Below are 72,089 nucleotides of genomic sequence, written 5' to 3' on the forward strand. Positions count from 1 at the left end.
GAAATCCCCAAAGTATTGAATTGATTCATGTTTTTCCATATTGGAACATAGTTTTTTTTTCTTTCTTATCGTTAGCACTTGATCACTGTAATACATAAGAATAATTGAAATGACCCCATTTAATAAATTAACTTATTAATTTGCCAAAAAGTGAAGTGTAAACAAATAAAAACTAACAAACGACAAACGTTCACCATCATTTATCAAAATTATCAAAGAGTAGTTGTATTGAAGTAGGTGTATTGGAAATTTATACATAGAAAGAGAAAAAGAAAGAAAAAATAGAAGGCCAAACAACGAGCTCTACATACAATTCAAGTGACAACAGCAGCTGTTCTCAAGAGGTGAGGCATTCGAAACAATGAATCAACCGAAAAGAAATTAAATTTCTTTTTAAAAATCTTTATTGTTGAAGAACAATGACAGTTATATATTTCGTTGAATTTCAGTTACGACGACAATGGCAAAGCATGAAGAAATTGAAATGTGATTTAAAGAATTTTGATTGATTCTGTGGCACAAGTTTTCGATGTTGGAATGATGTGGACGGTTTAGCTAAGCTTTTAAGAACATGATATAGCAAATTAACACCAACACATTTTACAGAGCCTGAGGAAAGTATAAAAAAAATATCTGTATGACAGTTTATATTGATAGAATTCATGAACAATATTAAGCTGCAAAAGAAAGGCGAGTAATCCAACAACAAAGGCGAAAAAAATCGCCTTGGGCCTTAATGATTTCTTTCTTCAGTATTTTATCAAGCCTTTCTGGTGGATTTTATAACATCATTTTTGATCCATTTGGGGCGTTTAAGATTAATTGATTTTTGAATTGTTATGCCAGCGTAACATAAACATGATTCAGAAATATTTTCTTTATTGCAATCAATATCAATTAATTATTTCACACATTGACAACTCATTGTTTGTTTCAGGGTAAATGACATTGTCCCATAATTAAGATCCTGTTCACAATAATCCAAAGCATTTTACAGAAAGGATTTTTTTGTTTTTAAGTATAAATCCCTTGCGTTTTTCTTCTAGATAGTCATTAAGGAAATGAACTAAATTCCTATTCATTATTGAAAAATGGCTTATTGCAAAAAAAAAAAAAAAATCACAAACCTCTCATTAAATCAAGAGCTAGTCTTTCAAAGCCATGTTTATTCCCATCAGGAGTTATAAACAGCATTTTATGTAATTTACTTAAGAGTTCCTACGATTCATTTTTTATCAAAGAAATCATATTTGTTTTTTTTTTTTTTTTTTTTTACATCTGGATATAAGTTCTCTTATGGAGCAACAAACTACTACTTACAGAGGACAATGAAGTTTACCATACGATGTGAACAATAGGGCTCTAGAACAGAATTTATATTTATGGTCATTGTACTATGATCAATGTGGGCAACATAAATTACATCTGTCCTGAGACAAACGAAGAACTAGGAAAATGGTTTGGCTGTTAATTAATTACTAAGTATGGCTCAACCGATAACTGAACTTTTTTTTGTTCATTTTGAACATGGAATACTATGGCATAAAAACTCTAAGGTTGTTAAATAAAAAAAATCTTTATGTATTCGTCTCAATCAATTTCATCTGATTCAAAATAATCCCCTCTCGATAAAATGCACTTTTATTTACAAAATTTTATTTATTTATAAAATATAAAATTTTGTCAAAATTTTATTTCTATAAAAAATTTTGTCGAAATTTTATTTCTATAGAAAATTTTGTCTAAATTTTATTTCTATAAAAAATTTTGTCTAAATTTTATTTCTATAGAAAATGTTGTCTAAATTTTATTTCTATCGAAAATTTTGTCAAAATTTTATTTCTATTCTAAATTGTAGCAAAATTTCAAAGAAAACAATAATAAAATTTTATTTCTGTAAAAATGTTTGCCATAATTTTGTCAAAATTTTATTTCTATAGAAAATTTTGTAAAAATTTTATTTCTATAGAAAATTTTGTCGAAATTTTATTTCTATTCTAAATTGTAGCAAAATTTCAAAGAAAACAATAATAAAATTTTATTTCTGTAAAAATTTTTGCCATAATTTTGTCAAAATTTTATTTCTACAGAAAATGTTGTCAACATTTTATTTTTTTAAATAGTTTTATCAAAATTTTATTTCTATAGAAATTTTTTGCAAAATTTTATTTCTATTGAAAATTTTGTCAAAATTTTTCTTTAGAAATTGAAGCAAAATTTTATTTCAATAAAAAATTGTAACAAAATTTTATTTCTATATAAAACATTTTTAAAATTTTATTTCGGTAGAAAAATTTGTCATAATATTGTCAAAATTCTATGTCTATAGAAAATTTTGTCAAAATTCTATTTCTGTTGAAATTTTTGTCTTAATCTTCTCAAAAGTTTATGTTTTTAGAAAATGTTGTCAAAATTTTATTTCTATAGAAAAGTTTTGCAAAATATTATTCCTATAGACAATTTTGTCCAAATTTTATTTATATAGAAAAATTTTGTCAAAATTTAATTTCTATAGAAAATTTTGTCAAAATTTTATTTCTATAGAAAATTTTCTCAAAATTTTATTTCTATAGAAAATTTAGTCAAAATTGAATTTCAATTGGATCGGAATATTTTTCAAAATCTTGCAAGACATCAAGAATTCTACCAATCGCAATTCGCTCTATACAGCATGCTGACAGGCACCAAAAACCAAAACGATTTATTTGGCTTTCTCAATATTTTATTTCTATAGAAAATTTTGCAAAATTTTATTTTAATAAAAAATTTTGCAAAAAATTTATTTCTATAGAACATTTTATCAAAATTTTATTTCTATAGAAAATTTTGTCAAAATTTTATTTCTATAGAAAAATTTGTCAAAATTTTAGTTCTATAGAAAATTTTGTCAAAATTTTATTTGTATAGAAAATTTAAGCAAAATTTTATGTCAATATAAAATTGTAGCAAAATTGTATTTCTCCAGAAAATTTATTTAAAATTTTATTTCTCTAGAAATTTTTGCCAAATTTTATTTCAATGGAAAATGTTGACTAAATTATATTTCACTAGAAAATTTTGTCAACATTTTATTTCTATATAAAATTTTGTGAAAATTTTATTTCTATATAAAATTTTCTCAAAATTTTATTTGTATAGAGAATTTTGTCAAAATTTTATTTCTATAGAAAATTTTGTCAAAGTTTTATTTGTATAGAAAATTTTGTCAAAATTTTATTTCTATGTCATTTTTGAATTCAGCTTAAAACCATGTATTGACTAAACTACAAGTGTAGCTTAACCAATAGAGGAAAATAATGTTTGTCAAATTTATTTGAGCAAAGCTCTATAGATGGTTGGATGGACGCACGTTTCCGAAACTTTGTCAAAATTTTATTTGTATAGAAAATTTTGTCAAAATTTTATTTCTATGGAAATTTTTTTTCAAAAATTTATTTCTATAGAAAATGTTATCAAAACTTTATTTCTATGGAAAATTTTGTCGAAGTTTTATTTCTATAGAAAATTTTGTCAAAACTTTAGTTCTATAGCAAATTTCGCCAAAATTTTATTTTTTTAGAAAATTTTGTCAAAATTTTATTTCTATAGAAAATTCAAAATTTTATTTCTATAGAAAATTTTGTAAAAAATTTATTTCTATATCAAATTTTGTCAAAAATTTTATTTCTATAGAAAATTTTGTAAAAATTTTATTTCTATATCAAATTTTGTCAAAAATTTTATTTCTACAGAAAACTTTGTCAAAATGTTATTTCTATAGACAATTTTGTCAAAATTTTAGTTCTATAGAAAATTTTGCCAATTTTTTTTCTTTATAAATGTTATTTCTATAGAAAATTTTGTTAAAATTTTGCTTCTATAAAAAATTTTGTAATTTTTTTTCCTATAGAAAATTTTGTCAAAATTTTATTTCTAAAGAAAATTTGTCAATTTTTTTTTTCTATATAAAATTTTGTATGAAGAAATAATTATTTTTCTATTAATCCACCCAAATACTCTATCTATGTAGGGACATTGGTTTTTTGAGTAACAAAATTTTCGATTGCACGTACAGTGATCGGAATGCACAATATGCATTTTGATTAATGACGGTGTTTTTACAATGAGCCTGACTTCATCACTGAAAATAATTTGCTTCGAAAATTTCCCAAACACCTTATAATTCATTGGAAATGAACCAAGGTTGCACTACTTCCGGATCACAAATTGGGGATCCAAACTACTTTTTTGGAAGCTCTTTTTTTGTTGGGATTGGAAAATTTGGGATTATTTTAGAAAATGTAGCTAAACTGTATTACAGACGCCGATATTTATATTTAAATATTTAAAATAATTCTGGAGACACAAATTTAGTAAATATTTATGCTTTACCTATAAAGGATCCACTTATTTTTTCAGTGAATTAAAAAAAATGGTTCAAAACGTGCTCCGATATAGTTTTTGGGATTCTGGGCAGTTTGGGTGAAATATAGTCAGCAAAAAAAAAGGTTATTAATTTTATATATATAGTGAAACCACAAGAAAACTACGAACTAAATATGTATGTATTATAACTTAAATTAAATATAGAAAAAAATTAATTCAGATTTATCTGTTTAGGGAAATAAAAAAAAAACAAAAACAAAAAAGGGTTAATTTCACTTGGCTAAAAAAAAAAATTTAGAAAATATTGTCAAGATTTTATTTCTATAGAAAAATTTGTCAAAATTTTATTTCTATAGAAAATTTTGTCCAAATTATATTTCTATAGAAAATTTTGTCAAAAAAAAAGAAAATTGTAGTAAAATTTTATTTCTATAGAAAATTGTAGCAAAATTTTATTTCTATAGATTTTTCTTTTTTTAAATTATATTTCTGTACAAATTTTTGTCAAAGAAATATAATTTGTTTTTTCAAAATTTTATTTCTTTAGAAAATTTTTCAAAATTTTATTTCTATTGAAAAGTGAAGTAAAATTTTATTTCTACAGAAAATGTTGTCAACATTTTATTTCTTTAGATAATTTTATCAAAATTTTATTTCTATAGAAAAATTTTTTAAAATTATATTTCTGTAGAAATTTTTGTCATAATTTTGTCAAAATTTTATTTCTATAGAAAATATTGTCAAGATTTTATTTCTATTGACAAATCTTGTCAAAATTTTATTTCTTTAGAAAATTTTGTCAACATTTTTTCTATAGAAAATTGAAGCAAAATTTTATTTCAATAGAAAATTGTAGCAAAATTTTATTTCTATAGAACAATTTTTTAAAATTTTATTTCTGTATAAATTTTTGTCATAACATTGTCAAAATTTTATTTCTATAGACAATTTTGTCAACAATTTATTTCTATAGAAAATTTTGTCAAACTTTTATTTCTTTGGAAAATTTTGTCAAAATTTTATTTCTATAGAAAATTTTGTCAAGATTTTATTTATATAGAAAATGTGGTCCTTTTTTTTATAGAAAATTTTGTCATAATTTTATTTCTTTTCCATTCGTTTTGTTTTGTTATTTTTGTTTTTTTCCTTTAATCATTGTTGTTGTTTTTCATTTCAGCTTCATACCATGCATTGACTAAACTACAAGTGTAGCTTAACCAACAGAGGAAAAGAATGTTTGTCAAATTTATTTGGGCAAAGCCCAGTAGACTGCAAGATGGTTGGATGGACGCACGTTTCGGAATTACCACATTCCTCATCGGGAACGTTTGTCGACAGCCAGGAAGTCTGTATCGGGGGGAAATCGAAAACCGGAAGCCGATGAGACTACAAAGAGAGTTGCCGGTAGTTTCAAGCGAAACCCTAACCTCTCTCTCCGAGATGCCGCAAATAAGCTGGGTGTATCGTCTACAACCGTGCATCGAGCCAAAAAACGAGCCGGACTATCGACTTACAAGAAGGTAGTGACTCCAAATCGCGATGATACACAAAATACGACGGCCAAAGCGCGATCCCGGAGGCTGTACACGACGATGCTGACGAAGTTTGACTGCGTGGTAATGGACGACGAAACCTACGTCAAAGCCGACTACAAGCAGCTTGTGGCTTGAAAAGCAGCATTTTCATAGCTTCCGGGACTGTCAACCAAGAAATTTACGTGAAATAGTGTTTGAATAAACGTCTGCTGCCTTTCCCGAAGAAACACGGTTGTTCCGTACTGTTTTGGCCGGATTTGGCATCTTGCCATTACGGTAAAAAGGCCATGGAGTGGTACGCCGCCAACAGCGTGCAAGTGGTTCCCAAGGACAAGAACCCTCCCAACACACCAGGGCTCCACCCAATTGAGAAATACTGGGCTATTGTCAAGCGGAACCTAAAGAAGACAAGGCAAACTGGCTTTCTGCGGCGAAGAAGGTGGACAAGGTGGCTGTACAAAATCTGATGGCAGGTGTCAAGCGTGAGGCCCGGCAATTCGGATTTGGAAAAGCGAAAGCCTAACTGAATATTTTTCCTGAATTTTATACTAATTGAACTTGAAAAAGAAAGTTAATTTGATTTTTTAAATAAACGATTTCACCGATTTACACGCGTTTTCCCTTGACCAAATTTTGACCGTATCACCCTTTACAATGTGCTGAAAGTGTGGTCTTCTGCTCCAATGGCTTTTCTGTTGCTTTTTGGTCCGATTTATGACCAGAGAGTCTGGTTTTTAATTTAGTTTTTGTAGTGCTGACATATACCTTCTGGAATATGTCGGACTTGTCTCCATTGCATGTGATCTTATACACCACATTCGATTTATCGTTGGTCTTAATTTTTGATTTTGTCCTACCAAAGATTTTGTTGACAGTGTTGTGAGTTTTTTGAGCAATTTGGTACTTTTCATTGTTGAACATATTGGAATTACTGAAACGTTCGGAGAAGTTTGGTATATTTTATTTCTATAGAAAATTTTTATAGAAAATTTTGTCAACATTTTATTTTTTGCCAAATTTTGTAAAAATTTTATTTCAATAGAAAATATTGCTCAATTTTTATTTCTATGGAAAATTTTGTCAAAATTCTATTTTTATAGAAAATTTCGTCGAAATTTTATTTCTATAGAAATTTTTGTCACGATTTTATTTCTATAGAAAATTTTGTCAAAATTTTATTTCTATAGAAAATTTTGTCAAAATTTTATTTCTATAGAAAATTTTGTCAAAATTTTATTTCTATAGAAAATTTTGTCAAAATTTTATTTCTATAGAAAATTTTGTCAAAATTTTATCTCTATAGAAAATTTTGTCAAAATTTCATGTCTATAGAAAATTTTGTCAAAATTTTATTTCTGTAGAAAATTTAGTCAAAATTTTATTTCTATAGAAAATTTTGTCAAAATTTTATTTCTATAGAAAATTTTGTCAAAATTTTATTTCTATAGAAAATTTTTGTCAAACAAGCGTTACGACGGGCACCAGAAAAAAGATTTATTTGGATTTCTTTTATTTTTAAAGTTGTCGCTAGCTTTACAAATAGAAGAAAACTTCGTTGGCCAAAAACTTTTTTCTGAAGAAAGAATTTTTTTAATATAAATCCAGCCAAACTGGATTTATATTAGGGACATTGGTTTTTTGAGTATAAAATTTTTCGATTCGAAAACGTTTGGTTTTTACTTCAACTTTCGGATGCAAAAAAACATTTTTTGCCGACCCTGTTTTTGCTGGGTTCCTGTAGTCATCAAAATAAGTAATTGTAACACTTTTCTATACCCAAGAAAAGCATTAAATACAAAGTAATCCAATATCCTGAAACCCTACTCACAATTTTATCTTTTAGCCAACTTTAACTTTTAATTTGTGGCAATGAGCCAAAATACTAAATTGCTCTTTATTTTCCTACTTGACTATGAGCCAGAAGAGATCAATACAAAATTTACTATAAAAAGATCCGCTAACCCAGTAAATTGTATTAATCTTTATATACCCTTATGACATATAAAAAGGTTCATGGAGAGCAGTGAACATTTTATCTTACACAAGAACCAATCACTATTCACACAATGCCATCGACACCAAGCCATAACGACATGCCTGCCACGCACTTCTAATAATAATTATCTGTATTAAATATGTTTGGCATACGCAAATCAATACCAAAATTGTTGTAATTGACTTAATGACAAGAAACTCTTGGAAACAAAAACAACTAAGCCCACTAAATGTCTACCAGTCAAGTCAGTCAAAGAGAACATAAAGAACCCCAATCCCGGCAATCCAGTACGTGAGTACGTTTGTGGTCTATCATTTGAATGTTGTTGTCGATGAAATTTACCGATCGAGGAGACCACAAACCAAAGTCAAAATACAATCCACGTCGTTTTTGTTTATTTTTGATTCCGATTTCATTCTGATCTCTCCCTACGTTTCTTGTTCTCTGGACACTTTTTCGCCAATCTTCGATTGCTTACCCAAAAGAATGTGCAAAGAAGCGACAGGCACATCATAAGCATAGCCAGAGCAAAAAAAGCACACACGATATTTCGCCAAACGACAATGTGGGACCGAAGACCATACATAACTGTAGACATAACATTGTCAACGTCCAGTCTTTCAGATAATCGCGAACCTTGAACGTAATTGGTGCTTTGGAACGGAAAATTTATCCTCTGTCCACAATTCGGTATTTTCTTGAAAAGAAAAAGAAGTGATTTTTAGAAAAAGAAAACAATTTCACAATTGGTGATGCGTGTGAATTTTTAAATTAAAAACTTTAAAAATTATTTAAAAGAATTTTTGCTAAAATGTTAAATGTGTTAAGGGTTACCCTTTTGGGGTTACTTCTAGCATCCCCACTAATGGGTTTAGAAAATGGAAATTTAGAAAATAATGAATCAATTGCCAAAGAAATTATGATCGAAACGTCAAATATTTCCTTGGAGAATGAAAAGAAATCTGCTCCCATTGAACATGAAAAGCTGATGTTGGAACAAACCCCTTTAGTGGTCGAGGAAAAAGATGGCATTGTAAAAGAAATTCCATCTCAAGAGACTGTGAAGCCTACACAAAATGATTTAAAGCCCGAAGGTAAATAAATTTTTAATTTTCATATACAATTTACAAAATTGTAAGACATTTTAATGTTTGCTGATTGCGTGAGTTTTTTTTTTTTTTTTTTTTTGGGGGGGGGAAATTTAAATAACTGAATCGAAGACTTATTGTAATATTAACGAAAAAAGTGCCACAAGACTATAACGTATAAGTAATATTTGTTATATATAAAAGAAGAATTTTTGAAATATTTCTCCTTTTCCTCTAAGCAAAACATAACATATTCGTATTGCCAAAGATAGTGGATAGCTTAAAATTTCGAATTTTAACCTTGTATAACTTAAACTTTAGCCTCCATGTGGGTCCATTAATGGGATTTTTGTTTTTCACACAAAAAATAATTTAAATTAAATTAAAAATTTAATTGATTTAAATTAAATTAAAATGTTATTTGATTTGGTAAAAGTTTTTAATTAAACGAATCGTTAATTGATTTACTTATAATTTTAATTAGATCAATTAATTTATTAAATGTTTTTTACCCTTTTACTACCGAAATAAAACAAATTTTAAAAACATTAATTTTTCTTCTGTTTTAACTTGCACTAATAGCATGTAAAACAAAAAATTGTAATTTTGAGGACCTAAATCAATTTCTTCAAGAGCTATATGAGTTTATTCTGAAAACATGACCCTTCAGTTGTGACCAAATGGCCATTCGAATATCAACGCTATTTGGCCTATTATATATTTCGAAGTGTGAGAAAAAATACAAAAAGGAACTCGAAAAAATACCAGCAATAGTTTTTGTATGAATGTCCATTAACTAAAGACATACAGTAAAAAAATGGTCTCTAAATTTCGTATTTTTAGTTTATTGTTAAATAAGTTCATAGAAATGCATTTTAGTGCTCACCAATATAGAAATAATTCATAGGTTATTTAGATTTAAGCCTCTAATTTAAAATAAAATTTAATTTAAAAAAATAGTTTGGTGTCGTTTTCGAATTTCCTCTGTAGTGGGCATCAGTAGTGAAAGGGTTAATCAAAACTTAATGTAGTTGCGAGAAATCCAATTTAAGATGCCCCTTCATGATCACTATTGCCACTCGTGCCAAAAATATTGTACCAAAATTTGAAGAAAATTTTACCAACATCTAAGAAATTAAAAAAAAAAATATTTCTATAGAAAATTTTGAAAATTTTATTTCTATAGAACATTTTGTCAAAACTTTGTTTCTAGAGAAAATTTTGTCTATATTTTATTTCTATAGAAAATGTTGTCAAAATTTTATTTCTATAGAAAATTTTGTCTAAATTTTATTTCTATAGAAAATGTTGTCAAATTAATTTCTATAGAAACTTTTATCAACATTTTATTGCTATAGAAAATTTTGTCAATATTTTTTTTCTACAGAAAATTTTGTCAAAATTTTGTTTCTATAAAAAATTTTGTTAAAATTTAATATCTATAGAAAATTTTGTCAAAATTTTACTTCTATAGAAAATTGTGTCAAAATTTAATTTCTATAGAAAATTTTGTCAAAATTGTATTTCTATAGAAAATTGTGTCAAAATTTTATTTCTATAGAGAACTTTGTCAAGATTTTATTTCTACAGAAAATTTTGTCAAAATTTTATTTCTATAGAAAATTTTGTTAAAATTTTATATCCATAGAAAATTTTGTCAAAATTTTATTTCTATAGAGAATTTTGTCAAGATTTTATTCCTATAGATAATCTTGTCAAATAGAAAATCTATAGAAAATTTTGTTAAAATTTTATTTCTATACAACATTTTGTCAAAATTTTATTTCTACAGAAAATTTTGTTAAAATTTTATTTCTATAGAAAAGTTAGTCAATTTTTTCCTCTAGAACCTTTTGTCACAACTTTTTTCTTTAGAAAATTTTGCAAAATTTTATTTCTATAGAAAATTTTGTCAAAATTTTATTTCTATAGAAAGTTTTGTCAACATTTTATTTCTACCGAAAATGTTATCAAAATTTTATTTCTATAGAAAATTTTTTTTAAAATTTTGTATCTATAGAAAATTTTGTCAAAATTCTATTTCTCTAGAAAATTTTGTCAAAATTTTATTTCTATAGAAAATCTTGCCAAAAATGTTATTTGTTTAGAAAATTTTCCAAAGTATTATTTCTATAGAAAAAAAATTGTCAAAATTTTATTTCTTAGTACGTTGTAGGGAGCCACCGTGGTGCAATAGTTACCATGCCCGCCTTGCATACACAAGGTCGTGGGTTCGATTCCTGCTTCGACCGAACACCAAAAAGTTTTTCAGCGGTGGATTATCCCACCTCAGTAATGCTGGTGACATTTCTGAAGGTTTCAAAGCTTCTCTAAGTGGTTTCACTGCAATGTGGAACGCCGTTCGGACTCGGCTATAAAAAGTAAGTCCCTTGTCATTGAGCTTAACATGGAATCGGGCAGCAGTCAGTGATAAGAGAGAAGTTCACCAATGTGGTATCACAATGGATAGTCTAAGTGAGCCGATACATGGCTGCCACCTAACCTAACATAACACTAGGTCACAAATAACAAAATTTTCTCTGTGAGTTGGTTCTAGCATAATTTTTCTCATTGATTTTGACCTACTAAACACGAAAATGAGTTTTAAAAAATTTTCTGTCGATTGGTTTTCGAGATACAAATTTTTGAACTTTTTTTTTAATTTTTGGAGGTACACTTACAATTTTGAGCATATCTTTCGTCTTCTTTGACCTATTTGATCCTAGTGCTACTCAAATTAAAGAAAATTTAGCCGTCTACAACTCATACTCAGAAGAAAATTTTGTCAAATTTTTATTTCTATAGAAAATTTTGTCAAAATTGTATTTCTATAGAAAATTGTGTCAAAATTTTATTTCTATAGAAAATTTTATCAAAATTTTATTTCTATAGAAAATTTTGTCAACATTTTATTTCTACAGAAAATTTTGTCAAAATTTTATTTCTATAGAAAATTTTGTTAAAATTTTATATCTATAGAAAATTTTGTTAAAATTTTATATCTATAGAAAATTTTGTCAAAATTTTATTTCTATAGAAAATTTTGTCAAGATTTTTTTTCTATAGAAAAGTTTGTCAATTTATTTTCCTCTAGAACCTTTTGTCACAACTTTTTTCTTTAGAAAATTTTGCAAAATTTTATTTTTATTGAAAATGTTTTATTCTATAGAAAATTTTGTCAAAATTTTATTTCTACAGAAAATGTTATCAAAATTGTATTTCTATATAATTTTTTTCTTTAGAAAATTTTCCAAAGTATTATTTCTATAGAAAAAATTTGTCAAAATCTTATTTCTTAGTACGTTGTGGGGAGCCACCGTGTTGCAATGGTTAGCATTTTTTCTCTGTGAATTGGTTCTAACATAATGTTGCTCATTGATTTTGACCTACTAAACACGGAAATGAGTTTTAAAAAATTTTCTGTCGATTGGTTTTCGAGATACAAATTTTTGAACTTTTGAAGACGAAAGATATGCTCAAAATTGTAAGTGTACCTCCAAAAATTAAAAAAAAAGTTCACAAATTTGTATCTCAAAAACCAATCGACAGAAAATTTTTTAAAACTCATTTTCGTGTTTAGTAGGTCAAAATCAATGAGAAAAATTATGCTAGAACCAATTCACAAAACGACTGTTGGCTAGTGTAACATAACCTAGTACGTTGTACGTATAAGTATATATTCTGGGTCGTTGTGAAATTCTGAGTCGATCTAGCGATGTCCGTTCGTCTACGTAATCCATGGTGGCGGGTACATAAGATTCGGCCTTGCCGAATTTAGGGCCGTATATACTTGTTTTAGTTCATTCAAGTTATTAGTTAGTGAAAATTTAACCCTAACATATTAACTGCCATATTTGCTTTGAAATTTCATACTGATAATTCTCCCAAACGTTTCTGTGTTACGCGGGTTTTTGGATGAGCTCACCAGGAATGAGATTTTTTATATAAAAACTAGACTTTCAAAATCTTATATACAAAGACTAGGGCGCTTTATCCAAAGATTAAAATCGGGATTTTGATTTAATCGCAATAGTACATTAGGGGTTTATACACATGCACATTGCTGTAATACCCATAACACATTTCCAGATCACCATATGCCTATGGCAAACAAAAGACTTAAGACACAAACTATAGAAAGTAAAATACATGTACTTCACAATAAATTCCCTATTGTATTGTGTTCTTAATCTTAACAGACAACACCTTAAAAGACAAATACATAGGAAAGTAAGTACACTTTTCTAAAATTTGAAATTATTGTCTTCTTTTTTTTCGTTTTACTCAAAGAAAGAAGTTCATTGATCTTCACATAAGTATATGGTGAAATATGGTATTTATTATTTGCGACTTTACCATTGCCAAACATTGATAACATATTGGTTTTCTAAAGCAAATAAAAGTGACAAACAATCCTCTCAAATGTTGTTTTTTTTATAATTTTTACAAATAGTTATACACCATGTATTGTTCATGTACAAAGAAAAGGCAGATGTACTGATCGATAATTATGTTATGCCCAAAAAAGTCACATAATTGTAAATTTCACATATCTTCCTACTGGTGGGAATTAGTTTGGTGTAAAAAAGATTCCTTTCTGAAGATTAAAATTATCTTTGAAAGAATTTTCAAAAAAAAAAAAACTTTTGTTTTATTTTAAGAAAATGTAAATGAGTATAAATCTCTATAAGCCGCATGTGCGATAATATATATATTTTTTTTGGGCTTAAGAGAATACAACTTAATTCATTTCTACTAGAACATCTTTAAATACTGTGACACACCATAGCAAAACGTAACCAAATTTTGAGTTATTGTCGCAACACAAAAAGAGTATAGCAAACAGGCCAATAAGCCACCCGCTGGTTAGCTTATAGCCCCTAAACAATAGCCAGGGTGCTTTGCTTGATTTGGTTGATGAAAGATTTATGTTAGCATTGCCATTACCGCCAGAGATCTATGGTGCTGATGCTTGTTTGCTCTTTTTCTGGTGGCTGTATGAGGCCAAAACAAAAAACTAAATATAAATAAATAAACCAACAAAAGACAAAAGAAAGCAATCCATATAGCAACTTAACACATTTTGTGCTAAACATTTTTATTTTATATTTTTTCTATGAAGAATGCCTTTTTGTTTTTGTTTTCCTAGAACAGGTTGACAGGCGACTATTTTGTAGAATCGTTTGGGTTGTAGAAAATAATGGGTCAAAACATTTAAATAATGACAAGTGTTTTAAATGGGCCATAACCATGATTTATCACCTCTTTAATATTATTGTTAATTTGTAACAAATTGAATAAACCAAAAAAAACCAAACCATGGGCATATGATCAACATTTTGAAATTCTATTTCACGTTTGTATTGTATTACTGAAGGGGGTTCTCCTGTTTTCTTGTTGTTTGTTAAAAAAAAAAACAGTAAACATTTCCCTTTTTCTGAAGTTCATTGACTTTCTTACTTTGAACATAAAATCGATTTATTTGAATTTCGTTTAATTGATATTGAAGTCACATTGTCGCTATTGAAATTTTAAGGCTTGAGTGTCATACAATATTACGCTGCAAATTTTATTCATCTATTTATATGTTGGGGAAAGGGAATCAAATAAATCATGTGGAATTTGGATTAACTTTTAATTGACAAAAAAGACTAGATAAGAAGAGGCAAGCAAGCTGTCAATTTCGACCAAAAAAGGTGTATTTATCCCAAACATTTAAGATGAAAATCCGCGTTCTTTTACAGAGAGAGAGAGAGAGAGATCAAATATAACGTATTTAGATAATTATCAGTTTAAATAGATTTAACTCACTCACTGATTTAACACACCCGAATAATAATTATATTTGAATCCAAAGATTTTGACTTGTCCTTAAGGATTTTGGAAAAGAATCTGAGCTAAAGATGCGGCTTTGTTAAAACAAAGGCATGTTTTAAATACTATCTAGTTTTAAACTTACACTCAAAAAATGTTTACTTGGATCCAAAGATTGTGTTAAAAGCACAACTTTAAAAGCACTTCAAAAAACGCCCTCCCAGAGATGTTCTCTTTTCAACTATACATTTATTTGTATACATTTTATTTGTATAGAAAATTTTGTAAAAATAAAAATATTGACAAAATTTTATTTCTATAGAAAATTTTCTCAAAATTTTATTTCTATAGAAAATTTTGTCAAAATTTGATTTCTATAGAAAATTTTATCAAAATTTTATTTCTATAGAAAATTTTGTCAAAAATTTATTTCTATAGAAAATTTTGTCAAAAATTTATTTCTATAGAAAATTTTGTCTACATTTTATTTCTATAGAAAATTTTGTCAAGATTTTATTTCTAAGATAATTTTGCTATAATTATATTTGTTAGAAAATTTTGTCAACATTTTATTTCTATAGAAAATTTTGTCAAAACTTTATTTCTATAGAAAATTTTCTCAAAATTTTATTTCTATAGAAAACTTAGCAAAAATTTTATTTTTATAGAAAATTTTGTCAAGATTTTATTTCTATAGATAATTTTGTCAAAATTCTATTTTTATTCACAAATTTGTCAACATTTTATTTCTATAGAAAATTTTCTGAAAATTTTATTTTTATAGAAAATTTTCTCAAAATTTTATTTCTATTGAAAATTCTGACAAAATTTTATTTCTATAGAAAATTTTGTCAAAATTTTTCTTCTATGGAACATTTTGTCAAAATTTTATTTCTATAGAAAATGTTGTCAAAATTTTATTTCTATATAAAATTTTGTCAAAATTTTATTTCTATAGAAAATGTTCTCAAAATTTTATTTCTATAGAAAATTTTCTCAAAATTTTATTTCTATAGAAGATTTTGTCAAAATTTTAGTTCTATAGAAAATTTTGTAAAAATTTTATTTCTATAGAAAATTTTGTCATCATTTGATTTCTATAGAAAATTCTGTCAAAATTTCAGTTCTATAGAAAATTTTGTAAAAATTTTATTTCAATAGAAAATTTTGTCAAAATTTTAGTTTGTAAAAATTTTATTTCATTAGAAAATTTCGTCAACATTTTATTTCTATAGAAAATTTTGTCAAAATTTTATTTCTATAGAAAATTTTGTCTACATTTTATTTCTATAGAAAATTTTGTCAAAATTTTATTTCTATAGAAAATTTTGTCAAAATTTTACTTCTATAGAAAATTTGTAAAAATTTTATTTCAATAGAAAATTTCGTCGAAATTTTATTTCTATAGAAAATTTTGTCAAAATTTTAGTTCTATAGAAAATTTGTAAAAAATTTATTTCAATAGAAAATTTCGTCAAAATTTTGTCAAAATTTTATTTCTATAGAAAATTTTGTCAACATTTTATTTCTATAGAAATTTTGCCAAAACTTTATTTCTATAGAAAATTTTTTCAAAACTTTATTTATATAGAACACTAGCGTAACCCGGCCCGCTTCGCTGCGCCTTCCGAAGCGTATTTTGAGGAACATTTTGCGTTAACTTAGTCAACTATATCCTTCGTGCTGAAAACAAATTCAAAAAGATTTGAATTCTTTTAAACAAATCGGACTACTTGATTTTTCGTTTATAGGTACAAATACGGCGGGAATGCATATGTAAAACGGTTCGTCTTAAGGAGAGGGTGTACCCTTTCTTCCAAATTGTTTATATAATGTTTTGTATTCAAGTAGTTGGACAATCTTCGATATTTCTTGTGAATTTTAAGTGTGGTTTGCGGGAGCCACCGTGGTGCAATGGTTAGCATGCCCGCCTTGCATACACAAGGTCGTGGGTTCGATTCCTGCTTCGACCGAACACCAAAAAGTTTTTCAGCGGTGGATTATCCCACCTCAGTAATGCTGGTGACATTTCTGAGGGTTTCAAAACTTCTCAAAGTGGTTTCACTGCAATGTGGAACGCCGTTCGGACTCGGCGATAAAAAGGAAGTCCCTTGTCATTGAGCTTAACATGGAATCGGGCAGCACTCAGTGATAAGAGAGAAGTTCACCAATGTGGTATCACAATGGACTGAATAGTCTAAGTGAGCCTGATACATCGGGCTGCCACCTAACCTAACCTAACCTAAGTGTGGTTTGTCAAGGAAAGGTATCCTTCTCCTCAACATATGTGAAAATTAAGCACTATATTATAATACCATACATACAAAGAATTACTGTGTCCCATCCAATAAATCGGAAAAAGCAAAAGTAGTAAAAAATTTTACCACATTAACATTTGCTAAAATGTTGGAAAATGATGCACCCTCTACGTTGGCTGCCAATTTCATGTAAATTTAAATTCGTTACTAAAAAGAAGTCTGGCAGAAGCCTGTGCAAAAATCATAAAATTATGTACCGAGTTCCCATTTACGGACAACCCTCTACTTTCAATTCAAGAAAACCAAAACAAACGGACAAAAGTGAGCCCTCTCCCCACCTTCACTCCACTCCGACCTGATATCGGACTATCACGTATCCTATATTAATTTCGCAACTACTCAATGGTTCCTATAAATTCTATCGAAGTTAATCCACAAAGTTTATTTCAATTTTCCCCTTCCCCAACCAGATATCGAAAAATCATATACTAATTTAAAAGTCATGTATAAATTTGATCACCTCCTCCCATGTTCCCTGTAAATTTCAAGTAGATCGGCGATGTTTAAATTTTGCTCTATTGTTTTAAAGGGACGTCACTTTCCCCGATACAATATCGACAAACACCGTAGTGAATAGCACCCCTAAACTTTCCTGAAAATTCTAGAAACTTTCCTTCAAGTGTGGGTCAAGGAAGGTTGCCTCTTTGTTCATAACCTTCCCCCACTGATTTTGTAAATTTCAAGAAAACTTTTTTTTTTTCAGTTGTAGAGGAGGACCTCCTCCCCGACCAAATGTCGAAACGCGTATGTTTTGTAAAGGTCCCAGAAAATGTCAAGCAAATTATAAGCCTAAAGGGGCGGCCTCTCTTCCGTCCAAATATCACAAAATCAGATATCACCTATTATTATCGTAACCTCTCCCCAGTCAAGTAACTCGGTAAAAGTTTAATTGTTTCTCTGTATGTACATAAGAGAAGCGGATGTCTCCCTATGCCCTTTTATTTTTAAATCGAGAACCTGATATAAATTTCATAACCCATTTTTTCCGTAAAATTTCAGTCGAGGGAGTTTAGTTTTGTTTGTACATTCAAACAAACAAATTCGGGCAAAGGGGGGGTCCCCCTCCCCGACCAAATACCGAAAAATAATGTAGCGGATTTTTGTCTGTTTGCCAACCAAATATCGAAATAAAAAGTAGCGGATCTTTGTCTAGATGCCAACACCAATCTTCAATGAAAATTTCAAGCAAATCGGTCAACTTTGGTCTAATTTTCAAAAAGTCGGACAAAGGGGAGGTTCCTCTCCGCGACCATATGTCAAAAAATGAGGTACCCTATTTTCAGCACATGAGTGCCCCCCACGATCTCTGAAAGTTTCAAGTAAATCGGTTCAGCCGTTTTCGCGCCAACCCGGAACATACAAATAAACAAACAAACAAATAAACAAACATAATTTGAAATTTATATATATATATAGATTTTGTCACAATTTTATTTCTATAGAAATTTTTGTCAAATTTTTATTTCTATATAAAATTTGGTCAAAATTTTATTTCTATATAAAATTTGGTCAAAATTTTATTTCTATAGAAAATTTTGTCTACATTTTATTTCTATAGAAAATTTTGTAAAAAACTTATTTCTATAGAAAATTTCGTCGAAATTTTATTTCTATAGAAAATTTTGTCAAGATTTTATTTCTATAGAAATCTTGTAACATATTTGTTTCTATAAAAATTTTTGTCAAATTTTTATTTCCATATAAAATTTTGTCAAATTTTTTTTTCTACAGAAAATTTTGTCAACATTTTATTTTCTATAGAAAATTTTGTCAAAATTTTATTTTTTATAGAAAATTTTGTCAAAATTTTAGTTCTATAGAAAATTTTGTAAAAATTTTATTTCTATAGAAAATTTTGTCAAAATTTTATTTCCATATAAAATTTTGTCAAAAATTTATTTTTATACAAAATTTTGTCAAACTTTTATTTCTATAGAAAATTTTGTCAAAATTTTATTTCATATAGAAAATTTTGTAAAAATTTTATTTCTATAGAAAATGTTCTCAAAATTTTATTTCTATAGTAAATTTTGTCAAAATTTTATTTCTATAGAAAATGTTCTCAATATTTTATTTCTATAAAAAATTTTCTCAAAATTTTATTTCTATAGACAATTTTGTCAAAATTTTAGTTCTATAGAAAATTGTGTAAAAATTTCTTTCTATAGAAAATTTTGTAAAAATTTTCTTTCTATAGAAAATTTCGTCAAAATTTTATTTCTATAGAAAAGTTTGTCAAAATTTTATTTCTATAGAAAATTTTGTCAAAATTTTAGTTCTATAAAAAATTTTCTCAAAATTTTATTTCTATAGAAAATTTTGTCAAAATTTTAGTTCTATAGAAAATTGTGTAAAAATTTTCTTTCTATAGAAAATTTCGTCAAAATTTTATTTCTATAGAAAATTTTGTCAAAATTTTATTTCTATAGAAACTTTTGTCAACATTTTATTTCTATAGAAAATTTTGTCAACATTTTATTTCTATAGAAAATTTTGTCAACATTTTATTTCTATAGAAAATGTTTTCAAAACTTTATTTCTATAGAAAATTTTGTCAAAACTTTATTTCTATAGAAAATTTTGTCACAATTTTATTTCTATAGAAAGTTTTGTCAAATTTTATTTCGATAGAAAATTTTGTCAAATTTTGTTTTCTATAGAAAATTTTCTCAAAAATTTTTGGAGCAAATTTTCCATAGGAATAAAATTTTTAGAAAATTTTCCATAGGAATAAAATTTTCAGAAAATTTTCTATAGAAATAAAATTTTGATAAAAAATTTCTATAGAAATAAATTTTTGACAAAGTTTAGGTTAGTTTAGGTCGTAGAGGATGACATAAATTTTGTGTTGAATTGATGTCCACTTAGACCAATATAGGTCCATTGTGCTACCTCCATGTGATCTTTCCATCTTTTTCCTTCCGATGCGGTCCCCTTTGGAATAGTCCCAGAACTTCCACCTGCTCGTTTTCTTTAAAAGAAATCTTAGAACAACCAACCAGAGGCCCTGATGAATGTAAATATGTTCTTTAAGTTGCACTCCCGCAGATCAGTGAGAGCCTGAAAGACAAAGGAGCCCAGTATCTTGTGGTAAGGCAAGTGGTAACTTCCGGGTTCAGGTACCATCTACAGATATCATCATCCATAAGGCCTATTCTTATCATGTATTTCCCAAGTGTGTTATATCCTGTTATGATGCCAATCAATGGCCGCAATTCCTCTCTGTTCATCGACATTACAATTTCGCAGTTCCTACTAGAGGTGTGCGCGAGACTGAAATTTCTCTCATACTCACGCACATTCACGAAGCAAAATATTTATTCACGCACGATACTTATGGTAGCCAATCCCACTCACGCACATTCACGAAATGAAATCCAGTACTCACGCACGAACTACTTTTAAAGTTTCACGTTCACCCACGATTCACGACAATTCACGTGATTCACGACAAATTCACGAGACTCACGATGTTTTCGAGAGCTAAATTAATTTGAGTTAACATACGAGTGTGAATTAAACCTTGATTATTTTCGTGAATGTGATTTTGCAGAAATTTTATTCACGCACATTCACGAACCGATTTTAATTCTCACCCACGCTCACGCACGACATATTTGTTTTAGTCCCATTCACTCACATTCACGAGAGTTGCTTTATCTTTTTTTGTTCACGACTCACGTGATTCACTCGTGAACGTCCGCTAGGACATTATTCGTTCCACGACTGCCCTACTTAGCCAGCACATCCGCTTCCTCATTTCCTATTATCCCACAGTGCCCAGGTACCCAACACAGAATTATATTATGCTGTTCAGTGAGAACCTTGAGTTCTCTACGACAGTGGCTGACTACCTTAGACCTTATGTCAGCACTTAACAATGCTTTTATATCTGCTTGACTGTCGATGAATAAGCTGATATCGCTTCTGAATAACGGTCTCATCAACATCGACTCAGCAGCTTTTGTGATCGCAGAAATCTTAGCCTGCAATCACTATCCAGCGTGTAAGACTCCTTTATTCCCAGTTCACTGCAATAGATTCAGCTGCCCGTTCCCTCCTTCACCTTTGATTCGGCCGTATACATGTTCAGGGTTTTGAAGGGTATCCTCCTGTCGTCCTACTCCTTTATACTTGGTATAATGTGTGCCGGTTTATGATTATAAACATGCTCCGTGGCCATATTGTCTGTCTTTCTATAATGATCGGCAAGAATTTCATTATACCTGCAGTCAGTCCTCTCCAGCGTGTCCAAAATTTGGACAAAACTTTGTATTGAAATAAAATGTTGACAAAATTTTCTATAGAAATAATATTTTGTCAAAATTTTCAATAGGAATAAAATTTGTGCAAAATTTTCTATACAAATCAAATTTTTACAAAATTTTCTATAGAAATAAAATTTTGTCAAAATTTTCTATAAAAATAAAATTTTTTGACAAAATTTTCAATAGAAAGAAAATTTTGTCAAAATTTTCAATAGGAATACATTTTTCTATACAAATAACATTTTTACAACATTTTCTATACAAATCAAATTTTTACAAAATTTTCTATACAAATCAAATTTTTACAAAATTTTCTATACAAATCAAATTTTTACAAAATTTTCTAAAATACAATTTTGAAAAGTACTTTTTTTTTGTTTGACATTTTTTTTTTTGAAAAATTTCTCTAAAGTTTAGTAGATTATTTTAGTCTCGAGTGGCAACCGTGATAAGGACCCATCAACAAAATTTTTGATTATTTTTTTTAGAAAACAGGAACACTTGTGCTGTATATCATGTTGTTTATATTTTTAAACTAATTTAAAATGTATAATATAAATGTATATAAATATATTAAAATAAAAGGTTTACGTATTGTCAGTTTTTATGGTGGAGTTTTTTTTATTTGCTGTAAGAGTGATTTTATAAATTCGAAAAATCTTGCAGCGGCGCGATATGGGTTAATATATTGTATAAATCTATTTTCATTCTGTAATAACTTAAAAGAGTAAATTAGCGTTTCCCAATATAAACTTTCTTCAATTTTTTTTTTTTTTGGATAAACTTGAATTCAATCCGGTATATCTAGCATTTCATGAAATATCAACAAAGTACATAAAACAAAAAATTCTTCACTTACGACCTTCAAAGACACTTTACTCTTCACGGAATACAAAATGGTTACTAATTCTTTTTCCCAACATTGGACAATTGCAAATTTATGGAAACCGGCAGTAAATCGTTACGCACGAGCTTGTGGGGATAACATCGCACGAATACAAAAGCACGTTTTACTAAGAAACTTTAGTCAAATTTTAATGTAAATTTCTTTAATGGATTGTGTAGTGATTTTTTCAAATTTATATGGTCAATAATTGTGTAAATCTATATAACCGTCTATAAGTTTGAATGGAAAAAGGGGCGGGGAAATGCGTAATAAATTAATGATTTATGGCGAGCATATAGAATAGAAGTGTATATGTGGTCTTTTTGGTTAGCAACTTAATATGCAGAATGGCTTAATCATCATTTATGCCTTAATTAAAGTTGTTCATTCCCCTAGAAACTTTCTGCTCTGGGAATATTTAAAATTGTTAATATGCCATATATGGAAAGATAGGAATGGGTTATTCGAAATAAGAGAATACATCAAGGAATATAATGGTTACAATTAATTGTTTGCGCTACTAATGAACTGCTAAAACCAAAACCACAATTTTTTCGTATTTGACATAGGGTTTAATTTCATAAAATTTTATGAATTTAATTTATTTCATAAATTAATAAGAAAAACATTACAAATATTTTTACAATTAAACCAGTTAATTAAATTAAAAAAAATAAAACAATATGTAAAATTAACAAACAACTAACATACTTTAAATTAAATTTTATTGAGTAAAAACTGAATATTTTCTGTGCGAGTGGGAAATATATTTTTATGGATATGGCATAAGAAGCATGGTTGCCACAATTGGTAGAAATCTAACAAATATGGTAGATTTTTAATGTCTGGTAGATAGGTAGATAGGTAGAATTGTTGATGTTTTGGTAGATTTTGGAAAACATTCCTCTCCAACTAAGAGGTACCTTAATTTTCTATAGAACTAAAATATGGAAAAAATTTGCTATAGATATAAAATTGTGACAAAATTTTCTATAGAAATAAAATTTTGACAAAATTTGCTATAGAAATAAAATTTTGACAAAATTTTTTATAGAAACAAAATTTTGACAAAATTTTCTATAGAAATAAAATGTTGACAAAATTTTCTATAGAAATAAAATTTTGACAAAATTTTCTATAGAAAAAAAAAATTTAAAATATATAGAAATAAAATTGTGACAACATTTTCTATAGAAGTAAAATTGTGACAAATTTTTTATAGAAACCAAATTTTGACAAAATTTTCTATAGAAATAAAATGTTGACTTTTGTCAAAAATTTTTTTTCTATACAAATAAATTTTTTTTAGAAAATTTTTTTTCTATACAAATAAAATTTTGCAAAATTTTCTATAGAAATAAAATTTTGACAAAATTTTCTATAGAAATAAAATTTTTAAATATATAGAAATAAAATTGTGATAAAATCTTCTACAGAAATTAAATTTTGAGAAAATTGTCTATAGAAATAAAATGATGAAAAAATTGGCTATAGAAATAAAATGGTGACAAAATTGTCTATAGAAATAAAATGTTGACAAAATTTTCTATAGAAATAAAATTTTGACAAAATTTTCTATAGAAATAAAATTTTGACAAAATTTTCTAAAGAAATAAAATTTTGAAATATATAGAAATAAAATTGTGACAACATTTTCTATAGAAATAAAATTTTCTACAGAAATTAAATTTTGAGAAAATTTTCTTTAGAAATAAAAAAAAAATGATAACAAAATTGTCTATAGAAATAAAATGATGACAAAATTGTCTATAGAAATAAAATTTTGAAAAAAATTTCTATAGAATTAAAATTTTGACAAATTTTTTTATAGAAATAAAGTTTTGACAAAATAAAATTGTGACAACATTTTCTATGGAAATAAAATTGTGACAAAATTTTCCATAACAATACAAAAAATGACAAAATTTTCTATAGAAATAACATTTTGACAAAAAAAAACGTAGGCATACAAAAACACATTTTACTAAGAAACTTTGGTCAACAAACTTTTTTATAGAATAGATAAAATATAGAAATCTTGACTTTCCTAGTTTTCGAATTTCTGAAACTTTGCAAAAATTGGCTTTTTCAAAATTTAGAAAAATAGACTTTTTGTACATTCGACTTATCGTCCTTCCAATTTTTAAAAATTGGTAAAGTCATCTTTTCGAGTTTTCCACATTATAAAAACTCGTTTTTTTTTTAATTTGGAAAAGTAAAATTTTTTACTTCTTGACTTTCCAAAATTTTGGAAAAATTGAAAATCTAGACTTTTTTTAAAATTTCGAGAAATTTTCTTTTTCCAAATGTGAAAAAGTCGACTTTTCGACTCCTTATAAAATTTCGAAAAATCGAATTTACGAGCTTCGACTTTACTTCGACATTTTTAAAATTTGGAAAAATCGACTTTCAATGTTTTGGACTTTTTAAAATTTTGGAAAGAAATCTAGATTTTGTAAAAATTTCGAAAAATCTTCTTCTTCAAAATGTTTTTTTTTTTTGCAATTTTTAAAATTGGGAAAATCGACAATTTAATTTTTTCAAATACCCATAGAAAAAGTCATGAAGACCTGGTCATTTCAAAACGATCCGTTCATGAAAGTGAATCAACAAACATGTGTTGTCAAACTGAGATTAAAATGACACCATGCGTTGTCAAAACAACAACCAAATTGACGAATTTAAAAACAAAATTACAAAAAGATTTCCGCTACCGTGACTCGAACCTGTGTCGTCTGCACCATACGCGTTAACAGTCGCCTTAGCACTTTGCACCACTGGCGGAGTTGTCATAACGACGTCTAGGGATTATTTGAAGAATTTTCATGGCCAAAGAAAAACGAATGCCGTTCATGAAATCGTGAACACTCCGTTTTGATTTTTTGACAACGTTTCCATTTCATTTTGTCACCGTCCGTTCACGATTGCGGAATGGAATTTTTTCTATTAGTGAATGTGCAAAAAATTTGGAGAAGTCGAATTTTCGACTTTTTTATGATTTGAAAAAAATCGATTTTTGGAATTTTCGACATTTTTTCAAATTTCGCAAAATCTTCTTTTTTCGAATGTGAAAAAGTCTACTTTTCGGCTCCTTATAAAATTTGGAAAAGTCGAATTTTGGAGCTTCGATTTTTTACGATTTGGAAAAATCGAGATTTAGATTTTTTTTGGTATTAATTCCGTGCCAGATGCGGCTTCTTTAAAATAAGGAAATTTTTTAGCGACGTATCTGGCTTTAAATCTAGGACCAATAAAATTAAAGTTAGAATACAGATCTCATTTATCAAATTCTCTTTCTCTTTTCGCGGTTTATTAATAAAGGTACTCACGTACAAGCAAATGCCAGTTTAAAAATCCAAATTATAATGGATACTTCAAAGTAAAAATATTTTCTTAACTCCAAAAAAAAAAAAACTTTAAATAAAAATAAATAAAATAAAATATAGAAAATATAGGACAATTTCTTTAAATTAAAAATGTGTTTCTTTACTTTAAGGAAAATTATAAAATTTATAAAATTTGTGTCCTAAATTTAATGAAAAAAGTTTTTGAAGCAAAGATTATAAACTTTATTTTAATAAAAATTTCATTATTTTAAAGAAATTTGTCCTTAATATTTTGTAAATTTCGCACAAAACAAGAATACAGATCTCATTTATCAAATTCTCTTTCTCTTTTCGCGGTTTATTAATAAAGGTACTCACGTACAAGCAAATGCCAGTTTAAAAATCCAAATTATAATGGATACTTCAAAGTAAAAATATTTTCTTAACTCCAAAAAAAAAAACTTTAAATAAAAATAAATAAAATAAAATATAGAAAATATAGGACAATTTCTTTAAATTAAAAATGTGTTTCTTTACTTTAAGGAAAATTATAAAATTTATAAAATTTGTGTCCTAAATTTAATGAAAAAAATTTTTGAAGCAAAGATTATAAACTTTATTTTAATTAAAATTTCATTATTTTAAAGAAATTTGTCCTTAATATTTTGTAAATTTCGCATCCTAAAATTTAGGTTGCGTAATCTTTAATATCACGTAAATATTTTTTTCAGTGTAGAATTTTTCAAAGTTTCGAAAAATCTCCATTTTCCAAAAGATGAAAAAGTCGACTTTTCGACTCCTTATAAAATTTGGAAATGTAGAATTTTCGAGTTATACACTTTTTATGATTTAGAAAAATCAATTTTTTTGGAATTTTCGACATATTAAAAATTGGGAAAAATCGACTTTCCATGTTTTCGACATTTTAAAACTTTGGAAAAAATTAACATCTAGACTTTTTCAAAATGTGAATATAACGAATAAGACGAAATTTTGAAAAGTCGAATTTTTAACCTTTTTATGATTTGGAAAAATCGATTTGTAGAATTTTCGACATTTGGGAAAATTGGGAAAATCGACTTTTCGAGTTTATGTTTTTTTTTTTTATTTTTTTATTTAGTAACATAGACGATAGATTTTGGCTTATGTGTCCCTCCGAAAATAAGTGGTATACTCTATTGATTGTTCCCTGTTCCAAGATCGGGTACAGGTCTCAGACATTATTCATTGAATTCTTCCCAACAAAATTATCTTTAATAAATTCATGTACAAAGTTGATTGAACTCAAAGTCTTACTCATATCACTCAAAATTCATAGCGAATTCCTTTGAGAAATAATATTGCGGATTTGTTTAATGGCTTCTTGACTTTTTCTTCAGACAAATATGGTAAACAATTAAATTACACTTTTTCAATCGTTTTTGAAATTAATCTGCATAAAAATATTTTTAATCTTTTTTATCCAAGATAAGTTTTATATTAACAAAAAAAATTAAAATAAGTTTTACCATAATTTGCAAATAATAAAATTTAATGTTTATCTTAACACCTCATTTCAGTTAACTCCTAATTAACATTTCAAATTGAGGCGAACGTCGATAAGTTAAACAATGTTCTTTAGTTCTTAAAAAATACATAAACTATTGTGAGGCTTCAGCAACAAAAAAAAAATTGGTTTAAGGCTATTCGAAATAGCAGAACAAAAAAGATCGTCATCCAACCATCGAGAAGAGTTGAATCGTGTTTACATATTTATCCACAAACATGAACTACGTGTGGCACATGTCTTGCATTTATAATTTTTGCGAATAAGAAAATTTGGAAAGAATTTTGTGATTTAAAAATATTTTGTTCAAGTATTTTTACAAATTTTTCACTTTTCTTGATGAAGAATACAATTACTCATCGTCCATTGTTATGCATTGGTAAACAAAGTAATATTTTTTTAATTCGAAATTTTTTCGAAGAAACTATAAAAAATGTTGTTATTAGGCGCTCTAAATTATTGACCAATGATTGGCAATTGTAATTTGGTGCAATTTCATTTCTTTATGAGATTCGCACCCAAGCCATTTAATTGTCTTTAAAATTGAGTGATTTGGAAAATGGGTCACATTTATCTTAAAGCAACAGGTGAATAATGGTAAGAAAGAAATCGGTTTAAACTCGCCTTTAAATGTAAGGACGCATAACTTTTAAGGCGTATAATATTATACGGAATATAATTATGCGTACCACCATAGGATGAAGGTATAGAAAGTTTGCCATTCCGTTTGTAACACATCGGAATATCGATTTCCGACTATACGAGTAAGAAGTATATATTTCTGATGGGTAAAAAAATTAAGATGATTCAGCAGTGGGAAGCAAAACCGAGTACAGTGGGAAGCAAAACCGAGTGCATGTTTTCATATTTTGCAATCTTTATTGAATAAAAAATATCTAGTAAGGCCCACAAAGATTGGGTCGTTGATGACTGGAAATAAGTTAACACACATCACTCAAGCCGTAAAACATAGAGGGGGAAGCTTCATAGTATGGGGATGGTGACAAATTTTGCCGTTGGTTAGTGATAAGGAATCATGACAAAAGGAGTCTACATTGATACTGTACAATAATTTTTGCCCGAGTTTATGGAGGTTTGCGCCTACCTTGAGGATCAAGTTGTTTTTCAAAAAGGCGGCAAACCCAAGCATACTTACAAAATAGTAACGAAATAGTTGTCGGAGCACAGTTCTCAAATGCTCAAAAGGCTACCACAAAGCCCCGATTTCAATCCCATCGAGAATTTATGGTCTCTGGTTAAGAGGTGCTTGAGATTACATCAAAGAGCACCAAAAATAGCGATGACATCTAAAGCCTAGTTAAGCACAATTAATCGGATATTACAAAGAATTACTAAAAAATTGAGTAGAGTTATGTCAAGACGAGTTAAAACCATAACTAGAAAAAAGGACTATGGGCTTAATACTAATAATGCAAAACTGGATCAGACTTACTTTTTAATAAATGCCTTAGTATAGGTATATAATTTATCGAAATGTACAGTTTTGTTTATCAGCAAAAAAAGTATAAATGAAATAAATTTTGTTGCAATTGGACTAAATAGCACGGTTACCACTTGAGACAAAAATAATCTACCAAAATCTGGAGAAAATTTTACCATAAGCTACCAAACAAAAAAATATTCTTTCGCAAAAATTTATATCTGCAGAAAGGTTTGTCAAAATTTTATTTCTGTAGACAAAAAAATTCATAGGAAATTTTATTTCTATAGACAATTTTGTCAAAATTTTATTTCTATAGAAAATTTTGTCAACATTTTATTTCTATAGAAAATTTTGTTAAAATTTAGTTTCTATAGAAAATTTTGTCAAAATTTTATTTCTATAAAAAATTTTCTCAGAATTTTATTTATATAGAAAATTTTGTCAAAATTTTATTTGTTAGCAAATTTTGTCAAAATTTTATTTGTATAGAAAATTTTGTCAAAATTTTATTTCTATAAAAATTTTGTTAACATTTTATTTCTATAGAAAATTTTGCCAAAATTTTATTTCTGTAGAAAATTTTGTCAAAATTTTATTTCTATAGAAAACTTTGTCAGAATTTTATTTCTATAGAAAATTTTGTCAAAATTTTGTTTCTATAGAAAACTTTGCAGAATTTTATTTCTATAAAAAATTTTGTCAGAATTTTATGGCTATAGAAAATTTTCTCAAAATTTTATTTCCATAAAAAATTTTGTCAGAAGTTTATTTCTATAGAATTTTTGTAAAAAATTTATTTCTATAGAAAATTTTGTCAAAGTTTTATTTCTATAGAAATTTTTGTAAAAAAATTTATTTCTATAGAAAATTGTGCCAAAATTTTATTTCTATAGAAAATTTTGTCAAGAATTTATTTCTATAAAAAAATTTTGCCAAAATTTTATTTGTATAAGAAAACTTTGTCCATGTTTTATATCTATAGAAAACTTTGTCAAAATTTTATTTCTATAGAAAATTTTGTCAAAATTTTATTTGTATAGAAAATTTTGTCAATATTTTATTTCTATAGAAAATTTTGTCAAAATTTTATTTTTATAGAAAATTTTGTCAAAATTTTATTTCTATAGAAATTTATGTATAAAATTTGTTTCTATAGAAAATTTTGTTAAAATTATATTTCTATAGAAAATTTTTTCAAAATTTTATTTCTATAGAAAATTTTGTCAAAATTTTATTTTTATAGAAAATTTTGTCAAAATTTTATTTCTATAGAAAATTTTGTCAGAGTTTTATGTCTATAGAAAATTTTTTAAAAATTTTATTTCCATAGAAAATTTTGTCAGAAGTTATTTCTATAGAATTTTTTGTAAAAAATTTATTTCTATACAAAATTTTGTCAAAGTTTTATTTCTATAGAAAATTTTGTCAAAATTTTATTTCTATAGAAAATTTTGTCAGAATTTTTTCTATAGAAAATTTTGTCAACATTTTATTTCTATAGAAAATTTTTTCAAAATTTTATTTCTATAGAAATTTTTGTATAAAATTTATTTCTATAGAAGATTTTGTCAAAATTTTATTTCTATAAAAAATTTTCTCAGAATTTTATTTATATTGAAAATTTTGTCAAAATTTTATTTCTATAGAAAATTATCTCAAAATTTTATTTCTATAAAAAATTTTGCCAAAATTTTATTTCTATAAGAAAACTTTGTCAATGTCTTATATTTACAGAAAATTTTGTCCAAATTTTATTTGTATAGAAAATGTTGTCAAAATTTTATTTGTATAGAAAATTTTGTCAAAATTTTATTTGTATAGAAAATTTTGTCAAAATGTTTTTTCTATAGAAAATTTTGTTAACATTTTATATCTATAGTAAATTTTGCCAAAATTTTATTTCTGTAGAAAATTTTGTCAAAATTTTATTTCTATAGAAAACTTTGTCAGGATTTTATTTTTATAGAAAATTTTGTCAGAATTTTATGTCTATAGAAAATTTTCTCGAAATTTTATTTCCATAGAAAATGTTGTCAGAACTTTATTTCTATAGAAATTTTTGTAAAAAATTTAGTTCTATAGAAAATTTTGTCAAAGTTTTATTTCTATAGAAAATTTTATTAAGATTTTATTTCTATAGAAAATTTTGTCAGAATTTTATTTATATAGAAAATGTTGTCAAAATTTTATTTCTATAGAAAATTTTCTCAAAAGTTTATTTCCATAAAAATTTTTGCCAAAATTTTATTTCTATAAGCAAACTTTGTCAATGTTTTATGTCTATAGAAAATTTTGTCAAAATTTTATTTGTATAGAAAATTTTGTCAAATTTTTATTTCTGTAGAAAATTTTGTCAAAATGATATGTTATTTCTATAGAAAATTTTGTCAGAATTTTATTTCTATAGAAATTTGTGTCAGAATGTTATTTCTACACACAAAAAAAATTTTTTCTGATTCAATCACGAAATTAATTGATCCAATTATTTTTTTAATTTAAATGTCTTCAATCACAGAAATGATAGTATCAATTAAAAAATTAATTGACAGTCAATTAAAAAATTAATTGATCCAATTAAATATTTAATTGATACTATTAATTAGTGTGATTGATTTTTATTTCAATTAAAAAAATTGTTGAGTCAATTAAATTTTTAATTGAATATTATAATATATCAATTAAGATTTTAATTTGAAAAATTTTCGTGAAATTTTTTTCTGTGTATAGAAAATTTGGTCAAAATTGTATTTCTATAGAATATTTTCTCAAAATTTTATTTCTATAGAAAATGTTGTCAAAATCTTATTTCTATAAAAAATGTTGTCAAAATTTTGTTTCTTTAGAAAATTTTGTCAAAATTTTATTTCTATAGAAAATTTTGTCAAAATTTTATTTCTATAGAAAATTTTGTCAAAATTTTATTTCTGTAGAAAATTTTGTCAAAATTTTATTTCTACATGGACGAAAAGACTGTTTTTTATATGTTTGGGTGTAAAAGGTATATGTTTGGAACTCAAATTTTTAACACAATATTTTTAGGTGCAAGCATATAATGTTCATAAACTAGCATAACATTTTTGGGACATATATGTTAATATGTTAGAACATATTATGTTTGGGACATAAAATGTTTGTAAATATAATATGCTTAGATGCAAACATATATTAATTTGGAAATAGCCTATACACATATATGTGTTTAGAAAGAGAGACCTAGAGAGTATGCTGCAAGTAAAATAATGGAAGTAACCAATTGGCGCATTAAAAATATGTTCACACAACGAAAATTTCATTAAAATTTTTTTCTACCAGTGTATGCCCTAAGTTGAAACATAATATGTTTGAACAATACAAACAATATTTTGTTTGGACCAATCATAAAAATATATATGATTGAAGCAAAATGTGTTTGGGGGTATATGTTACAGAAGCGATTTTTTTTGAGGGTGTATAGAAGATTTTGTCAGAATTTTATTTCTGTAGAAAATTTTGTCAACATTTTATTTCTATAGATCGCGAACGCTCTCAAGCGACGACCCGTGTATTCTCTGAAGCCATCCTAGTGTGCTTTCGTTTGGTTGATGAACGTCAGGCGTTCAGAGATAATGAAATCGAAGGGTCGGTCAACTATGGCGAAGTGGGTTGATCCCAGTAAAATGACGGATACGTCATTTATCAGACGCTAAAGATATATTTGGCGAACTTCTGCAATCACGTAGAATTCTCGTGGGGGCCTCTTCGCCCACCGTGCAAACTGTGGAGTCATCTATCTGCTCTGCCAAACTTATGACTCTCTGGTCATTACCCATCAGAGAATGCTAAAGTTCATGGTGGGCATTCAAGTCTCCTACCACAAATCGGCTATGCCAACACAATAGCCACTCAATGTTTGGGCTATAACCTGGTACTAACGTATCTCTGCAGCCCCAGACTTAACTGCTACCCCCACAGATTACATGTAGGGGTTACTAGTGTCTGACACATGCGGGATAGGTCGATACTCCACCTCCACTACTTGTGCGATGCTTATGTAGCACATTGTATCCATCACCATGGCGCAAGCTACTCGTGTCATTCAGCTTCGTCACTAAAAGTCGACCTCGGAGCCCGTTGCATTTAAATTGAAAAAACGTTGCACTTTCTCGACCTAGTACAACAATATTGGGTGTTAGATGATGGGGCGGAGAATATCGTTGTGTCGAGCGAGTCGCATAGCCTGATGACCCACTGCTGCTGTCGTTGACATAGCATCCTGTTTCGATGTTGAGCCGGAGCAATTCTCGCCTTTCCGTACCGGTTACACCTCACCGAAACCGAATGGTGGTGAATATGGTTTCGACAGATTGAACAGTACCATGGACCGGGGTTTCTCTCTATCCCGGTTCGGATCAAAATCAAAGGGAGAAGGCTCCCCGGGATGCACCTCCCCCAACACACAAAGATGGATGAAAAAACACGTACACTAATCTGGCTACCGCTGGCCGTTGGGTAGGACCGATGGCAACAATTTAGGCTATGATCCTATCGATGATAATCTGAAAAAAGCCCAAGTCTTCAATAATTTCATACGATATCCTTGGGCATCACAATTTGGAGGATTTTCAGGAGTACAACAATGGCCACCACCATTGCCTACTCATCCACCTGGGGTAACTAGTTGGCCACCACCAGTTCCAACTCATCCACCCAATCAATCCGGTGCATAGATACCGTCGCCGTGGGATTGCCTTCAATTTCTCGAACTATTCCACCCTAGTAAGAACCTAGGCGCCAGGAATCTAGGCTTCTGCATGGGTAGACCATAGCTATTCTTCTTATATTTCGACTCGCAAATTGACTTGCTTTAATTTTGTAACATTATTTAAATTGTTTTGTACAAAAGGGTCTAAATCTTCATGGTGGAGGATATACAAGTTCATGGAGGAGTATATTAAAGTTTCGGGGCGGGCGAACTAATTGGTGTATCTCAGGCAATCCTATCATATTTTAGATTGTGATCCTTTAATGAATTACCCCCACTGTCCTCTGTTTTTATGCAATTTAATTAAGAACTTGTCCTTCCTTACTTTTCAGCTTCTCCTTTATCATTAACCGGAGATTCCGAAGCACCTTCACTAAATCGAACCGGTCGCCAGCTATTCTATAGTCCTAATTTCTTCTACATACAAAATATTGGTGCTGAAGGCTCAAAATGTATTACATCTCGTGGTCTAGTGGGTGTGTGCATGGGTTTCAATAAATGTAGTCAAGAACAGAGCAGACGCAAGCGTCAACTAACTTTTTACACATTGGCTCAGTATCCACAATTTGTGCCCTATCATCAGCAACAACACCAACAAACCTACTATCCACAGCCGCAACCACAACCACAACAACAACCAGATGAATTTTGTACATTTTTCGATCAATATGCCCGAACAAATGCGGGTATTTGTTGTACCAGTATAAATAACATAACTCCGATAATGCCTGGGGAACAACCTCTACAGCCAGACGAGATGCCAATGCCAGAGAGACCTGAGGAGACAAGCACCATGAAAACAGATGAAGACAATAACACCGAAGGAGATAGAAAACCTCAAGCAATGGAAAGTTCTGAAGATTCCGATGTTTTGGATGCTCCTGAAAATTACAATGATTTTCAACCTGAACCTCCTAAATATGATAATACGGATTTTCAAGAGGGCAACAATATAGGCTATGATCCTGTCGATGATAATCTGAAAAAAGCTCAAGTCTTCAATAATTTCATACGATATCCTTGGCCATCGCAATTTGGAGGATTTTCAGGAGTACAACAATGGCCACCACCATTGCCTACTCATCCACCCGGGGTAGCTAGTTGGCCACCACCAGTTCCAACACATCCCCCCAATCATCATTATCCAACACATCCGCCCTCAAGTGGAGGCCAATATGTGCCACCCAACACCACAAAGAGGCCAGTGACTTCATTGACAACCAAACGGCCTACATATCCTGGTAGCCCTACCTATAGGCCAGTTGCCACAACAACAACTACAAAAAGACCCGTAACATCTGGTGGTAGTGGTGTTAATTCCAATGGATTGCCTTTGCAATGTGGTATGGTTGGTCCCGACCAAGAGAGAATTGTTGGTGGTACCAATGCCAGTCCCAATGAATTTCCCTGGATTGCGGTCATCTTTAAGTCGGGCAAACAATTTTGTGGAGGAAGTCTGATAACTAATGTAAGTAACAGGGTGGAAGTTTGAGTTGAAAATCTCTTTTAAATAAAAATTTCTATTGCAGAACCATATTTTGACTGCAGCCCATTGTGTGGCCAGGTATGTTGATGCAGATGTTTTATTTTTTTTGATACTCCTTCCGAAAATATTGCGGGTTGACCCAAACAACAAAAAACTAGGAAATGATGACGAAAGTCAGGAAAGTCGTGGGAATCATGACCAGGCACCTCTAGTGCCGATTATAACTTAGAACGCTTATCTACGTCAGTACCCTGTATTGGCGCCACATAGATTCCATCCCATTAGGTTAGGCTTGGCAAGATCGAGAGAGGATCTGAAATTCCGGGTCTCACGTCGGTATGGTTTGCGCTCTGACTCGCCTACCTCTAGTCTTATTCCAGGAATTCTGTATCTTTAATGAATTCCCTAATATAGCTCTCAGGGAACTGCCAATTTTTTTAAGGAAACATCTCTTCCGAATATTAGCAGTGGAAGATGTTTTATAAATACCACCGAGCAACTGTGGTGCAATGGGGGAGCCACCGTGGTGCAATGGTTAGCATGCCCGCCTTGCATACACAAGGTCGTGGGTTCGATCCCTGCTTCGACCGAACACCAAAAAGTTTTTCAGCGGTGGATTATCCCACCTCAGTAATGCTGGTGACATTTCTGAGGGTTTCAAAGCTTCTCTAAGTGGTTTCACTGCAATGTGGACCGCCGTTCGGACTCGGCTATAAAAAGGAGGTCCCTTGTCATTGAGCTTAACATGAAATCGGGTAGCACTTAGTGATAAGAGAGAAGTTCACCAATGTGGTATCACAATGGACTGAATAGTCTAAGTGAGCCTGATACATCGGGCTGCCACCTAACCTAACCTAACCTATATCACTGTCCTGTTGTCGTGATATATAAATTTCGTCATGCAGAAGGGATTGTTCAAAACTTTTAAATTTGTATCTGGCAACGAATTGGAGAATTCTGGGTTCCTAATCCGAATATTGGGTTAGGCGTATGTCAGCCGATATGAAACAGGGAACCTTAGATCCTTGTTTTATATACATTGAAATCTAGGTACCTCAATGTTAAGGCTTATGACAGCCGATATGAAACAGCCTAATTGGAAACCATTAACTACCTCTACGTAGAAGAATTTCTAGTTTCTTGTAAAAATGTATGAGATCATTAGTTTTACGCAAGTCCTATTGAAGAGCCAAAGTCATTTTTCAATAATTTACTGAGTTCTAAATTTCTTGAAATTGTATTTCTCTTAATCTCCCGAATTGCTTTTACTACTGGCTCTCATAAACAAATTATCGTACTTATATTCCATATTTCTCAGATGTCCCATGTTCCTCATAACTTCCATTCCTCCTAATACTGCTATCTCCTATCACAATGGACTGAATAGTCTAGTTTAGGTTAGGTTATGTGGCAGCCCGATATATCAGGCTCACTTAGACTATTCAGTCCATTGTGATACCACATTGGTGAACTTCTCTCTTATGCTGGTGACATTTCTGAGGGTTTCAAAGCTTCTCTAAGTGGTTTCACGGAATAGTCTAAGTGAGGCTGAAATTTAATCGGGCTGCCACTTTAACCTAACCACTTTTAATACTGCGAAGTTTCGTAGGATTCCAGACCCTCATAACGGAGTATTTCCGGAGCTCCTGTCCAGCAAAAATACCCATTAACAAATAATCTTGGAAGTTCTGATAGGTGTAACCGAAACCGTCCGATACCTCCGATAATGGAGGCATGGCTCAAATGCTTTTTTTTTAAACAGATACTGCAGGATTAAGCGGAAGAGTATCGCATAGCTCCCCTATCTTTTTTAGGTTAGGAGATGTTCTTTTGACCAAGAGCTCCCACGGAAACGAAACCATCCGGTAATGACAAGTCATTATTCAAAAGCATACGTTATTGCTGGTGTAAGGCTCAAACGGTCTTGGTAATCTGATACTGTAAGCAAAAGGGGAAGAGCATCGGATAGCACCCCTATCTTCTTTAGGTCGGATGATGTTTTCTTGATCAAGTGGTCAACAGCAAAGGGCTCTGAGGATCTGGCTGTCTTCTGGTCCACATGTATAAAGTCTATCTCATCTATTTCGAAATTTTATCTCGAAAAGAGGGAAATTTGCTCCAGTGAAGAAGTCCGTAAAGCTAGCACATAGGAGGGGATCTACATGCCAACTACTATTTTGTCTTGGGAGCCCAGCTGCCCCTCGAGCCAAAACTAATCTAAAAATAATTCTGTAAAAAAAAAATCTTTTAAAAAAAAATATATTTCTATAGAAAATTTTGTCAACATTTTATTTCTATAGAAAATTTTGTGAAAATTGTATTTCTATAGAAAGTGTGTCAAAATTTTATTGCTATAAAAAATTTAATCTTCGCAAATTTTTAAAAGAAATAAAATTTTCTATAGAAATAAAATTTTGACAAAATTTTCTATAGAAATAAAATTTTGACAAAATTTTCTATAGAAATAAAATTTTTACAATATTTTCTATAGAAAAAAATGTTGACAAAATCTCCTATAGAAATACAATTTTGACAAAATCTCCTATAGAAATAAAATTTTGACAAAATTTTCTAAAGAAATACAATTTTGAAAAAATTTCCAAAGAAATAAAATTTTGACAAAATTGTCTATAGAAATAAAAAGTTCCCAAAATTTTTCTATAGAAATAAAATTTTTACAAAATTTTCTATAGAAATAAAATTTTTACAAAAATTTCTAAGAAATAAAATTTTGGCAAAATTTTCTATAGACATATTCTAAAAAAGTAATTCTATAAAATTCTATAATAAAATTTGGAGGCATATTTCTATAGAAATAACATTTTGAGGAAATTTTGTATAGAAATAAAATTGTGGCAAAATTTTCTACGGAAAAAAATTTTCTATAAAACTTAGAATTTGATAAAATTTTCTATAGAAATAAAATTGTGACAAATTTTTCTAAGAAATAAAATTTTGAAAAAATTGGCTATAGAAATAAGATTTTGACAACATTTTCTATAGAAATAAAATTTTCACAAAATTTTCTATAGAAATAAAATTTTTACAAAATATTCTAAGAAATAAAATTTTTACAAAATTTTCTAAGAACTAAAATTTTAACAAAATCTTTTATAAAAAGAAATAAAAATTTGACAAAATTTTCTATAGAAATAAAATTTTTACAAAATTTTCTAAGGAATAAAATTTTGACAAAATTTTCTATAGAAATAGAATTTTGAAAAAAATTCCAAAGAAATAAAATTGTTACAAAATTTTCTAAGAAATAAAATGTAGACAAAAATTTCCAAAGAAATACAATTTTTACAAATTTTTCTAAGAAATAAAATTTTGACAAAACCTTCTATAGAAATAAAATTTTGAAAATTTTGATATTTTTTATAGAAATAAAATTTTTTATTTCTTAAAAATTTTGAAAAAATTTTATTTCTATAGAAAATTTTGTCAACATTTTGTTTCCATAGAAAATTTTGTGAAAATTGTATTTCTACAGAAAGTTTGTCAAAATTTTATTTCTTTGGAAATTTTTGTCAACATTTTATTTTTTAGAAAATTTTCTAACAGTTTTATTTCTGTGGACATTTTTTCAAAGTTCTATTATTATGTCAAACTTTTATTCCTTAGAAAATTTTGTAAAATTTTTATTTCTGTAGAAAATTTTGTCAAAATTTTATTTCTATAGACAATTTTGTCAAAACTTTATTTCTTTCTATAAAAGATTTTGTCAACATTTTATTTCTACAGAACTAAAATTTTGACAAAATTTTCTAAATAATATAGAAATAAAATTTTGGTCGAATATTCTATAGAAAAAAATTTCGACAAAATTTTCTATAGAAACAAAATTTTGACTAAATGTTCTATAGAAATAAAATTTTGACAAAATTTTCTATAGAACTAAAATTTTTAAAAAAATTTCTAAGAAATAAAATGTTGACAAATTTTATTTCTATAGGAAATTTTGTCAAAATTTTATTTTTATAGAAGATTTTGTCAAACTTTTATTCCTTAGAAAATTTCGTAAAATTTTTATTTCTATACAAAATTTTGTCAAAATTTTATTTCTATAGACAATTTTGTCAAAATTTCATTTCTTTCTATAAAAGATTTTGTCAACATTTTATTTCTATAGAACTAAAATTTTAACAAAATTTTCTAAATAATATAGAAATAAAATTTTGGTCGAATATTCTATAGAAAAAAATTTCGACAACATTTTCTATAGAAACAAAATTTTGACTAAATTTTCTATAGAAATAAAATTTTGACAAAATTTTCTATAGAAATAAAATTTTGACAACATTTTCTACAGAAATAAAATTTTGACAAAATTTTCTATAGAACTAAAATTTTTAAAAAATTTTCTAAGAAATAAAATTTTGACAAAATTTTCTATAGAAATAAAATTTTGACAAAATTTTCTATAGAAATAAATTTTTGATAAAATTTTCTATAGAAATAAAATGTTGACAAAATCTTCTATAAAAATAAAATTTTGACAAAATTTCCTATAGAAATAAAATTTTGACAAAATATTCTATAGAAATAAAATTTTGGTCGAATATTCTATAGAAACAAAATTTTGACTAAATTTTCTATAGAAATAAAATCTTGACAAAATTTTCTATAGAAATAAAATTTTGACAACATTTTCTACAGAAATAAAATTTTGACAAAATTTTCTATAGAACTAAAATTTTTAAAAAATTTTCTAAGAAATAAAATTTTGACAAAATTTTCTATAGAAATAAAATTTTGACAAAATTTTCTATAGAAATAAATTTTTGATAAAATTTTCTATAGAAATAAAATGTTGACAAAATCTTCTATAAAAATAAAATTTTGACAAAATTTCCTATACAAATAAAATTTTGACAAAATATTCTATAGAAATAAAATTTTGGTCGAATATTCTATAGAAATAAAATATTGGCAAAAATTTTCAATAGAAATAAAATTTTGACAAAATTTTCAATAGAAATAAAATTTTGACAAAATTTTCTATAGAAATAAAATTTCGACAAAATTTTCTAGAGAAATAAAATGTTGACTATATTTTCTATAGAAATAAAATGTTGACAACATTTTTTACAGAAATAAAATTTTGACAAAATTTTCTGTAGACATATTACAAAAAAAGTAATTCTATAGAATTCTACAGAAATAACATTTTGATGAAATTTTCTATAGAAATAAAATTTGGAGGAAAATGTCGATGGAAATAAAATTTTGAGAAAATATTGTATAGAAATAAAATTATGTCAAAATTTTCTGTAGAAATAAAATGTTGACAAAATTTTCTATAGATATAACATTATGTCAACATTTTCTGTAGAAATAAAATTTTGACAAAATTTGCTATAGAAATAAAAATTTGACATATTTTTTATAGAAATAAAATTGTGGCAAAATTTTCTATGGAAATAAAATTTTCTATAAAAATTAGATTTTGATAGAATATTCTATGGAAATAAAATTTTGACAATATTTTCTATAGAAATAAAATTTTGTCAAAATTTTCTGTAGAAATAAAATTGTGGCACAATTTTCTATAGAAATAAAATAGTGGAACATTTTTATATAGAAATAAAATTGTGGCAACATTTTCTATAGAAATAAAACTTTGGTAAAAGATTCAAAAGAAATAAAATTTTGGTGAAATTTTCTATAGAAAAAATTATGACAAAATTTTCTATAGAAATTAAATTTTGACAAAATTTTCTATAGAAATAAAATTTGGACTTAATTTTCTATAGAAATAAAATTTTGACAAAAGTTTCTATAGAAATAACATTTTGATAAAATTAAACTACTTCTCTTTCCCATAACCATCAACGATTTTCTCACGTTTTTTCCTTCCAGAATGACTTCATGGGACGTTGCTGCTCTTACTGTCCATTTGGGTGATTATAACATACGCACCGATTATGAAGTTAAACATGTCTCGCGTAGAGTGAAACGTCTAGTACGACATAAAGGATTCGACTTCAGTACTTTGGTAAGAATTACTTTAAGATTTTATTAGTAACATTTGCTCAGATCAATCTCTCATATCCCCCTTGCAGCACAATGATATTGCCATTTTGACTTTAAGTGAACCTGTAAAATTCACAAAAGAAATTCAACCTGTATGCCTGCCTACATCACCAGCTCAACAAAGAAGTTCCTATAGTGGCCATCTAGCTACAGTAGCTGGTTGGGGAAGTTTACGTGAGAATGGTCCCCAACCATCAATTTTGCAAAAGGTACAAATTCCAATTTGGAACAATGCTGAATGTGCTTCGAAATATGGAAGAGCTGCTCCGGCTGGTATTATTGAATCGATGGTTTGTGCTGGTCAAGCAGCTAAAGATTCTTGTAGTGTAAGTAATAAAGGCTGAAGCATTAAGACCTCATATATAAAACAAATATCCTCCATCCTTTTTAGGGTGATTCTGGTGGTCCCATGACGGTTAACGAAGGTGGCCGTTTTGTTCAAGTTGGTGTTGTTTCCTGGGGCATTGGCTGTGGTAAAGGACAATATCCTGGTGTATATACCCGTGTTACCTCTCTGTTGCCTTGGATCTATAAGAATATTAAATAAGAAGCCAATAACGATTTACGACATCTTTTAACGAATCCATAAAGCAAACGTAGTGAAATATACGTATAGGTTTATGATCCAAATTTTGCGAAATACATTGTAAAAGTGATATTTTTTCTAAATAAATTGAACATATATGAAAAAAAAAAAACAAAATAATTATATGAGCAACAAAAATATGTGGATTATAAGACGTGAACCACAGTTGTGGGTAAAAAAAATTCTATTCCAGATACAGACAAGTATCAAAGTGGTATGTAGAACTCAGTTGTGTATAGATATAAAATGTTGACAAAATGATCTATAGGCATAAAATTGTGACTAAATTTTCTAAACAAATAAAATGTTGACGAAGTTTTCTATAGAAATAAAATATAGAAATAAAATTACATGATGCGTCAACTACTTTGGTAATATATCACAATATTTTTTCTCAGCATGGCATATGACTTATTTAGATCTGGGGTTCTGAATGAGAACCAGGAGAAGATATAATAATGTCTGTCCTGACCAGAGGAACCAATGTACAGAACCAAGTTTGCAGGGAAAGATCTATCTGATAGAGTTAGGTACTTAAGAGAATTTTTTTTATAGGAAACCTAATTGGAAATAAAATTTTGGAACATTTTATACAAAAATAAAATTTTGACAAAATTTTCTATAGCAATAAAAATTTTGACAAAATTTTTCTATAGCAATAAACTTTTGACAAATATTTCTTTATAAATAAAATTTTGTAAAAAAATCTATAGATATAAAATTCTGACAACATTTTCTTTAGAAATGAAATTTTGACAAAATTTTCTACGGAAATAAAATTAAAAAAAAAAATTTCTATAGAAATAAAATTTTGAAAAATTTTCTATACAAAAAAATTTTTGAAAAAATCTATACAACTAAAATTTTGACAAAATTTTCTATACAAATAAAATCTTGACAAACTTTTCTATAGAATTAAAATTTTGACAAATTATTCTATACAAATAATACTTTGACAAAATTTTCCATGTAAGTAAAATTTTGACAAAATTTTCTATAGAATTAAAATTTTGACAACATTTGCTATAGATATAAAATTTTTACAAATATTTCTTTATAAATAAACTTTTAATAAAATTTTCTATAGAAATAAAATTTTGACAACATTTTCTATAGAAATGAAATTTTGACAAAATTTTCCATAGAAGTAAAATTTTGAACAAATTTTCTATAGAATTAAAATTTTGACAACATTTGCTATAGATATAAAATTTTGAAAAAAATTTGTATAAAAATAAAATTTTTACACTTTTTTAAAGAAATAAAGTTAAATATTTACTAGGGCTTCGTTCGGGATAAATCCCGTCCAGAAATCCCAGGATTTTTGGAACGGGAGAGAGAAGTTCACCACTGTGGTATCACAACGGACTGAATAGTCTAAGTGAGCCTGAAATATCGGGCTGCCACTTACCTAACCTTCTATAGAAATACAATTTTGACAACATTTTTTATAGATATTCTATAGAAATAAAATTTTTACAAAATTTTCTATGGAAATACGATTTTGAAAAAATTTTCTATACAAGTAAAATTTTGACAAAATTTTCTATAGAAATAAAATTTTGACAAAATTTTTCATAAAAATAAACTTTTGACAAAATTTTCTATAGAATTAAAATTTTGACAATTTTTGCTATAGATATAAAATTTTGACAAAATTTTTTATAAAAATTAAATTTTTAAATTTTTTTACAGAAACAAAATTAAATACTTACTAGGGCTGTCCTTCGGGATAAATCCCGTCCCGAAATCCCAGGATTTTTGGGACGGGAGAAAGAAATTCACCACGGAGGTATCACAATGGACTGAGTAGCCTAAGTGAGCCTGAAATATCGGGCTGCCACTTGCCTAACCTTCTATAGAAATACAATTTTGACAACATTTTCTATAGATGTAAAATGTTGACAACATTTCTTATAGAAGTAAAACTTTGAAAATATTTTCTATAGGATTAAAATTTTGACAAAATTTTCTATACAAATAAATTTTGACAAAATTTTTTATAAAAACAAGTAAGGAAAGTCTAAAGTCGGGCGGGGTCGACTATATTATACCCTGCACCACTTTGTAGATCTAAATTTTCGATACCATATCACATCCGTCAAATGTGTTGGGGGCTATATATAAAGGTTTGTCCCAAATACATACATTTAAATATCACTCGATCTGGACAGAATTTGATAGACTTCTACAAATCTATAGACTCAAAATTTAAGTCGGCTAATGCACTAGGGTGGAACACAATATTAGTAAAAAATATGTGAAACGTTTAAATCTGAAGCAATTTTAAGGAAACTTCGCAAAAGTTTATTTATGATTTATCGCTCGATATACATGTATTAGAAGTTTAGGAAAATTAGAGTCATTTTTACAACTTTTGGACTAAGCAATGGCGATTTTACAAGGAAAATGTTGGTATTTTGACCATTTTTGTCGAAATCAGAAAAACGTATATATAGGAGCTATATCTTAATCTGAACCGATTTCAACCAAATTTGGCACGCATAGCAACAATGCTAATTCTACTCCCTGTGCAAAATTTCAACTAAATCGGAGTTAAAAATTGGCCTCTGTGGTCATATGAGTGTAAATCGGGCGAAAGCTTTATATGGGAGATATATCCAAATCTGAACCGATTTCAACCAAATTTGGCACGCATAGTTACAATGCTAATTCTACTCCCTATGCAAAATTTCAACTAAATCGGAGCAAAAAATTGGCCTCTGTGGGCAAATGAGTGTAAATCGGGCGAAAGCTATATATGGGAGCTATATCTAAATCTGAACCGATTTGGCTGATATTTTGCAAGTTTTTCGAGACCCATAAATATTCGGATGTACGGAATTTTGAGGAAGATCGGTTGATATACACGCCAATTATGACCAGATCGGTGAAAAATATATATGGCAGCTATATCTAAATCTGAACCAAATTTTAGGACAATCGGACTAAAACTGCGAGCTGTACTTTGCACACCAAAATACATCAACTGACAGACAGACAGACGGGCATCGCTAAATCGACTCAGAATTTATTTCTAAGCCGATCCGTATACTAAAAGGTTGGTCTATGATTACTCCTTCTTGGCGTTACATACAAATGCACAAACTTATTATACCCTGTACCACAGTAGTGGTTAAGGGTATAATAAAATTTTGACAATTTTTTTACAGAAATAAAATTAAATACTTACTAGGGCTGTCGTTTGTGATAAATCCCGTCCCAGGATTTTAAAATTTTCTCAAAATAAAATTTTGACAAAATTTTCCATAGAAATAAACTTTTGACAAAATTTTCTATAGAATTAAAATTTTGACAAAAATTTTTATAAAAAAAAGTTTTGACAATTTTTTTTACAGAAGTAAAATTAAATACTTACTAGGGCTGTCGTTCGGGATAAATCCCGTCCCAAAATACCCCGCGAGTTTTAATATCGGAATTTTTCGGGATCCCTAAAAAATAATCCAAATTTGTTAAACTTGTGGCCTCTTAGTCTTCATTCAGTGCCCTTAGTTTTCATACCCGATAAATTCAGTTAATAAACATTTATGATACACGTTGAATAAGAATTTATTATACATAAAAAACACAATTTCATCCTCCTTTGAACCACGAATTCGTGCCACTTAAAATAAAAAACAATTATAAAAGATCCATCGAAAATGTGGCAAGATCGCGTTTATCTTATATTTGTAAGAAGTTACTTAAAACTATGAGGTACAAAAGGATTAACACAAGTGTAGGAAAACATACTTGGTCTATTTTGATATGAAAATGATTTTGAACTTATTTTTTTCCTAATTTTTTCTCTTTTGCTTTTCTTCATATGGGTGAGTTAGACTAAACGTTTAAAACAAAATTGGTTTAATGTACAACAATTTTTCGGAGCTGTAGAATTATTACTTAAAATATTTAAAGAATTCCGAAAATTATGGGATCCCGAAAAAAATTCCGGGATTCTATATTTTGAAATACTGAGTCTCGGGAGTGATAAAAATCGACCCGATTAACAGTCCTAACCCTCTGTATCATAGTGTAGACTGTAGGCAACATACCGTTCGAATGCCTCAAAATTAATAGAAATAACTTCTTTAGCTCAATCACGCACTGTATCCCGTGGTTTACATACTGAGCTAATAAACTTGTAAAAATAGAACAATTAGGTGGCACTACTTGTTGGAAATTGAAATTTCTTTATTGACTATTGGTATTTACGAACAAGTTCCGGTTTGCTGTGACTTCAAAAAATAATAAAAATTGTTGTGCTTGTGTTTTGTGTGTAATCTTGATAAATTGGAGAGGTAAGTGTTTGAGCTTTATTGTAGAATGTTCTTTTTGGAATATTTTTACGTTTTTTTTTTGTTTTTGGTGGCAAATAATGTTTGGGAATTTCTCTTCAAACAATAAAAATAAATGAAAATTAAAAAAATACGTGTATTTTATTTTATTTAATTTTTTTTTTTTTGTTATCATCTCCAATACAAAAAATCGTATAAATCGGAGTTCATGACTGATAGAGGGCTAATATTTACACAACGCATTGTCATAATATCACCAAACCATATTAAATCAGAAACGATTAGTACTTTACTAGTAGTGACATCTGACGGGTAATGAATGAACATCTTTGTTAAAGTTCTAATAAGGTAGTGTGGCAACATTGACTAATTCGATTATTTACCTAAATATTCTGAAGCATACGTTTAGGCATTTATATAAAAAACTTATTTGATTCATCCTAAAACTATGCTTTGTAATTTTGTAAATTGTCTATTTTACCTCATAGTTGTATAAAAGTGTATGGAAATGGTCAGTTAACCCATTAAATAAATATAAAATAACCACATGACACATGCCTTATGAATACTACCTATGTCTTATTCATCCATCAATGAGCACACGAAGAAATGTTTACTAATTAACCATAGAACATTTATGGATGAGGTATATGCACATGATGACTTTCTTTTTTACTTTTCTTTATTTTTTCCAAATTTAAATGAATTGTGTGACGAATCAGTACCATTGATGGACCATTGAACCTTTTTGATTGTCAAGGCTAATTATAATTGTAGATCATTAATTTCAACTTGATTCAAAAATAGCTTTCATGTTTCATCTGTGCTTTACTGCAAGGCAAAAAAAAACATATCACGAAACGTAAGAAAACAAGACAATTAGAGCAGTGTCAGTGAATTATGCATATTTTGTATATGTGGAGGCGAATAGAAATTTTGCCATTAAAGAAACTGAGAAATTTCCTTTGAAATAAATTCAATCATCAGATGGAAATTTAAGTTTTAAAATATTTCTAAAGAATATACTAAGTGTATAATAAATTTCCATAAAAATTTAGTGAAAGTGGAAATTGTCGAAAAAAAGGAAAAAAAACAAAAAAAAAAAAATAATGGTCTTTCCTCAATGGGAATGAAAAAATGGCTAATGGTTCAACAAAAAAGTGAGGCAAAAGTGCACTATAAATAAATTCAAATAGACAAAAAGAACAATCCAGTTTTTTTTGCAATAAATGTCAATGTTCTTTAAAAATCCGCAGTGAAGACCAGTACCACAGCATGTTGTTTGCATAGTCCATACATAATTACGTACGTATACGTCCGTATGTCAGTCCGTATATAAACAACACCAAATGAACTACTAAAACAACAAGAAAAATGGATTGTGTGCGAAAAAAAAGAACTGTTCGACTAAAATTTCCTTTGACGCACATCATCATCTTCATCATGGGTAGTAGTGGCACAAGTACGCAAAACTACAGTGGGGGTCATTAAAATAGTCCACTCATCGAGTTTGATTAGTTTTTGGTTAACTAGCTATAAATAGCCTACTAACTCAGAGTATTTTTTTTTTTTCGTTTTGGTATTTGTCTGCCGCTATTGTCTATACAATGCTGAGATGAAAGTGAACTTTCAACAAGCCCATAGGTAGGCATAGGAAATTTATAGTGGGTAATATAGAAAATAATTTGTCATTAGCTCTAGACATCAATCATTTGGTCGGTAGTTTTTTTTTAATGCTTAGGCATAGCAGACGTACATCATTTAGGTCAATAAGTGGAAATTTTGCAAATACTTTTTTTTTTGTTTTTTTAGATTTGGCACTTAGTAGAAGAAAATTAGGTCACATATGGAAAATTAAATCATATATCCATCATATTTCTATAAACAATATAGCTATAGGAACATAATGTTTTACGGTCCACAACACATCTTATATACGAGGGTGGTACTTAAAAAAATTGAGAATTTTGTTTTAAGAGGTGACAAGCCCTATGTCTTAAACACAGTTACCACTAGAGTCCAAAGTGATCTATAAAATTTTAAAGATAATTTTACCAAAAAACTACCAGACAAAAATTCTTTACTTGCAAAATTTTATTTCTATAAAAAATTTTGTCAAAATTGTATTTCTATAGAAAATTTTGCCAAAACTTTATTTTTATAGAAAATTTCGTCAAAATTGTATTTCTATAGAAAATTTTGTGACAATTTTATTTCTATAGAAAATTTTGTCAAAATTCTATTTCTATAGAAAAGTTTGTAAAAAATGTATTTCTATAGAAAATTTTGTTAAAATTTTATTTCTTAGAATATTTTGTCAAAATTGTATTTCTATAGAAAATTTAGTTGAAATTTTATTTCTATAGAAGATTTTGTCAAAATTTTATTTCTATAGAAAATTTTGTCAAAACTTTATTTTTATAGAAAATTTTGTCAAAAGCTTATTTCAATAAAAACTGTTGTCAATTTTTTATAGAAGTTTTTACCAAAATTTTATTTCGATAGAAAAATTTCAAAGTTTTATTTCTATAGAACATTTTGTCTAAATTTTATTTCTATAGCAAATTTTGTCAAAATTTTATTTCTGTAGAAAATTTTGTCTATAGATAATTTTATTTCTATAAAAAATTTTGTCAAAATTGTATTTCTGTAGAAAATTTTGCCAAAACTTTATTTTTATAGAAAATTTCGTCAAAATTTTATTTCTATAGAAAATGTTGTGACAATTTTATTTCTATAGAAAATGTTGTCAAAATTTTATTTCTATAGAAAAGTTTGTCAAAAATTTATTTCTATAGAAAATTTTGTTAAAATTTTATTTCTTAGAATATTTTGTCAAAATTGTATTTCTATAGAAAATTTAGTTGAAATTTTATTTCTATAGAAAATTTTGTCAAAATTGTATTTCTGTAGAAGATTTTGTCAAAATTTTATTTCTATAGAAAATTTTGTCAAAACCTTATTTTTATAGAAAATTTTGTCAAAAGCTTATTTCAATAAAAACTGTTGTCAATTTTTTGTTTATAGAAATTTTTACCAAAATTTTATTTCGAAAGAAAAATTTCAAAGTTTTATTTCTAAAATAGAAATAAAATTTTGTCAAAATTTTATTTCTATAGCAAATTTTGTCAAAATTTTATTTCTGTAGAAAATTTTGTCTATAGATAATGTCAAAATTTTATTTCTCTCGAAAATTTTGTCTATAGAAAATGTTGTCAGAATTTTATTTCTATAGAAAATTTTGTCAAAATTTTATTTCTATAGAAGACTTTGTCAAAATTGTATTTCTATAGAAAATGTTGTCAAAATTGTATTTTTATAGAAAATGTTGTCAAAGTTTTTGCAAAATTTTATTTCTACAGAAAATTTTATCAAAATTTTATTGATTAAGTTACACTTGTACACCCTCACAAAAAATCGCTTCTGTAACATATACTCCCAAACATATTTTGCTTCAAGCACATACATTTTTGGGTATTGCCCAAACATTTATATGTTTGATCTCTACCAATATATAATATGTTTGGAAGCATATTGGTCTAAACAATATATGTTTGGGTAGTCTAAGTTCCAAACATTTTGTATTTTTGCATCCAAATTCAATAATGTTGTCTTCCAAAAAACAATATGTTATTATGTGACCATATAATATGTTTGGAAGCATTTTGCACCCAAAAATATTATATGCTTAAAAAAATTCTCCCAAACAATATTGTGCTCAAAATTTTATTTATTTATTTATATATTTACAAGCATAATGAATTATGAAAATAAACAGGTAATATAGGTGCTAACAAGATAGGTTTTCGACCTGAATGCTCAAAATTTTGTTTCTGTATTGTATATTCCCCCACATCTTTCTCACTTCCACGAGATTTTTTAGTTCTTAGCACCTTTTTCTGTAATACAAACATTGTAGAAGAAATTATTCAATTTTATGATTTTTTTTATTTTAATTTTACCTTTTGCCGGACGGGGATTCGAACAGCGGACCACACAGTTTGTAAGGATCAAAGAAGTAGCTGATCAATTGCCCAAGGAAAAATAAAATGTTAATTTTGTAATAACAAGCAACAACCACCAACTTAATTCAATATCGCTCCCTGGCAAATAGCGCTCCAAGCTACTAAACACATATATGTTTATAGGCTATTTCTAAATTAATATATGTTTGCATCCAAGCATATTATATTTACAAACATTTTATGTCCCAAACATAATATGTTCTAACATATTAACATATAAGTCCCAAACATGTTATGCTAGTTTATGAACATTATATGCTTGCACTCAAAAATATTGTGTTTAAAAATTTGTGTTCCAAACATATAATGTTTATAGCCAAACGTATGAAAAACAGTCATTTTCATCCGTGTAGTTTAGTCAATGCATGGTTTTAAGTTGAGATCAAACGCAACAATAATGATTGAAGAGAAACCAACAATAACAAACAAAACGAATGAAGATAGAGGAAACACGCTCAAAAACAAAACTAGACAACTACATTCAAATCGATTATTTGAGTTTGGCAAAGGAAAAGAGATATGCTTGCAAATGTGTTTAGGCAGTAGCCGACCATCAAACCTTTTTTCGGAAGGTTCAAGTGTAGTTCACTTTGGGTTGAGTGAATTACCCGAATTTATTCTGATAATTGATTGATAGTTTTGCTGCAAGTAGAGTATGCTGATGAGGAATGTGGTAATTCCGAAACAGCTGTACATCCAACCATTTTGCTGTCTATAGGGCTTTGCCCAAATAAATTTGACAAGCATACTTTTCCTCTGTTGGTTAAGCTACACTTGTAGTTTAGTCAATGCACGGTTTTAAGCTAAGATCAAAAACAACAACAACAAATTTTATTTCTATAGAAAATTTTGTCAAAATTTTATTTCTATAGAAAATTTTGTTAACATTTTGGTTCTATAGAAGATTTTGTCAAAATTTTATTTCTATAGAAAATTTTGTCAAAATTTCATTTCTATAGAAAATTTTGTCAAATCTTTATTTTTATAGAAAATTTTGTTAAAAGTTTATTTCAATAAAAACTGTTGTCAATTTTTTATAGAAATTTTTAAAAAAATTTTATTTCTATAGAAAAATTTGCCAACATTTTATTTCGATAGAAAAATTTTAAAGTTTTATTTCTATAGAAAATTTTGTCAACATTTTTTCAATAGAAAATTATGTCAACATTTTTATACGAAATTTGTCAATATTTTATATCTATAGAAAATGTTGCCAAAATTTTATTTCTATAGAAAATTTTGTTAAAATTTTGTCTACATAAAATGTTGTCAAAATTGTATTTCTATAGAACACTTTGTTAAAAATTTTATATCTATAGAAAATTTTGTCAAATTTTTATTTCTATATAAAATTTTGCCAAAATTTTATTGCTCTAGAAAATTTTGTCCAAATTTTATTTCTATAGAAAATTTTGTCAAATTTTTATTTCTTTAGAAAAATTTGTCAAAATTTTATTTCTCTAGAAACTTTTGTCAACATTTTACTTCTTTAGAAAAGTTTGCCAAAATTTTATTTCAATAGAAAATTTTGACACAATTTTTTCAATAGAAATTTTTGTCAAAATTTTATTGCTATAGAAAATTTTGTCAAATCTTATTTCTATAGAAAATTTTGTCATAATTTTATTTCTATAGAAAAGTTTGTCAACATTTTCTTTCTATAGAAAATTTAATCAAAATTTTATTTCTATAGAAAATTTAGTCAAAATTTTACTTCTATAGAAAATTTTGTCAGAATTTTATTTCTATTGAAAATTTTGTCAAAGTTTTATTTTTACAGAACATTTTGTCAAAATTTTATTTCTATGGAAAATTTTGTCAAAATTTTATTTCTATAGAAATTTTGGACAAAATTTTATTTCCATAGAAAATTTTGTCAAAATTTTATTTCTATAGAAATTTTTGTCAGAATTGTATTTCTATAGAAAATTTTGTCAAAATTTTATTTCTATAGAAATTGTTGTTATAGAAAGTTTTTGCAAAATTTTATTTCTACAGAAAATTTTGTCAAAATTTCATTTCTATAGAAAATTTGGTCAAAATTTTATTTCTATAGAAAATTTTGTCAAAATTTTAGTTCTTTAGGAAATGTTGTCAGAATTTTATATCTATAGAAAATTTTGTCAAAATTTTATATCTATAGAGAATTTTGTCAACATTTTATATCTATAGAAAATTTTGTCAAAATTTTATTTCTATACAAATTTTTGTCCAAATTTTATTCCAATAGAACATTTTGTCAAAATTTTATTTCTATATAACATTTTGTCAAAATTTTATTTCTATATAACATTTTGTCAAAATTTAATTTCTATAGAAAATTTTGTCAAAATTTTATTTCTATAGAAAATTTTGACAAAATTGCATTTCTATAGAAAATTTTGTCAACATTTTTATTCGTGGTCACTATGTGGTTTAGGGTATAATAAATTTGATCAGGGTGCCTACCAGAAATATTGATTTATACCGATCGACTCCGAATCGCCTCCTGAGTCGATCTAGCGCCTGTCCATGTATTTGTTTGTCGCAGTATTCCGGTGGCAATTATTAACCGATTTTGGTTAAATTTCGTACAGGGTGTTTTTTGGGTACAAGGATGAACACTATTGAATTTGGAAGAAATCGTATCAAATTTAGATATAGCTCCCATATATATGTATCGCCCGATTTCGACAAATGGGGTTACGTTGCGCGATTTTACTAACCGATTATCGTCAAATTTGGCAAAAAGTAATGCTTTTCATCACCCTGCAAGTGCTCAAAATTTCATTGAAATCGGTTTAGATTTAGATATAGCTCCCATATATATATGTATCGCCCGATTTTTCCAAATTTGGCCATAAAACCCTTATTTATTACCCGATCTTACTAAAATTTAGCAAAAGACAACCTTCTATGGTATCAACCAATCCTGTCAAATATCATCCAAATCGGTTCAGATTTATATATAGCTCCCATATATATGTATCGCCCGATTTTTCCAAATTTGGCCATAAAACCCTTATTTATTACCCGATCTTACTCAAATTTAGCAAAAGGTAACCTTCTGTAGTATCAACCAAACCTGTCGAATATCATCCAAATCGGTTCAGATTTAGATATAGCTCCCATATATATTTTTCGCCCGATTTTCACAAATTTGCCCTAATAAGCATATTTTCGAACAAAATATCTTACTCAAATTTAGCACAAGTTCACCTTCTATTACATCAATCAAACCTGTTAAACATTATCAAAATCGGTTCAGATTTAGATATAGCTCCCACATATATGTATTGCAGGATTTGAAAAATTTACTACTAATAACCATGTTTTTGACTTCATTTATTATCAGATCTTACTCAAATTTAGCACAAGGTAACCTTCTGTGGTATCAATTAAACTTGCCAAATATTATCCAAATTTGTTCAGATTTAGATATAGCTCCCATATGTATGCATCGCTCGATTTTCCCAAGGTTGGCCATAATACTCTTATTTATTAGCCAAGGTTACCCAAATTTCAAAGTTTGATGTATTAGACGATTGTATTTAGCCATACATGTAACTTGTACACAAATATATCGGCCAATTCGCCCAAATTTGGATTTATTATCCAAACAAATCAAGCGATTTCCTCTCTTTTAATAATGGAAGCAATATTAGTGGTGTACGAACTCTGTTGGTTCAGAATCAACTATAGCTCCTAATATCAGACATTTCTGTTCAGATTGTAATAAAACTCCCACACGGATGAAAAAGACTGTTTTTCATATGTTTGGCTATAAACATTATATGTTTGGAACACAAATTTTTAAACACAATATTTTTGAGTGCAAGCATATAATGTTCATAAACTAGCATAACATGTTTGGGACATATATGTTAATATGTTAGAACATATTATGTTTGGGACATAAAATGTTTGTAAATATAATATGCTTGGATGCAAACATATATTAATTTAGAAATAGCCTATAAACATATATGTGTTTAGTAGCTTGGAGCGCTATTTAACAGGGAGCGATATTGAATTAAGTTGGTGGTTGTTGCTTGTTATTACAAAATTAACATATTATTTTTCCTTGGGCAATTGATCAGCTACTTCTTTGATCCTTACAAACTGTGTGGTCCGCTGTTCGAATCCCCGTCCGGCAAAATGTAAAATTAAAATAAAAAATAAAAATCATAAAATTGAATAATTTCTTCTACAATGTTTGTATTACAGAAAAAGGTGCTAAGAACTAAAAAATCTCGTGGCAGTGAGAAAGATGTCGGGGAATATACAATTGGGCAAAAACAAAATTTTGAGCATTCAGGCCGAAAACCTATGTTGTTAGCACCTATATTACCTGTTTATTTTCATAACTCATTATGATTGTAAATATATAAATTAATAAATAAAATTTTGAGCACAATATTGTTTGGGAGATTTTTTTTAAGCATATAATATTTTTGGGTGCAAAATGCTTCCAAACATATTATATGTTCACATAATAACATATTGTTTTTTGGAAGACAACATTATTGAATTTGGATACAAAAATACAAAATGTTTGGAACTTAGACTACCCAAACATATATTGTTTAGACCAATATGCTTTCAAACATATTATATATTGGAAGAGATCAAACATATAAATGTTTGGGCAATACCCAAAAATATATATGCTTGAAGCAAAATATGTTTGGGAGTATATGTTACAGAAGCGATTTTTTGTGAGCGTGCAGGTACCCCTTAATGTTCTAAAATATGGAAATGCGGCTTATCTCCCAATCCTATACCATCCATACCCCACAAACATTTTTTACTAATTCAGTAGGGGTGGTTTAGGGTATGATATAGTCGGCCCGGCTCCACTATCTACTTTACTCAATTGTTTTTCTATAGTAAATTTTGTCGAAATTTTATTTCTATAGAAAATTTAGTCAATTTACTTGGATCCAGTATACAATTGCTTGAAATCAAACAAACATTTATAGTTACTCGTATTATTGATATTGAATGTACAAAAAAACAAATAAATCTTCTATTCGAAACATTAAATTTCAAATAAGCATGAAACAAGTAAAAGTTTATGTTGTATAAATATAAAATTTAATTCAAATACAATGTATGGTATATGGGGCTTTCAGCATCCTCATTACGCTGGGTCTCGGCACGAACTCGAATCGCCTGTCTGTCTGTCTGCCTGACGATTCTTCTTGACGTTGATAACACAACCAATTGGCATTAGCCACTAAAATGAATTTTATTTCAATTCAAAAATTCTATCTGCATTGGATAGACTAACACACACACGCCCATTATTGAGTATCCACATCCATTTCAGTAGCATCGACTAATGCTGGCACTCTTTATATTGAAATAGTGTTCTTATAGCCATTATAGAACCAACAACGACAATGGTCAAGAAAATAAATGAAATTTAAACTTAAATCTATTTATCTCACCATCAGGCCAAAAAGCAGCTAGTCAGAATGTCGGGCAGACAAGAGCACAGTGGGTTGAAAATTAAAAAAAAAAATATTTTGGGATTTTTTCATAAATAATTTTGAATATATGAAATTGTTTGTTTTACAGAGCAACATTTCTCTAATATTGGAGAGAAGTAATAATTATAGGGAAACTGATACATATGTAACAAAGTAAAGCTCTATATTTTTCACGTTTTTTGTTTTTAACTTTTTTGTTAAAGACAATTGTCTGAAGTAACATCAAATTTTAAAATCTGTTTAGATTTGTTTGAATTAGTTACCTTTGGTTCCAATTATGGTCTTCAAACGGCCTACGGTTGCAAAAAATGGTAGATTGTTTTACTGTTTGGTAAATTCTTGATGTTTTGGTAGATTTTGCCAAATATTCCTATGCAAGACATCAAATTTTTAAAAATTTTTCTATAGAAATAACATTTTTACAAAATTTTTTATAGAAATAAAATTTTGACAACATTTTCCATAGCAATAAAATTTTGACAAAATTTGCTATAGAAATAAAATTTTGACAAAATTTTCTATAGAAATAAAATTTTGACAAAATTTTCTATAGAAATAAAATTTTGACAAAATTTTCTATATAAGGTAAATTTTGACAAAATTTTCAATAGAAATAAAATTTTCACAAAAATTTCTATAGAAATAAAATTTTGACAACATTTTCCATAGCAATAAAATTTTGACAAAATTGGCTATAGAAATAAAATTTTGACAACATTTTCCATAGCAATAAAATTTTGACAAAATTTGCTATGGAAATAAAATTTTGACAACATTTTCCATAGCAATAAAATTTTGACAAAATTTGCTATAGAAATAACATTTTTGACAAAATTTTCTATAGAAATACAATTTTGACAAAATTTTCTATAGAAATAAAATTTTGACAATATTCCTATCCAAGGCATCAAATTTTTACAAAAATTTCTATAGAAATAAAATTTTGACAAAATTTTCTATAGAAATAAAATATTGACAAAATTTTCTACAGAAATAACATTTTGACAAAATTTTCTATAGAAATACAATTTTAACAATATTCCTATCCAAGACATCAAATTTTTACAAAATTTTCTCTAGAAATAACATTTTTACAAAATTTTCTATAGAAATAAAATTTTGACAAAATTTGCTATAGAAATAAAATTTTGACAACATTTTCCATAGCAATAAAATTTTGACTAAATTTGCTATAGAAATAAAATTTTTGACAAAATTTTCTATAGAAATAAAATTTTGACAAAATTTTCTATAGAAATAAAATTTTAACAAAATTTTCTATAGATATTAAATTTTGTCAAAATTTTCTATAGAAATAAAATTTTTGACAAAATTTTCTATAGAAATAAACTTTTGACAATATTCCTATCCAAGACATCAAATTTTCTCTAGAAATAACATTTTGACGAAGTTTTCTATAGAAATAAAATTTTGACAACATTTTTTATAGAAATAAAATTTTGACAAAATTTTCTATAGAAATAAAATTTTGTCAAAATTTTCTATAGAAATAAAATTTTTGACAAAATTTTCTATAGAAATAAAATTTTGACAATATTCCTATCCAAGACATCAAATTTTTACAAAATTTTCTATAGAAATAACATTTTTACAAAATTTTCTATAGAAATAACATTTTTACAAAATTTTCTATAGAAATAAAATTTTGACAACATTTTCCATAGCAATAAAATTTTTACAAAATTTTCCTAGCAATAAAATTTTTACAAAATTTGCTATAGAAATAAAATTTTTGACAAAATTTTCTATAGAAATAAAATTTTTGACAAAATTTTCTATAGAAATAAAATTTTTACTCCCATTGTGAGTAAGTTCTGCCTAGTTAATGCAAGCTAAAATCATTAAAACATTTAAAATTCGAGATATTTACAATTTACAAATATATATTTGAAATTTACGACAAAAATTGTCGCTTATAGGAGAAATGTATAATACTGCAAGTACTGAAATAAACTTCTAACGTTAAAAAAACTACATTTTTTAATAAAAAAAAATCCTTAAAATATTAAAAAAAAAAAATTTAAGTTAGTAGATTTTTTGGTAACATTTTCTTAAAATTTGGTAGATTATTTTTGCTAGCAGTGACAACCGTACCTACAAAGCCATTACAGACTGCACGAAATAGGCTCTGCTGTATTTTGGATGATCAACACATTGATTTTTTATTACTCTCCGAAATACCTCAGGCTTAAAAATCCAAGTGCTTAAGATCCGGAAATTTTGGTGAAAATCTTGGTTGACGCGTGCTGACTCCTGTTGAATTGTTTATCTACCCAGAAGTTAAATACTACCTTTAGGACATTTTGCCTATAATATTCGGCATTTATTTTGAATCCACTGTCAATAGATACCAGCGCGGAGATACCATCGGCCATTACGACGGCATACACGGCACTTAACATAGTTCTGGTGGCCCGTCATTACAGGCTCAAAACGCAGTGATATCACAGTAGCGAAATTGTCTCCTGTCAAGAATGCAACCCGATTCCATATTTAGCTCAACAGCAAGAGACAACCATTTCTGGCATTACTGACAAGAGATATTTCACCCCATAATGTTTTAGTGTTTAGTCGAAACTGGAATCGAACCCTTTGAATGCCAGGGGGCATGCTAAGGCCCTGGTCACACTAGGCAAATATTTGACCAAAATGACTGTCAAACATTTTTCCAGAACCATTTTCCAAATATTTGGATATGATTGTTGGAAAATAATCCTACCATGATATTATATATCCAATATAAGCTAAAAATGTTTGCTGGTTTGGCTGTGGCGACAGATTCTTTTTCGATTTCTTTAAAATATTTGCCCAGTGTATAACCAATGCACTAATGATTGCCTTGAGTGGCTCCCTCTGGTGGCCAATTGAGGATGTAAATTTTTAGCTGACTTTTTGGCAAGTAAATCTGTTCAAAAACTGCCCAATTTGGAATGATTTCTCATCGGACAAACCTAACGCTGGTTTGAGCCGATGCGTTATAGGTAGGCTGGTACCGGGGATGATAAATGATGTTGACGAAAAAGTTTTAAAAATGTATTTAAAATGTACTTTTCGAAGCCAAAATTTGCTAAAATTACATACTATCAAATTTTGCCAACAATTTATTTCTATAGAAAATTTTGTAAAAAATTTATTTCTATAGAAAATTTGTCAAAATTAAATTTTTATAGGAAAAATGTTATTCTGATATAAAATTTTGCCAACAATTTATTTCTATACAAAATTTTGTAAAAATGTTATTTCTATAGAAAATTTTGTCAAATTTTTATTTCTATAGAAATTTTTGACTAAATTTTTTAAGGAAATAAAATTTGGCAAAAATTTCTAAATTTTTTTCAATGGGAAATTTTGTCAAAATTTTACTTCCATAGAAGATTTTGTCAAAATTTTATTTCTATAGAAAATTTTGTCAAGATATTATTTATTATATTATATATTTTTGAAAATGTTATTCCTATAGAAAATTTAGGCAACAATTTATTTCTATAGAAAATTTTGCAAAAATTTAATTTCTATAGAAAATTTTGTCAAAATTTTATTTCTAAAGGAAATTTTGTAAAATATTATTTCTATAGACAATTTCATCAATTTACTATTATTTCTATAGTAAATTTTTTGAAAATTTTATTTCTATATAAAATTTTGTAAAACTTTTATTTCTATAGAAAAATTTGTAAAAATTTTATTTCTAAGAAAATTTTGTCAAAATTAAATTTTTATAGGTAAAATGTTATTCTGATATCAAATTTTGTCAACAATTTATTTCTATACAAAATTTTGAAAAAATTTTATTTCTATAGAAAATTTTGTCAAATTTTTATTTCTATAGAAATTTTTGACAACATTTTTTAAGGAAATAAAATTTTGCAAAAATTTCTAATTTTTATTCTACAGAAAATTTTGTCAAAATTTTACTTCCATAGAAGATTTTGTCAAAATTTTATTTCTATAGAAAATTTTGTCAAGATATTAATTTTTTAGAAATTTTTTTGAAAATGTTATTTCTATAGAAAATTTAGTCAACAATTTATTTCTATAGAAAATTTTGTAAAAATGTTATATCTATAGAAAATTTCGTCAAATTTTTATTTCTATAGAAAATTTTATTTCCATAGAAGATTTTGTCACAAAGTTATTTCTATAGAAAATTTTGACAAAATTTTATTTTTATAGAAAATTGTATGTAAGGCCAAGAAATAGTAGTTATTTCTATAGAAAATTTTGTCTAATTTTTATTTCTATAGAAATTTTTGACAAAATTTTTTAAGGAAATAAAATTTGGCAAAAATTTCTAATTTTTATTCTACAGAAAATTTTGTCAAAATTTTACTTCCATAGAATATTTTGTCAAGATATTAATTTTTTATAAATTTTTTTGAAAATGTTATTTCTAAAGAAAATTTAGTCAACAATTTATTTCTATAGAAAATTTTGTAAAAATGTTATTTCTATAGAAAATTTCGTCAAATTTTTATTTCTATAGAAAATTTTATTTCCATAGAAGATTTATGTTATTTCTATAGAAAATTTTGACAAAATTTTATTTTTATAGAAAATTTTATTTTTATAGAAAATTTTATTTTTATAGAAAATTTTATTTCTATAGAAAATTTTGTCAAATTTCTCTAGAAAATTTTTTGAGAATGTTATTTTTATAAAAAAATTTGTCAACAATTTATTTCTATAGAAAATTTTGTCAACGATTTAGTTCTATAGAAAATTTGTTATTCTATAGAATTTTTATTCTATAGAAAATTTTGTCAAATTCTGATTTGTATAGAAAATTTTATCAAAATTTTATTTCCATAGAAGATATTGTCAAAATTTCTTGGCTTTACATACAAATGCACAAACTTATTATACCCTGTACCACATTAGTGGTGAAGGGTATAACAATTTTCTATAGAAATACATTGTTGACACAATTTTCTATAGAAATAACATTTAAAAAAATTTCTATAGAAATAATATCTTGGCAAAATTTTCAATAGAAATAATATATTAACATAATTTCATTTGGAAATAAAATTTTGACAAAATTTTCTATAGAAATAAATTGATTTTTTTTATAGATTTTTCTATAGTAATAAAATTTTGTCAAAATTTTTTTTCTATAGAAAATTTTTTGTCAAACTTTTTTTCTATAGAAAATTTTGACAAAATTTTATTACTATAGAAAAATCTATAAAAAAATCAATTTATTTCTATAGAAAATTTTGTCAAAATTTTATTTCCATATGAAATTATGTTAAAATATTATTTCTATAGAAAATTTTATCAACAATGTATTTCTATATAAAATTTTGTCAACAATGTATTTCTATAGAATATTTTTATACCCTTCACCACTAATGTGGTACAGGGTATAATAAGTTTGTGCATTTGTATGTAAAGCCAAGAAGTAGTAGTCATAGACCCATCTTTTAGTATACCGATGGGCTTAGAATTAAATTCTGAGTCGATTTAGCGATGTCCGTCTGTCTGTCTGTATATGTAATTTTGTGTACAAAGTACAGCTCGCAGTTTAGGCCCAATCCTCTCCAAATTTGGCACAGAGTTTCACTTTGGCTCAAAGACAATAGCTATTGATTTTGAAAACGGTTCATATTTAGATACTAGCGTAACCCGGCCCGCTTCGCTGCGCCTTCCGAAGCGTATTTGTAGGAACATTTTGCGTTAACTTAGTCAACCATATTCTTCCTGCTGAAAACAAATTCGAAAAGATTTGAATTCTTTCAAACAAATCGGACTACTTGCTCTTTCGTTTATAGGTACAAATTCGGCGGATATGCATATGTAAAATGGTTCGTCTTAAAAAATGTTCTGTATTCAGTAGTTGGACAAACTTCTACATTTCTTGTGAATTTTAAGTGTGGTTTGTCAATGAAAGGTATCCTTCTCCTCAACATATCTGAAAATTAAGCACTATATTATAATAACATACAAAGAATTACTGTTTCCCATCTAATAAATCGGAAAAAGCAAAAGTAGTAAACAATTTTACCACATTAACATTTGCTAAAATGTTGGAAAATGATGCACCCTCTGCCAATTTCATGTAAATTTAAGTTCTTTACTAAAAAGAAGTCTGGCAGAAGCCTGTGCAAAAATCATAAAATTCCCATTTACGGACAACCCTCTACTTTCAATTTAAGAAAAAACAAAAACGGACAAAAGGGAACCCTCTCCCCACCTTCGCTCCACTCTGACCTGATATCGGACTATCACGTACAATATATTAACATAATTTCATAACTACTCAATGGTCCCTATAAATTCAATCGAAGTAAATCGAATCGAAGTTTATTTCAATTTTCCCCTTCTCCAACCAGATATCGAAAAATCATATAATTTAAAAATCATGTATAAATTTAATCACCTCCTCCCACGTTCCCTGTAAATGTCAAGTAGATCGGAGATGTTTAAATTTTGCTTATTGTTTTAGAGGGACGTCACTTCCCCCGATACAATATCGACAAACACCGTAGTGAATAGCACCCCTAACCTTCCCTGAAAACTCTTGAAACTTCCCTTCGTTCATAACTTTCCTCCACTGCCTTTATAAATTTCAAGAAAACTTAAATTTTTTTTTTGCAGTTTTAGAGGAGGACCTACTCCCCGACCAAATATCGAAAAGTGATGTAGCGTATCTTTTGTAAACGTCCCAGAAAATGTCAAGCAAATTATAAGCCTAAAGGGGCGGCCTCTCTTCCGTCCAAATATCACAAAATCAGGTATCAACTATTAATATCGTAACCTCTCCCCAGTCCTCTGTAAATTTCAAGTAACTCGGTAAAAGTTTAATTGTTTCTCTGTATGTACATAAGAGAAGCGGATGTCTCCCCATGTCCTTTTATTTTTATTAAAAAATTAGGAACCTGATATAAATATCATAACCTCACTCATTTTTCCGTAAAATTTCAGTCGGGGGAGTTTAGTTTTGTTTTCACTGTACTTTAAAAAAAAAGTCGGGCAAAGGGGTGGTCCCCTTCTCCGACCAAATATCGAAAAAGAATGTAGCGGATTTTTGTCTACATGTCAACCCCAACATTCAATGAAAATTTCAAGCAAATCGCATAATTTTGTTCCAAGTATAAAAAAGTAGGGCAAGGGGGATGTGGACGAGGACCACATATGAAACCATCAGGTACCCCATATTAATTCCATAACCTCACCGCATGTTCTCTGTAAATCTCTGATAAGTTAGAGAATTTTAGTTTTTTCACTGTACTTTAAAAAAAGTCGAACAAAGGGGAGGTCCCCCTCCGCCGCCAAATATCGAAATATAAAGTAGCGGATCTTTGTCTAGATACCAAACCCAACCTTCAATGAAAATTTCAAACAAATCGGTCAACTTTGGTCCAATTTTCAAAAAGTCCGACCTAGGGGAGGTCCCTCTCCGCGACCAGGTGTCAAAAAATGAGGTACTCTATTTTCACCACATGAACGCCCCCTACGATCTCTGAAAGTTTCAAGTAAATCGGTTCAGCCGTTTCGGAGCCAACTCGGAACATACAAACAAACAAATAAACAAACATAGATTGAATTTTATATATATAGATAGCTGCCATATATACTTATCGCCGATCTGGTCATAATTGACGTATTTATCAACGTATTTTCTTAAAATTTCGCACAGCCAAATATTTTGGGACTCTCGTAAAATATGATATAGCTCCCATATATATATCTTTCGTACGATTTGCACTTATATGGCCTTAAAAGTCAGAGACTTGCCCTGATTTGCTTCAAATTTTGCACAAGGGGTACGTTTAATAGTATCCTTAAGTGTTCTAAATTTGGTTTAAATCGGTTCTGATTTAGATATAGCTGCCATATATATCTTTCGTCCCATTTGCCCTTCTATTCAGTCCATTTATCACAATTCATTACTGCTAAAGACACCATGTGTATATTTCGTCTCCCTCTGGGAGTTTCAAATATTTGCACTCTCTTATAATAATCTGGTTCTCAGTGTGGCGAAAGAAAGTCATATTCCACGTTTCACATTTGCAGACGAATGTGGTTGGTATAGGAAATATTCCTCTAAAAAATGTTGAGATCCTGTAATAAAATCTAAAATATCCTGATTTTGGTATATGTTTATTTCTTCAATGTTCGCTATTTACAATTTTAGAGTTGAATTCATATCTGAGAAACGTTCACATTTAGGGTAGAATAACTCTATATAGAGTAATTGTGATGAAAAAGTACCAAATGGCTCGAGGTCGTGCCACGGGGCTTTTGGCAGTCGAAATGTATCAAAAAAAAGCACAAAAGTGTTAACTTTATTAACCCTGGCTGGTACATAGTATATAATACAAGCAAGTGATTGTAATAGTTTTACTTCTCTTCTGGTATTCAATATGGTGGATCACACATTGTGAATCTTCAGAAAATCGTGGCTACTACGAGCTTTGATCGAATAATTTCATCCCATAGTGCAAAAAGTACAAATCTCTACAAATGTAGCATTTTTTGATTTTCTTGCTACTGAAAACAAATAAGAAAATTTATGCTACATTTTATTTTTTCTAAACTAATTGAATGTGAAAATCTCCAACTTTGATTGGGCGGATAAAAGCAACGATATGTTTCAAATCGATTCGATGTGGATTTGAATGTACAAACGAATTTATTTATGTGTATTACCAAATGATTTTCAAATGGGTAAATCACTGCTAGAAAGGTGTTTCAATTTTCAATCTCAATGATCAAGGCTAGTAAATAGTAAAATAATAGAAAACAAAGGAATGAAATAGAAAAATGGAAAATTTCATAAAGAAGCCTGCTATTAAATTCGAGGCAAAATGTTAGCCTATACATAATAAAAAACAAAAACGGAAATAAACTTTATTAGAGATCATTGAACTTTTTACACCATCCAAGTATTCCTGGCCAAAGTACTTATGATGGTAATTCTTCTATATGTTCCACTATATATCTTCGGGATATCTATCATTATAAACGTAAATATATATCAGACACTTTAGATCACCAACATCCATTTGCGATACATATTTTATGTATTTTAGACAACTTGTTATTTATGGCTAATTCAGTTAATGGCTACAGGAATAATATAAACACTAGTTTACAATGTATACGAGTATAAAATTTGAAGCTATCAAAGATATATAAAAAGCAAAAAAAAAAATATAATAAAATTCCTCAAAATAGAAATGTGTAAAAACTGCTGTCTAAAACTTCATTGCGCAGGAAATATATATTCCGGAGTTGTTTCTCAAAAATTTTGCGTTTCATTGGATTTTTTGTACGAATCTTATGTACCCTCCACCATGGATTGCGTAGAAACTTCTACGAAAGATTGTCATCCACAATCGAACTAATTGGGTTGCGGTATCTTAAAACTTCTTAACATCGTTTTCTAAATACAAATAATTACGAATCTATATGGACTTTTGCATGGTACGTAGAGAGCCAGAATTGAAATATGGGGGTCGCTTATATGTGGGCTATATACAATTATGAACTTTATATGGACCAATTTTTGTGTGATTGGGGATCGATTTATCTGAGAGCTATATATAACTATAGACCGATATGGACCTAGCTAGGTATGGTTGTTAACGGCTAGCACAATGTATGTGCTAGTATATGGATGAAATTTGGATACGGATGAAATTTGCTCCTCCATGTGGCTCCAAAACCAAATCTCGGGATCGGTTTATATGGGGGCTATATATGATTATGGACTGATATGAACCACTTTTGGCATGGTTGTTAAATATCATATACTACCACCACGTACCAAATTTCAACCAGATCGGATGAATTTTGCTTCTCCGAAAGGCACCGGGGGGCCAAATCTGGAGATCGGTTTATATGGGGGCTATATATAATTATGGACCCTAACAGGTTGGCTGATAAGTCCCCTGTCGAACAAAGAAAAACACATTTTTTTGTCAAAATTCGTTTTTATTATTCAACATACACGGTTGAAAAAGACTGTTTTTCATATGTTTGGCTATAACATTATATGTTTGGAACACAAATTTTTAAACACAATATTTTTGAGTGCAAGCATATAATGTTCATAAACTAGCATAACATGTTTGGGACATATATGTTAGAACATATTATGTTTGGGACATAAAATGTTTGTAAATATAATATGCTTGGATGCAAACATATATTAATTTAGAAATAGTCTATAAACATATATGTGTTTAGTAGCTTGGAGCGCTATTTAACGGAGCGATATTGAATTAAGTTGGTGGTTGTTGCTTGTTATTACAAAATTAACATTTTATTTTTCATTGGGCAATTGATCAGCTACTTCTTTGATCCTTACAAACTGTGTGGTCCGCTGTTCGAATCCCCGTCCGGCAAAAGGTAAAATTAAAATAAAACAAGTATATACGGCCGTAAGTTCGGCCAGGCCGAATCTTATGTACCCTCCACCATGGATTGCGTAGTAACTTCTACGAAGGACTGTCATCCACAATCGAATTACTTGGGTTGTGGTATCTTAAAACTTCTTAAAATCGTTTTCTAAATTGTGAGTTATTCCATACGTGGTATATATTAGACACAAAAGTTATGTATAGGTAAGTCTACAAATAATTACGAATCGACATGGACGTAGAGAGCCAGAATTGAAATATGGGGTCGCTTATATGGGGGCTATATACAATTATGAACTTGACATGGACAAATTTTTGTGTGATTGGAAATCGATTTATCTGAGGGATATATATAACTATAGACCGATATGGACCTAGTTGGGCATGGTTGTTAACGACCATATACTAGCACAATGTACCAAATTTAAACTCACTCGGATGAAATTTGCTCCTCCAAGAGGCTCCAAAACCAAATCTCGGGATCGGTTTATATGGGGCTATATATGATTATGGACTGATATGGACCACTTTTGGCATGGTTGTTAAATATCATATACTATCACCACGTACAAATTTTCAAGTAGATCGGATGAATTTTGCTTCTCCAAAAGGCACCGGCGGTCAAATCTGGGGATCGGTTTATATGGGAGCTATATATAATTATGGGCTGATAGGAACCAATTCCTGCATGGTTGTTGGATACCATATACTAATATCACGTACCAAATTTCAACCGAATGGGAAGAATTTTGCTCTTCCAAGGGGCTCTGGAGGTCAAATCTGGGGATCGGTTTATATGGGGCCTATATATAATTATGGACCGATACCGACCAATTTTTGCATGGGAGTTTGAGGCCATATATTAACACCACGTACCAAATTTTAACTGAATCAAATGAATTTTGGTCTTCCAAGAGGCTCCGGAGGTCAAATCTGGTGATCGGTTTATATGGGGGCTATATATAATTATGGACCGATGTGGACCAATTTTTGCATGGTTGTTAGAGACCATATACTAACACCATGTACCAAATTTCAGCCGGATCGGATGAAATTTGCTTCTCTTAGAGGCCTCGCAAGCCAAATCGGGGGATCGGTTTATATGGGGGCTATATATAATTATGGACCGATGTGGACCAATTTTTGCATGGTTGTTAGAGACCATATACTAACACCGTGTACCAAATTTCAGCCGGATCGGTTGAAATTTCCTTCTCTTAGAGGCCTCGCAAGCCAAATCGGGGGATCGGTTTATATGGGGGCTATATATAATTATGGACCGATGTGGACCAATTTTTGCACGGTTGTTAGAGACCATATACTAATACCAAGTACCAAATTTCAGCCGGATCGGATGAAATTTGCTTCTCTTAGAGGCCTCGCAAGCCAAATTTGGGGTCCGTTTGTATGGGGGCTATACGTAAAAGTGGACCGATATGGCCCATTTGCAATACCACCCGACCTACATCAATAACAACAACTTGTGCCAAGTTTCAAGTCGATAGCGTGTTTCGTTCGGAAGTTAGCGTGATTTCAACAGACGGACGGACGGACTCAGAATTTCACCACGACCCAGAATATATATACTTTATGGGGTCTTAGAACAATATTTCGATGTGTTACAAACGGAATGACAAAGTTAATATACCCCCCATCCTATGGTGGAGGGTATAAAAAAAACATAAAATTGAATAATTTCTTCTACAATGTTTGTATTACAGAAAAAGGTGCTAAGAACTAAAATATCTCGTGGAAGTGAGAAAGATGTCGGTGAATATACAATTGGGCAGACACAAAATTTTGATCATTCAGGTCGAAAACCTATGTTGTTAGCACCTACATTACCTGTTTATTTTCATAATTCATTATGATTGTAAATATATAAATAAATAAATAAAATATTGAGCACAATATTGTTTGGGAGAATTTTTTTAAGCATATAATATTTTTGGGTGCAAAATGCTTCCAAACATATTATATGGTCACATAATAACATATTGTTCTTTGGAAGACAACATTATTGAATTTGGATGCAAAAATACAAAATGTTTGGAACTTAGACTACCCAAACATATATTGTTTAGACCAATATGCTTTCAAACATATTATATATTGGTAGAGATCAAACATATAAATGTTTGGGCAATACCCAAAAATGTATATGCTTGAAGCAAAATATGTTTGGGAGTATATGTTACAGAAGCGATTTTTTGTGAGGGTGTAGTTACCTTCAAGAGCGATACAACGATTATAACGATCTTCCAATTTTTTGATACCATTTTGGTAGTACTCCTTCGGTTTTGCCTCCAAATAGGCCTCAGTTTCGGCGATCACCTCTTCATTGCAGCCAAATTTTTTCCCTGCGAGCATCCTTTTGAGGTCTGAGAATAAATTTTTGCCATCGTTCTCAATGATTTGTGGCACGGTGCGTTGTCTTGGTGGAACAACACTTTTTTCTTCTTCATATGGGGCCGTTTTAACGCGATTTCGACCTTCAACCGCTCCAATAACGCCATATAATAGTCACTGTTGATGGTTTTTCCCTTCTTAAGATAATCGATAAAAATTATTCCATGCGCATCCCAAAAAAAAGGCCATTACTTTGCCAGCGGACTTTTGAGTCTTTCCACGCTTCGGAGACAGTTCACCGGTCGCTGTCCACTCAGCCGACTTTCGATTGGACTCAGGAGTGTAGTGATGGAGCCATGTTTCAATCATTATCACATATCGACGGAAAAACTCGGGTGTATTACGAGTTAACAGCTGCAAACACCGCTCAGAATCATAAACACGTTGTTGTTTTTGGTCAAATGTGAGCTCGCGCGGCACCCATTTTGCACAGAGCTTCCGCATATCCAAATATTGATGAATAATATGACCAACATGTTCCTTTGATATATTTAAGGCCTCTGCTATCTCGATCAACTTCATTTTACGGTCATTCAAAATTATTTTGTGGATTTTTTTTATGTTTTCGTCGGTAACCACCTCTTTCGGGCGTCCACTGCATTCACCGTCCTCCGCGATCATTTCACCAAGCTTGAATTTTGCATACCTATCAATTATTGTTGATTTCCCTGGGGCAGAGTCCGGAAACTCATTATCAAGCCAAGTTTTTGCTTCCACCGTATTTTTTCCCTTCAGAAAACAGTATTTTATCAAAACACGAAATTCCTTTTTTCCATTTTTTTCACAGTAACAAAAGTTGCTTCACAAAAGACGCTCTAAAGGGTGATACGGTCAAAATTTGGTCAATATAAACTTGATGTATTTCTTTCAATTTTGCATTTAAAAAACCTGAACACCCCTCATTTTGAAGGTGTGTGTGTGTAGAATGTTGCTCCTATTTTGATTTTGGAATTCACTCTTCAGTTGTCAAAATGCCGTCCAAGCAAGAAGAGCAGCGTATCAAAATTTTGCTCGCGCATCGCGAAAATCCGAGCTCCTCGCACACAAAGCTGGCAAAATCGCTAAAAGTTGCCAAATCAACCGTTACAAATGTAATTAAAGTGTTTGGGGAACGTTTGTCGACAGCCAGGGAGTCTGGATCGGGGGGAAATCGAAAACCGGAAGCCGCTGAGACGACAAAGAGAGTTGCCGGTAGTTTCAAGCGAAACCCTAACCTCTCTCACCGAGATGCCGCAAATAAGCTGGGTGTATCGTCTACAACCGTGCATCGAGCCAATAAACGAGCCGGACTATCGACTAACAAGAAGGTAGTGACTCCAAATCGCGATGATAAACAAAATACGACGGCCAAAGCGCGATCCCGGAGGCTGTACACGACGATGCTGACGAAGTTTGACTGCGTGGTAATGGACGACGAAACCTACGTCAAAGCCGACTACAAACAGCTTCCGGGACAGGAGTTTTATACGGCAAAAGGAAGGGGAAAGGTAGCGGATATTTTCAAGCACATAAAACTGTCAAAGTTCGCAAAGAAATATCTGGTTTGGCAAGCCATCTGTACCTGTGGCTTTAAAATCAGCATTTTCATAGCTTCCGGGACTGCCAACCAAGAAATTTACGTGAAAGAGTGTTTGAATAAACGTCTGCTGCCTTTCCTGAAGAAACACGGTTGTTCCGTACTGTTTTGGATGGATTTGGCATCTTGCCATTACGGTAAAAAGGCCATGGAGTGGTACGCCTCCAACAACGTGCAGGTGGTTCCCAAGGACAAGAACCCTCCCAACACGCCAGAGCTCCGCCTAATTGAGAAATACTGGGCTATTGTCAAGCGGAACCTAAAGAAGAAAAAAAAAACTGCTAAGGACGAGCATCAGTTCAAGTCAAACTGGCTTTCTGCGGCGAAGAAGGTGGACAAGGTGGCTGTACAAAATCTGATGGCAGGTGTCAAGCGTGAGGCCCGGAAATTCGGATTTGGAAAAGCGAAAGAAATTTAATTTGATTTTTTAAATAAACGATTTCACCGATTTACACGCGTTTTCCCTTGACCAAATTTTGACCGTATCACCCTTTATATCTAAATCTGAACCGATTTTTTCCTAAATCAATAGTGATTGTCTTCGAACCGAAGAAAGACGTTATGCCAAATTTGAGGACGATCGGACTTAAACTGCACCCTGCGACCTGTACTTTGTACATAAAATTACATATACAGACAGACAGACGGAGAGACAGACAGACGGACATCACTAAATCGACTTGGAATTTAATTCTAAGCCGATCGGTATACTAAAAGATGGGTCTATGACAATTATTTCTTGGCGTTACATACAAATGCACAAACTTATTATACCCTTTACCACAGTAGTGGTGAAGGGTATAATAATAAAATTCCTCAAAACAGAAATGTGTAAAAACTGCTGTCTAAAACTTCGTTGCGCAGGATATATATATTCCGGGGGTGTATATAGTTGTTTAATAAAAATTTTGCGATTCATTGGTTTTTGTGTATGCTAGTGCAAATTTTCTGTTGTAAATTAGTATTGTTTCTGTCTGAAATTATATTTTTAGTCACATATATATAAGACACTTACTAGACAAGAGTGGTAAGTCTTCACATTCAAACAAATTTTCCGAAAAAAAAATATATATTAAAAATTGCCTTTAAGTGTACGGCGTATTTTACGTTTATTCGTAAAATATAACCAACACAGAAAGAAGACCAAAATAAATAATAATAATACACTACAACATATTATATATAATGCGCTGATAGATATTATTAACGTTTATTCGTAAAATATAACCAACACAGAAAGAAGACCAAAATAAATAATAATAATACACTACAACATATTATATATAATGCGCTGATAGATATTATTAACACGTTTTTTTTTTTTTTTTTGTTTTATATACTTAGCGAATATACGTCATTTATTATCGAAACACGTGTCTCCATTCTAATTAACATATTTTTCCTGAATTGAAAATATTTGAGAATGAAATTGAAACAAATCAAAAAACAAATGACCAACTGACAGAATGTCAAAATCAAATAAAAACTATCGAATAGACATGTGAACAAAAATTTTGCCTTCAAACATTAGACCAGATGGCTTAACTTCCTGGTTATGATTCATTTGTGGATTAATGGTAAATAAAGGTGATTTTTTTACAAATTTAAATAAAATTTGTAATTATTTGTTTATTTATTCGCTAGTTTAAAAATGGTTGAATTTAATTGATCATACCACTGAAAAAAAAATATTGTCGTGATGTCAAAGATTTCATGTCTTTAAAATACGAATGCAAATTTTTCTTAGCATAGAAGACGCATTTCTCTAATATAAAGCTTTTTTCCTTGTCCAAAAGCCGATAAATTTTTCAATGAAGTCGTATTGTCCTTATAATTAAGTGATTTCACTTAAAAATGGGTATCATAACATGAAAGAAAAAAATGTTTGGTCTAAGGTCAACTTGACTTTAATAATTCTGAAAAATTCCCTAAATTTAATGAAATTGTCTTTAAATTTGTTGTCTTTTTGCTTCTTGACTACAAAGCAAAAAATCGTTCAAATATTGGACATGTTTTTCAGCACTTTATTTTAAAGACGTTTTTTATTTGAAACATAGCATAATTTCTACTAGAAGTCGAGTCTGGAAATTGGAGAAATGCGTCTTTATATTGGAGAAATGCGTCTTCTATACTAAGCAAAATTTGCATTCGTATTTTAAAGACATGAAATCTTTGACCTCACGACAATATTTTTTTCAGTGTAGAAATCATTTTTTCTATAGAAACAAGATTTTGGCAAAATTTCCAAGAAAAATAAAATTTTTGACAAACTTTTCTAGAGAAATAAAATTTTGACAAAATTTTCTAGAGAAATAAAATTTTGACAAAATTTTCTATAGAGATAAATTTTGACAAACTTTCTGTAGAAATAAAATAGATTTTTTACTGTTTGGTAGATTGGTACAATTCTTGATATTTTGGTATATATTGGTAGAGTTCTCGATATTTTGGTATATTTTGCACAATAAAAAAAGAAAAATAGAA

At 28.6% G+C, this 72,089-nt stretch overlaps 1 protein-coding gene across 1 annotated transcript; it reads left to right on the forward strand.

The window, feature by feature from the left end:
- The first annotated feature begins 8,526 nt into the window (after positions 1–8,526).
- l(2)k05911 (CLIP and Tryp_SPc domain-containing lethal (2) k05911) lies at positions 8,527–41,536 on the forward strand. Its single transcript, XM_075298028.1, has 6 exons — positions 8,527–8,990; positions 33,660–34,795; positions 34,857–34,891; positions 40,676–40,811; positions 40,879–41,175; positions 41,241–41,536. The coding sequence occupies exons 1-6, from the start codon at positions 8,708–8,710 to the stop codon at positions 41,394–41,396; spliced, it is 2,043 nt and encodes a 680-aa protein (XP_075154143.1). The 5' UTR covers positions 8,527–8,707; the 3' UTR covers positions 41,397–41,536.
- Positions 41,537–72,089: the final 30,553 nt, after the last annotated feature.

This window comes from Haematobia irritans, chromosome 2 (assembly GCF_050003625.1).
Source record: "Haematobia irritans isolate KBUSLIRL chromosome 2, ASM5000362v1, whole genome shotgun sequence".
In the NCBI taxonomy this organism is placed as follows: Eukaryota; Metazoa; Arthropoda; class Insecta; order Diptera; family Muscidae; genus Haematobia; species Haematobia irritans.